The sequence below is a fragment of the Cupressus sempervirens genome, chromosome 3 (assembly GCF_028749045.1).
Source record: "Cupressus sempervirens isolate cs-2001-9-10 chromosome 3, ASM2874904v1, whole genome shotgun sequence".
NCBI lineage: Eukaryota > Viridiplantae > Streptophyta > Pinopsida > Cupressales > Cupressaceae > Cupressus > Cupressus sempervirens.
The window spans coordinates 432,575,671-432,647,759 of record NC_143120.1 but is presented as its reverse complement, the minus strand read 5'-3'; the positions used below and the strand labels follow the sequence as shown (position 1 = coordinate 432,647,759).

Below are 72,089 nucleotides of genomic sequence, written 5' to 3'. Positions count from 1 at the left end.
TCACATCCTATGTAATTTGAGGCCAAAAATAATGTTCTCTAAGAATGGAAATGGTCTTATCCCGACCAAAATGTCCTGCCATCCCTCCACTGTGTTTCTCCTTAATCAGATTTTCCCTCATGGAACTCCTTGGAATGCACAATTGACTACCTTTGAACAACATGCCATCCTGAATCAAATAGTCTAACCACTTGGTTCTATCTACAGCAACAGGTTCTTTACAAGCTTTCCATGCTTCAACAAAATCAGGATCCTCAGGGTACAAATTCTTGAGTTCATCAAACCCCATTACTTCAACCTGCATTGTTGTAAGCAACAATTGTCTCCTACTTAATGCATCTGCAACCCTGTTAGATTTTCCACTTCTATGCTTTAACACAAATGTATAACTCTGCAAGAATTCTACCCACTTCATATGCCTCTGATTCAATTTACCTTGGCTATTTAGGTACTGTAATGCCTGATGATCAGTATACAAAACAAATTCCTTTGGCAATAAATAATGCCTCCATTTCTTTAAGGCCTGAACTATTGCATAGAACTCTTGATCATAAACAGAATACTTCTTCTTTGCATCATTCAATTTTTCACTAAAATATGCAATAGGCTTACCTTCTTGGCTTAATACAGCCCCAATAGCGCTACCACTAGCATCACAATCCACCTGGAATACTTTTCTAAAATCTGGAAGTGCCAACACAGGCTGTTCAGTCACCTTCTTCTTCAGCAATTCAAAACTTCTCGCAGCTGCTGTAGTCCATTTGAACTCTTTTCTATCCCCTCTTATTGTATCAGTTAGAGGTGCACATATGCCACTGAAATTCTTAATAAACTTCCTGTAAAAACTAACCAGACCATGAAATGATCTTACCTCAGTAGCAGACCTTGGAGTAGGCCATTCCAAGATGGCTTTTACCTTCTCTGGATCCATTTTGAGACCTTCAGGTGATATAACAAATCCCAAATACACTAACTCCCTTTTTGCAAAGACACACTTCTTTAGATTAATTAACAATTTCTCTTCCCTTAGCCTTTCAAAGACACTACGAATATGCAGTAAATGTTCTTCCAAAGTCTTGCTGAAAATTAAAATATCATCCAAATAGACAATAACAAATTTTCCCAAGAACTTCTTAAGTACCTCATTCATGAGCCGCATGAAGGTGCTTGGGGTGTTCGTCAATCCAAAGGGCATGACTAACCACTCATAAAGACCCTCCTTGGTCTTGAAGGCTGTTTTCCACTCATCTCCTTCTCGAATTCATATCTGATGATAGCCACTCTTCAGATCTATCTTTGTGAAGTACTGAGCTCCGCTCAAGCAGTCCATAAGATCATCCATCCTTGGTAAAGGAAATCGGTACTTGATGGTTATCCTATTTATAGCTCGAGAATCTGTACACATCCTCCACTCTCCATCCTTCTTTGGTGCAAGTACTGCAGGTACTGCACATGGACTCAGGCTCTCTCGAATCAAGCCCTTCCTCAACAGCTCCTGAACCTGTCTATTTAGCTCCTCTGTTTTAGTAGGAGTCATCCTGTAAGCAGCCTTGTTAGGCAAACTAGCTCCTGGAATCAAATCTATTTGATGACTAATTTGCCTTACTGGTGGCAATCCATCTGGAACATTATCAGAGATAATATCTCCAAATTCTCCTAGTAAATCTGAAACTTCAAATGGTATTTCACTACTACCTTCTTTATCTTTTCTAGGAATCAAAGCATAGCACATGCACTGATGTTTCATGCCATCTAAAAACTTCCTTCCATCAACAAGACAAATCCTAGCACTACTACATACCTTTTCACCTTCCTTTTTCATGGGCTTCAATTTGTGGCGAACTCCATCCTTTGTCAGAGAGTACGTGTTTGCATGCCCATCATGTATTGCATGTCTATCAAACTGCCATGGTCTACCCAACAATAGATGGCAAACATCCATCGAAATAACATCACAGAGAACTTCATCATGGTAACTCCCAATTTTGAATTTTACTAAACATTGTTCACTTACCAGGACCTTATGATCATCCTTTACCCAAGAAATCCAATAGGGCTGGGGATGTTTCTCTCTCTTGAGCTTCAGCTTAGAGACCATCTCTTCGGATACCAAGTTATCAGTGCTACCACCATCAATGATCACATCACAACATTTATCCTCACACTTGCATCTGGTATGGAACAAACTCCTCCGTTGTCCTGGTTCATTTTCACCACTTAGTAAGACTCTTTCATTTACCAAGGTCTCTCCTCTTTCTGCATCCTCTGAATGTGATGATTGTGCATCCTCATCCACATGAGCAACCCTAGCTTGGCCCTCAGCTCTCCTATCTGTCCTTCCTTGTCGTTGAGGGCATTCAAAGGCACGATGACCTTCTTCATTGCAATGGAAACAGGTACCACGGAAGCCTCCTCTTCCTTGCCCACGTCCTCTACCTCTTCCTCTTTGATTTCCAAAGTCTTGATCACGGGAGCGGTTGAAACCCTCATTCCTCTGGTTCCTGCTAGTACCCTCATCTTCATTTTTCTTTTGAGTTTCATTGCGGCCTCCAGATGATCTACCGCTTCCCCTTCCTCCTTGACCGCGCCCTCTTTGTCTTCCTTCAAACCTTTTACTCAGCTTCTCTTCAACTCGTAGGGCAAACTGGTATGCTTATTCAATGCTGGTCATTCTTACCAGACTTAGTTCTTCCTGGATGCTAGGTCGTAACCCACTGATATAACGAGCAACCTTCTCCTTATTTGCTTCTGCATGCCCTGCTCTAATCAGGAGTCGGTAAAACTCCTCTGTATATTCTTGGACTGATCTTCCTGCTTGCTTTAACCCATGCATCTTCTTAAACAGATCAAGCTCATAGTCCACAGGAATGAACTGCTTCTTCAATTTGTCCACCATGCGATCCCATCGTGTGATCTTCTCCTTTCCTCTTCTAAGTCTTTCCAGTTGAACCTCTTGCCACCAAATTTTGGCATGGCCTTTTAGTTTGGCCTTTGCAAACTTAACCCTATCTGGGTCCCTTATATCCTCATACTCAAAGTATTCATCCAGTTCATTGATCCAATCAATCAACTCATCTGGTTTCAAATTTCTCGAAAATATACCCACTTCAATTGTAGGTCTTTTCCCAAACCTAGAAATGGCCCTAAAAAGCCTTTCCTCTACAGGATTCAGAACTTCCCCGTCAACTTCCATTACTTCCTCTTCATTGTCATCCTCACTATTATCATCTGCGGCAATATTTGCTCCTCTATGAAGCTCCTCTTGCAATGCTTGTACCTGTCTCTGGAGGGCTCTAACCTCCTCAAGATCAACAGCTCTGGCCCTTCCACCACACTCTCTTCGCGGAGGCATCTTCTAATTCGAACCCACAACCACACAGTCCTGGTGCAAACTGCCTCACAGTCGGCGCTCTGTCTACACACTCAGGAAAACCCGCTCTGATACCACTTGATGGGGACACAACCCAACAAACAGAATAGACACAATAGAAAGGGGAAATTTTATTAACTAAGAAAATAAGCTGGTACAAACAGTGCAGATAAAATAAACTCAAAACATGCCCTGCGGACTTACAATAGCATAAATCTGGAGAATATTTCTCCTTTTAGCACCTCCTCTCAAGCTCCAATCCGAACTGCCTTTTACAATGCCAGAAATCTCCTTAAATAGACCCCGGAGGGTTAAGGACTAGGAGTACATTCTAGAAAGTGCTAGTAGGCATCCACCGACAAAATAGAAGGTTCTGAAAGCTGCGTTAGAAGTTGGTGCAATTCTAGAAGAATCTAAAAACGGTAGCCGAACTTCCGGGAGGCATAACTTTTGAACCGTAACTCCGATTGACGAACCGTTTACATTTTCGGAAAGCTCTCGAAGCGCTCTATAGCCCTATGGACAAGCTTCGCTCGTCCCCCATTTTTTGACCCTTTTTGAGGTCATTTAATGCCCCAAACCTGACTTTGAAGTATTCTCAAGGGGTCTCCAAAACCTGAAAAACTGCAATAACTTTCAAACTGTGGGGCCTTTTGACCTGATTATTTTTCTGGAATGCTCTAAATCTTGATTACATTCATCTGGCCAAGTCACACCTTCTAGGTCACCAAAATGATGGTCAAATTGCATGCTCCTATTTTTTCGGGATTTTTAAATGCACTGATAGTTGAACTATGGGAGTTGGAACCTTTATTTGAGCCAAATGGGTATCCAAAAATGCAAAGACATAAAATAGAAACTAAGTCTAAGTATATTTTTTGGGTGACACAGGATTGCCCTTATACCTCTGGATGCTCCTGCATCACAAATAAACCCCATCATGATTCTTTCTATATAGCACAGATCCTTGAAGCATAAAATTTTGACTCTTCATTCTCAATGAACGCTTTTGAACAGAGTTCAAGTGTGATGGAGACTTATGGTTTAGCAGATAATGAACAATATCATCATACCATTCATCTGGGGATACTTCTTCTACCACATATACTTGTTGTACTAATCCCAGACCAGTTGTAGACAAGGTTTGAGCTAGAGCTTGTCCTTGTACCAACTTTATTGGTTGTATCTCCATGTCATAGTCTTGAATAATTGCCATCCACTTTCCTCTTCTTTCTCCCAATTCATTCTGCATTAGCAAAGTCTTTACTGCTGCATCATGAACTATTGCATAAACCTTGCTTCTTAGGATGTAATGTCAAAATTTCTTTATTGCTTTCACCAAAGCATAAGCTTTTTTTTCAACATTCGGATATCTCAATTCTGTATCTTTAATGGGTGAACTCATTAATGCAATAGGATGTTCATCCTGATCATCTGCCTTTTGGGTGAGGATAGCTATGCAAGTATGTTCTGAGGCAAAAGAATATATATAAAAAGGCTTGGTATAGTCAGGACTCAATAAAATAGGATCATCCATAATTGCTTGCTTGATTTCTTCGAATGCCTTTCTTGCTATAGGGGTCCAATCTATCCTTACTCCTTTCTTTAGCATGTCATTTAATGGCCTTACTATCTCTGCAAATCCAGTTATGAACTTCCTTACAAAGTTAATTTTCCCAAAGAATGTCTTTAATTCTTTCTGACTAGCTGGCAATCCTATCTTTGATATTGCCTCAATGCGCTCAAGATCAATTTAGATTCCTCGTTCTGATATTACATGTCCTAACAATTTCCCTTTAGTGATAGCAAACATGCATTTCTTTGGATTCAAGGAAATCCCATATCTTCTACATCTTTGGAAGATTCTCCTCAAATCATTGATGTGATCTTCCCTATGTCGAGAGAATACTATGAGATCATCCATGTATATGATGATGCACTTCTTTACCAAGTCCCTGAAAGCATAATCCATGGCCCTTTGAAAAGTAGCTCCAGCATTGATCAAACCGAAAGGCATTCTTCTATAAGCAAATGTACCCCATTTAGTTGTGAATGTCATCTTTAGTCTATCTTCTTCTTCTACCATCACTTGGTTATATCCAGAATAACCATCTAAAAATGACATCATTTGAGAACCGTTAACAACTTGTATCACTTCATCTAATGACGGCACTGGATAATTATCCTTCTCTGAAGCTTTATTGAGATTTCTAAAATCCACACACAACCTTATCTCTCCATTCTTCTTTCTAACAGGTACAAGGTTGGCGACCCATTTTGAGTGTCGAACTGGGAATATAATCCTTGCTGACAATAGCTTCTTCACTTCTTGATGTATTAGTGGTTCTAACAATGGATTCATTGGTATCTGCCTTTGTCTAAATGGTTTACTATTTGGCTTTAACGGAATAGTATGTGTAATGAGAGACGTATCATATGTTTTTAGATCTTCATATCCCCAAGCAATCACATCAGGGAACTCCTTCATAAGCTTCAATATTTCCTCCTTTTCTATGGGGGTACAAACTTTCCCAATAAATACATTCTTGACATTTTCTCTCGTTCCCAAGTTCACCTTTTCACATTCCCCTCCTTCAGTGCTTTGGTACTTGAGGGAACTCAGTCTGTCAACATCAAAAATTCTCTCTAGTTCAATCATTCCTTTTGGAATGGTATTTGTCCTTAAATTCATAATCTCATCGATTTCAAATTAAGCTTGTTGTTGTTCTCCTTCATCTATGACTTGTGCTTCAAATACCCTCGAGCTTGTCAAAAAATCAAGAATATGCTTGTCATCTTCAAACACTTGAAAATTTGTGTTGTTGTTAGGGACTCATGGTACTGAAGTCAACTCAACTGTAAATTTCTTCACAAAATCCATGGCTAATGGTTCTAATGAACTTGCAAATTGAGCCAAAGAGTTTGCTACTGGATTGCTTGTTTGACTTATCCTTTTAATATTGAAAGCATCAAAGCTTTCGATGAGGTCCCAAACTATATTGTGATACCGACCCAATCTTTTATCATGGCATGTATATTTCTTGCATACCTACCCAATGACTATGTCTGAATCTCCACGTACATGTAGGATTTTGGCATCCTTTTTGATAGTGAAGAGCAATCCAATGACCAATGATTCATACTCAGCCACATTATTAGTACAAGGGAATTGCAACCTATGTGCTGCCAAATATGTTTCTCCAGTTGGGCTGATGAGCTCAACACCAGCTCCACTACCTTTCTTTGATTTGGATCCATCAAAGGATAGAGTCCATACTTGATCATTTTCATATTCTATGGGTGATCTTACCTTTGAATTCTTGGATTCTTTTTTATGTTCTTCTTGTCCTATTTTACCTTCTCAAATTCTTTCTTGTTGTGGGTCTAAAGTTTTCATGAAGGATGAGTTCATTCTGACCACATTTTCTGCTATCCATGCTTGTGGAACCATTTTAGAAACTTGTGCAATTGCTTCTTTTCACATGGTGCATGATATCTCAGAATGAAAAGCATCATGTATTCTACACCAGTTGGGTAACAACAAATTTTTAATGGATGCATCTTTTCCTAGTTCAACCTCCTGCTTAATGCTTTTTAGGACAAAATTCCTAAAATTCTCAAACATTCCTTCATTCAGTGATGGTTCTGAATTATCCATAACTGGTACCTTAGCAAAAATTGGAGTCACATCAGGACATCCCCCTTGATTGTAACCTTGCAACATTAAAACCTCTCCAGTTTTGGGAATATATGATCCCAAAGTGGTTTCCATAAACAAGATCTCATTGTGTTCACCATACTCAGTAATCAACAACTGGAGCCTTGGAGTGCTCTATATCCTTATCTGATTGGGAATTCCCTTCAATGGGAGCCACATGTTTGAAAAGTCCATTGCAATATAACCATTCAATTTCCTTGCCCAATCTCTACTAAGAAGCATGCCATACCCTTCAGGAATATCCACAACAGATATGTCAATACAACTTTGAACACGTGGATCAGAGGCCAATTGCATGTGAATATTATTCAACTCTCCTACGATTGGGACTTCAGTTTTATCCAATTGTATGAATTTCTTGTCAGTCTGAAGTGGAATCAATCCCAACTTTCTACATATGTCCAATGGCATTATATTACTTGATGCACCAGAATCAATTAAACAATTATGTAACATTTTTCCAAAAACTCTAACAGATACTAGGAAAGGTGCAAGTTCCTCCTTCCCTTGATAAAAAACCACTGGCTTCTGCCCTTTTAAATCAAATGTCTCATTGTTATGTATAGAATTTCTCCCATTTTGAGTTGTCATGGAACTTTCCACTATAGGAGAATTATCTTTGATCATTTCTAGTGATGGATCCTTTGAAGATACTTGTCCATTTGATGTAACCTTTTGATCATCCTGAGAGTTTTGCACCATTCCAATGAAACTTGAAGGATTGTGAGCAAGCTTAGATGCATATGGTGATACATCATCTGCAACATTGGTGTTTTACGCAAAATTGTATTTTTGGACATTGGATACCCCTCTTGGAGGATGTGATACATTTTGAGAAACAATCTTTGTGGGGGTGTCATTGAAGCTTTCCAATAATGTATCTCTAATTTCTGAAATCTTCATCAATTCATATAGTGGAAGACTTACTTTAATTTTCTTGAATTCCTCTAGTACATAAGAACTCAACCTTTTCAATTCCTCTCTAGAAGCACTTCCTTTCTATGTTTGTCCTGGATTTTCTCATTTCCTTTGTTCTCCTTGTTGAGTAGAGGATTGAAGATTATTCTTTCCTTTATCATTTTGTGAAGAATTTGTCATGGGAGATTGGCCTCTATCTCCTTGAGAGCCTGTGAGTTGTCAATATTCAGGGGAGTCTCTGAGAGGCTCAAGATTATTGTTTGCATTTGGATGCGAGGGAGTTGAAAAGTTATTTGGAGGAACTGATGATGTTAATGGCTCATGGTTCCTATAATTCCTCTAATATGTCTTTATTGGAGTATTACCAAATATTTTTTGATAAGCTTGCACTTCACTTGTCCCTTCCACCAAGACACTATTATATAGAGGAGGGAATAAAAATCCATCCTTATGTAGTGATTCATTCGGGGATACTGGTGGAGGTTGATTTTCTGGTGGGACTTGATAATGCGGCATCTCTATAGGACCATTTACTGAAGCTAGTGGGAATTTTTGATTAGCTTGTATTGGCATGTAATCTTGAGAATCAGGAGGAGGAAACTTAAAATCATCAAAAACCAATGCTTGGTCATATCTTGGTGAGGGTACTATCTCATATCCCATAGGAGGAGGATTCTCAGATGTGGTAGTGTTCCTCACTTCTCCCTTGAAAATATTTGCTACTCTTTGAAATTCATGACACTATAATTCAGAATGTTGACTAGTCTCATGTAATCTACACCATCCAGATAGTGCAACTTCTACTAGGAAAACTTTATCAGCTGAGCGATTCTCAGATGGAGGATTATCCAATGGTGATGGTACGCCTCCATTATTTGGATTAGTGTTTCATGATCATCTTTGATGACCTTGGTTTTTATTACGATATCCTTGATTACCTTCATTGAATCCTTGGTTGTGTCCTTGATTACTATCATGATGTGGAGGGGTATTCCCTTGATAACCTCGGTTGCTACCTTGATATAACTGATAATTTCTTTGTGCATTTTGCAATTGATTATTTTGATTTCTAAGGTAAGTGACCTCAGTGGACAAATTTTTCACTTGTTCAATCAGATCTCTCATCTCATCTTTTTCCTCTTGGGTCCTTGTAGAATTTGTCGTGTTCTGGATTTAAATTGGTTGTGTGGGCATTGCCTGCAACATAGGTGCTCCGAGGTGCAACACCAACTGGCTCGGAGGGGTAGGAACTGGATTGATAGTCAGAGCATAATTCAAAACTCCTTGATTCAATGCATTTTCATTTCCAAAATAGCAAGGTGCTCCATTCGTAGTTGCTAGTGATTGTAAACTAACTTTCTCTGCTTCAGCATATGCTTGGATCAAACTTGCAAGAGCCGGATGAGTTTTTTGAACAAACATAGATGTGAAACAGTCTAGGGCTGCATAGTAGATAGGTCATGCTGCATCATTTCCTATGCGATATGGATCACACAATCTCGAATAAGCCCTTTGAAATCGGTTATTGAAAGCACCAATTGATTCACGTTCTTGCCTCCTTATCTTGATAAATTGTCTATACAATTCTGCAAGGGTGATAGGCAATCTAAACTTTCCGAGGAATGCATCCTTCAATTGTTGCCAAGTCTGTATTGAATTTGAAGGTAGGTTGATATACCAGTAAAATGCTTCCTCACCCAATGAATAAGGGAATAGTCTACATGTAACATCCTCATCTTGCACATTTCTATTCTGGAGGACATCCTCAAAAATTTTAATGTGTTCATCAGCAGTGCGATTCACATCATTCAAAAAGAATTTAGAACGAAAGTGTTCAGGATTCTTTGGCATATTATTGTATGCAGAAAATGTTGCAAGGGGTGATGCATTTTGCGGATGCCATTGCTAGGCCATTGCTGGAACTTGTTGTTGGACAGTTGCAGGTGAAACAGTTATTTGCACAAATAACTTGTGAATTTGTGTAGCTCCTAGTGGAACTCCTCCTTGGATTGATCCTTCTGCTTGATATTGAGGTGGTGGAGTTTGAAATATCCTTGTGAGATCAGCTACACTTGGTGAATTCTGACTCATAGATGCTTCTTTATTTCCTTACCTAGGCTTTGGATCAAAACTCAACTCTTGTAATTCGATCACTCCCGGGGTGAATCTCAAGGATCTTTGATGTACCTTGGGTGAGGATGAATTAATGTTCTCCAGTATGTGAAATTGCAATGAAATCTTTTAGTTAAGGCCCTCCTTCTAGTGCCAGTTTCTGTTGATGTGTGTTTTATGACTCACCAAATAGTAGAACAAAATACTGAAATATCTTATCCTCTCTTGAATAAAGTCTTGTGTATGCTAAGATTGCTAGAAGATCATACAATGACTTCAAGGTTCCTTTAATGCCAGGTCTTGACTGTGGATAACATTGGTGGTTGATGTGATTTACTGATGATCACAAGGGGCCTTACGTGTTCATTCATATTCATTTCAAGCCATACTGGATGTGGGAGCTATCTTAAGGTTTTGCAATGAAGCGCTTTTTTTTTTTTCTTTTTTGATTTTTCACAGAATATGCAAAAATTAAATAGGATGGGGTTCAGGAATTCTATTCTAATCCTAAGGGTAGTGATAACAACAAATAGTATTCTAGTGGACAAATTCCTCAATTTACTGAATTCAGCTTCGCCAAGTTATACTACAACTAAGCATGAACCAGTGCAATCTTCAAGGGTTACGCCAAAGATTTTCATATCACTGCATACACCGTCATAAAGAACAATGTATAAAAATGATAAAAGTTGAGCATATGCATGAAAGAGGTTTAGGCTAACTTTACACAACGAATTAGAATCACTAAAACATCAAAAGTATGAACCAAAGGAATTCATCAATACACCATCATATTCTCCATTGTAATCACCACACATTGACTATGCTAAACTTAATCTACTTGAAGAAATTTTAGGAGAACAAGCAAGCACTAAGACACGTCAAGTATTCACCAAACTCCAATGAAAACTTTATTATCTCAGTAACTCATAGCAACAATCTCATAAAAATATCCCCCTACAAATGAGAAAATGAGGCCTTTATATAGGTCCTCGATTACAACGGGTGGCCCAGATGATCACAATAATTGATGGCTGAGATCATGCCACATCAGCCCTAATTAGGATTAGGTCAATGGAAAAGAATCTACATTAATGCCATAAGGAATCCACTATTGTAGTGAGTAATAAATGCCCATCATGCATGCTAATTTAAGAAAGAGTGGGGTGTAATAAATGATCCCTGTGCACACCCACTCTGCATTTAATGCATCTATCCTTGATTTCTTTGCCTGAAAGATCGAAATCAATCTAATACTATTTCGAACTCCTCTATACTGATGCTTGGTGTAGATTCTTGCTTGAAATCTAGAACTGCAATTGCTCTTTCTTCTTTTCCCAAGCTTTCATCGCAATCTGGTAGTAAGTCATTAGTAGTGTGCATTGTATTTGAGAAGATGGAGAAGTTCTCAAAATCATCTCTTCCATATACGTTTAGCTGAAAGAATTCCTCTAACTTGACTTTTAGATTATCAGTTGTCATTTCCTCTTCCCTTAATCTTTGTGATAACAAGTATGCAATTGCATTTGATATTCCTTGCTTGATGTTATCAACAATCTTTTTCAATCGACTGGATTCCCTGGTAAAGCTTTCAAACATTTCCTTAGCCATGTTCTTGGATTTTTGGATTTGAACTTTGATCTTTGAACCTTGAATGTCTGGGACCGGATCACTTAGTACTTTGATCTTGGTACTAGAATTTTGGATTTGAGCGTCTTTCTTGAATTTCTAGAACTAGAGCTTTGTCCTCCTTTTTCTTAAAATGCTTTCAATTCACTATTATGCGTTTTCTTATATTTTGAAGAATTCCCCCCCCTTTTTTTTATCATCATCAATCATTTTTCCAGTCTTGGGTACATACTTGAAGAGGGTGAAATTCAAGATCTGGAGGAGAAATTTCGAGCACTTAATCCTTTTTCATTTTTCCATGAAGGAGAAAGTTTCCAACACTTAGCCATTTATTCTTCCATGAAGGAGAAATCTTCAACACTTAGCTAGTTTTCCTTCCATGAAGGAGAAAGTTTCCAACACTTAGCCTTTTCTTCTTCCATGATGGAGAAAGTTTCCAACACTTAGCCAATTTTTCTTCCATGAAGGAGAAACTTCCAACACTAGCATTTTTTCTTCCATCAAGGAGGAATTGCCAACACTTAGCAAGTTTTTCTTCCATGAAGGAGAAAGTTTCCAACACTTAGCCATTTTTTCTTCCATGAAGGAGAAAGTTTCCAACACTTAGCCAATTTTTCTTCCATGAAGGAGAAACTTCTAACACTAGCATTTTTTCTTCCATCAAGGAGGAATTTCTAGCACTTCGCTATTTTTGCTTCTATGAAGGACAAATCTCCAACACTTAGCCATATTTGCTTCCATGATTTCTAATTCTCTTGCTCGTGGAAATTTTGAGTGGTCATGGAGTTTGTCCATGATGGAAGAATTCCACAACAACCGTTTTTCTCCAAGACTGGAAATTTTTGAGCGATCGAGGATTTTGTCCATGATGGAGGAATTCCACAACAACCATTTTTCTCCAAGGCTAGATTTTTTGAGAGATCATGGATTTTGTCCATGATGGAAGAATTCTGCAACAACCATTTTTCTCCAAGGTGAGACTTTTGAGTGATCATGGATTTTGTCCATGATGGAAGAATTCCGCAACCACCATTTTTCTCCAAGGCTGGATTTTTTGAGAGATCGTGGATTTTTTCCATGATGGAAGAATTCCATGACAACCATTTTTTCTATTATCTTCATGCCTTTCTACTTTTGGATATTTCATGGGTGATTCTAGACTTGAGCATTTTTTCTTGATTGACTGTCATGCTTACTCATTCTTTTGGATATAGACACATGTACCCTTTTGGCTCTTTATCAACCATAGCTCACTTGTTGCAGAAATAGACCTACCATAAATAGACATTCTAAAAATAATAAGTTGTCCCAAAGTCAAAATAAGGCCAATCTGAGAGGCAATGAAATTTACTAAAAATAGACTTTCTAAAAGTAGTAAGTTGTTCCAAAGTCAAAATAAGGCCAATCTGAGAGGCAATGAAATTTACTAAAAATAGACTTACTAATAATAGAATTTTTAAAAATAGTAAGTTGTCCCAAAGTCAAAATAAGGCCAATCTAAGAGACAATGAAATTTACTAAAAATAGACTTACTAATAATAGAATTTCTAAAATTAGTAAGTCAAGACATTCAATCCTCAAACAAGCAAATAATTTCCATTCTCAAAGCCAAATGGACAACACTTTTCACATCTGGCCAATTTTACCAATTCTCATTTGAAAGAGCGAACTTTAGAAGATTTAGCCCAATACTACCAAGAACTAAAGCCAAAAGGACAAGACCAAGAGACAAAAGGGGGCCCCAGGCTTGGGCGATGATGTGATTATTGGTCACAACATAGTCTAAGTAAGATTTGTTAATCTTCATTTGAAAAATATGGCAAAAGGTATTTCGGTCATCTTACTTTTGCTAGATTTCAAAGAAGAAAAAAAAATTGAAAGAAATTATATGAATTGTTCACAAATGTCAACAAAGCAATTTCTAGTCAGGACTATTAAACTGAGAGGTATGGAGACAACATAACAGTGTGGAAGAAGTTCATGTATTCAGTTTATTTTTGTTTTCTCTTTCATTTAATTGATATTTCATGCTCATTTTATGTTAAAAGGAAATGCTCTTAAGCTTTAGTGAATTGTGATTTTTTTATAAATACACATTGTTGCTGTTTTTCTTGTCAAACAATAGTTTTGTTAATGGGGAAACACAATAGAGGGGCACAATATCAATAAAAAGAATGCAAACATGTCTGCATTGATCATCTCTGTTTCCTGGGTTGCAGTTGTGGTAGCTTTTGCCCCAAATATTATGCTTCAAGGGACAAATATTGCATGTACATCATTTATATAGGTCTGTAGAAAAATCTAGAATTGAATACAATCCTGCAAGATAGTAAAATAACATGTGCAAAATATGATGGTAAGCACTTGGAAACATGTAGATTTTCGTGGAAAATTGTTGGTGGGAAACTTCTATTATAAATGTATAGTTTGACCACTGCATATAATTGGTGGAATAAATTAATATATCAACAACCTGCTATAGATAGATATGCCCTATTAAAAACTTCTCTTATTCATAAGAGGTCTCTCTTTCCAGACCACGTTCAACTTCATACTCTAGACTCTTATAGCTCTAGCCTTCATGGATTTATTAGCAGTAGCTTTAAATCCATTGTTAGTCATACTTTTGGTTGAGTTGCCCATCCTTTGCATGATTTATGTTAAACTACTTGTGGAGGCCATGGATGCTTTATAGAGCTCTTAGAAAAAAGACTTCAAATGTCCTTCTCCTCACTTCATCATTGGCAATCTTGTTGAAATCACGAACTTGTTGCAGCAGCTTAGGATTACTGATATGCCTTCCATAAACAGTGACATTGGACAAAGAATTTCTCCTTACATAACCAAGTGGTCACAGATTTAAGGTCTATTTCTTATAGATGCCTATTTTTTCTCTTAAAATATTTACATTGTATGTTATTATCTTGGACTAAAACATTTACTTATCAAGTATGGTGTTTCTCTAATTTTTTGTACTGAATCTATGTTATGGAATGCCCCTCAATCAATTATTCTCATCATGCAAATAGTAACTTACCTAACTATATCCAGAATTTGTTTTTCCAACTCTGCTATGATGCTCTCTGATTCACACCATCCATAGAAGCAATGGGAGAAATAAATTAAAACTTAGTTACATCACCCCATTCTTATGTTTTCAATTTATTTATGATTGCCAGCTTGTAATATACTATTAATTTGCAAATATCACAATGATGTCTAATTATTAGTAGAAAAGATGATATCCTATGGTCCATACATCACCTTTAATTTACACTATGAGAAAGATATGCTTTTAGTGGCTGCACTCATTGTCTCACAGCTGTTCTAGTTTTAAAGGAGTGTGCTACAGGAGCAGTTGGAGCACCTACACAGACTAGTTTTTACTGAGATTACACTAAGAAATTGTAATATCTTTTCTTTTAGCGTTTCTCCAGGGTTTAAAACCTTGAAGACAGAGTTTTGGGGAATACTTTGGTTTTAATATTTCAAGTCTATCCTTTACATGACTAAAAGAACGGAGATTGGTGGGGCAACGTAAATAGTTGAGGACCAAATTAGTGTGTGAAAGGAGGATGTCTCCAAGCTTTTTAGGTTTTTCGTAGGGGTGGAAGAATTAAGTTTTATCTTGTCTCCAAGTTCCAGAAATACTTCCAAAGAAGAATTTGTATCAATAGCTTTAGGGACATGTCCCCGAGGATTCGGGGAAGACGCAAATTTAACTAAATATTTATTGGACAATGATTTTAACTCTAAAGCGACATTGAGAATGTTCACATCTTAAGAGCAACATTTATGTTTGGTTCCTCCTTGTAATTAAATGCATCATCAAAACCTAGCTTGTTTTTCTGTAAGTCCACGTGCATGACACAGAGATACAAAATCAATATAATTAGGAATAGAATTCATACCTGAATACACCTTAAGCGAAGTGTATAGTTCTTAGGATGACATAATTGCCTGTGATTTCAAGCTGGTGAGACTCAAGGATAGAAGCAATTGGATACTTGTTGACCATCCAAATCACAGTGTGCTATGGAATATCCGCAAGGATCTAACTGTTCTATCCCTTATGGTTCAGGTGACCTGTGTTATACTAGATTATGAAAGCGTACTTGTTCACTTATGTGTCCCACAGAACTAGCAAGCTTGACTATTTGGGCATTGATATCCGTAATTTTTGCTTGTGCTCAACCGTTGAGTAATCTATTAAGTGAAATTGTGCGTATTTAATATTCTAATTCATACCATGTTATTTCAAATGGAATAGATTTTCAATTTCAAATGATAGTAGACTTTAAAATTGAAAACATGGAAGAGACCAAAATCAACAGCATGTAGCTCAATGTCACCTTTTCTTTGCTTCCAGCACTCCCAACAACATAACAACCATGCAACTTGGCAAATTGACCAACAAGCTGACTAACTGCTTCAGCAGCTGCAAAGATATAGATTGTTTCCCCTGGCTTAGGGGAGTTCACATTAAAAAAACCAACATAAGCTGTGTGCCCAGGCATTCCTGCAAACAATCCAGAATTAGAAAGGAATTCCGAATAATAGTTCTTAATTGTTTGCATAAGAGAAAAAAAAGACTTTTACTCTCAAAATAAATTACCAATTTATTCAAGGGTTTCATTAAATCAAAATAAGCCTAGAGGTGATAACGGATGTTTCTAGTTCACACAATGAATGACAAGATTTGAGAGTTTTCATGTACAAAAACGTTAAGGACCATTGAAATTTATCGCTCATAAAGAATTCAGATTGAATATCATAGCATGCAATACCTTAGTAATAACAAGACACCATTTGCTCATGCCTGATGTAGTTTATGTCTTCAACTAGCAGGAAAACTTAGAAATTATAAGCACAGATACATAGTTATGAACATAAAACTGAATATTGGTACCGTCTTACACTCAACTAATTGATTATAATTCATGTACAAGATTGCTACTAAAGACCCAATTTCTTTTACTACAACTTCTTGATCATCCTGTCACTGCTTTCTTTAATCCCTTTCATCATAAAATATGATGCATGGTACAAAAATATTACACACAGCACATGAATAATAGCTTATATACCAATGAATGGTATAACAATTACACTGCACCAATAGAAGAGCACATAGATTTGCTGTGGAGTTTCTGAAAAGAATCTGTTATTGTACACAAAGGTATAGATAGACCTGGGGAAACATTTAATTTTCTCAATAGAGGTAGGCATAATACTCACTCCTTTGTGATAATGCATTTGATTCACGATTCATATTGTATAACACAATTTACTAAAGAGAAATTTGTCCTATTCATAAAAGTTAAATTACACGTTGTATCTACTTTATAAAATGCATTTCAGTATTATGAATAGAGGAAACAAGAACGAAAAAGCTATTCATGCAATGTTACGAAAGCTTCTTTCTAGAATATATTTAATGGTAATAATGAAATAATCATGGGCCAAAAGACTAAATTCAGACATGACATACTCATTGCAATCTAATACAGAGAGAATTTGAAAATGAGCAGATGCCTATAAACCCATACCTAAAGCACCTATATAGTAGGAAATGGGTACATCTATATGTATGATCTTTTACATCATCCTACCTTCTGATATTATACTGTACTCTTCCCATCCAGTAAGGCCGGATACCAAATCTCCTTGACCTTGGAGATATCATAGCCATTGATAACCTACACACAGTCAATTTTATCAGTATTAAAAAAGACCCCCATGTGTTTCATCTTTGATTATTTGTGTTGTATTTACTATTTTAATGAAATTAATAACAAACAAAAGAAAGAAAAAAAGGAGTTGAGCATTTTTTGTTTTGAAATCAGCTTATACATATAGTCGTATAGAGATGAATTCTTACCTCATTTCAGTGACGAAAGTTCAGATTTTGAAGGGAATTCTCGAATGTATAATGTGTATAGGTTTGACTTCCAAATAGAACCTATAGAGAAGAGTGTCCCTAATAGCTCCAGGTTATTTGATTTAAAAAGTGACTTGGTCTGTAATGAGCCTGCATTTTCAGATAAGATCCATCAGTTCACAAGTCCATGGGATACAGGTGGAGTACACCCATGGGAGGTTAGGATACATGAAGACTTTTCCATCATGAAGATATCCCATTTGGTTGACTTGTGGCATGAAATTACAGTACACAGCATTTTGATTTTAGCTATAGCATATTTTCATAATTGAGTTTGGTTGCAGCATCTTGGCATGTTGTTTAAAGTTAATTAAACTTTCAAGTTTGAGCATACCTAGTAGAAGGAGACAGCTGAAGAGAAGAACATAATAGGAATTATGCTGTAATCACTTGAGAATAATCAGTGACTTCAAGGTGAATACCTCCAACAGTGTTCAATAAGACTATAATACACAATATGGTGGTCATTAACTTGTAATACTCTTGCAACACACTCCTGCAATTGTAATCTTAGTAAAAAGTAGCCTATATAGGTGGTGCAACTGCTCCTGCAGCACACTCCTTTACAACTAGAACAGCTGAATAATTTTGTTCTTGTGCACCCTTCCATTGAATATCATTTTTATTGTTTGTACATGATAGTTTTGTTATTGGTTGAAAGTTCAGTTTTATTAACTTGTAACTATTAACCCATCAGTTTTTACTGAGATTGTACTATCAAATGATTATTTGATGGCATTGTTGGTTGTTATGAATACAATATAGGCAGCTAAGATAATAAGTTTGGTTGAAAACATGGACCTTTTTCTAGTCGAAATGTTTTACAATATTAAGCACATGATTGAGAAAGAGTTTCTGGAGGGTATAAATCCTCTTTTGAACGGAAAGAGATGGTAGGAAAATCTTATCTTCGTGTTACCCCATATTTTTAGAACTGGAATTTAGATGACACAAGATTCAAGGAGTAGAACAATACATTTCTTATAGAAGTGAGTAAGATGTTGAAGATAAATATTGGAGGTTAATCAATGAGGAGGTGTTATGTATCAATATCTAATTAGAGATCTTTAGAGTGATGAAATAATTAATCAATGACATATATGATAAAATATAGATACTTTTATGAAAATCCAGTGGACAATCTTCAGTCATGGTAAACAAATATTTGCAAGGGTCTACTGAATAAAAAAATAATAATAGCTAGTCATTGTTATTATCATACAAGAACATCAAATAGATCACAAATGGACAAGTTAAAGGGAATCCTTATCATCTCCATCTCAGCAAGGAAAGTATAAATAGATCACAAATGGACAAGTTAAAGGGAATCCTTATCATCTCCATCTTAGCAAGGAAAGTATAAAGGCATATTGAATTACTCCTGACCTGCAAACATGTTAAATGGACAGAACAAATAGAATTTGCAGATACTACTAATTCAATGTGTGTAATATCCTGCCGACAATCAATACTATCAAACTAGAGTTTTTGTGAGACTCTGAATCATCAATAGTGAATACTTAAGGGTCTAGTCAGCAGATACAACATACTCAACAAAAAACACTAATCAACGTTGAAGCCAATAATTCATCGATCCATCTCTATTTATTTTCTATACATCCTCACTAGACCACAAATGGAGTTGTAAAAGAAAATTAGATATTACTTTGGCATCTATGGGCATCATTTGGATAATCCTTTTCTTATGAACTCTGTGAGCAGTCACCTTACTGGAATACAATTAAAGTTAGCAATTAGAACAATACCATTCCAATTCCATATTTATTCAGTAAATCTAAGCAGGGATTACATTGTCGCTTTAAACGATTGAGAAGACTTGCAGCGTATTCATCTTGTCATATCATGAACACCTATTAGTTACTAAAAGGAAACTACAACACAATCTATATGGCCATATCAGGATAGATAGACAATTCATCAAGAAGAAATTGGAAGTTAGACTATAGTTCTAGCAAATATGCAATAGGCAGCAGACAGAGCAAATATGTTATACGAATTTTAAAGGATATTCATATTATATATGTTTATGAATTACATCTAGTACTTTACTTATGCAAGAATAAAATAACTATATACAATTTATAAATAGGAAGAAGTCTCTTAAAATCGAAATTATAAGAATTTAGCTCCAAATCTTCCAAGGTTGCCAAGGGGACATTACAATATCATAATCTAACCAAATAGTTTTTGGTCTTTATATACTTTCTGCAATAACGTGAATCAATCCAATAGCATGAATCGCTCACAATTCTGTGATTTATATGTGTCTTCATCATAACTTTTAATATATTATTTTTAATGCCATAACCACCATATTCACTTTCAAGTGTAGATAAGGCATTAAAGTGTAGATAATTTGATGGCACTGTTGGTTGCTATCAGTACAACATAGGCAGCTAAGATGATAGTTTGGTTGCAAATAAGGACCATTTTCTAGTAGAAACTTTTTATAATATTAAGGACATGAGTGAGAAAGAGCTTCTGCTGGGTCTAAATTCTCTTCTGATCGGAAAGGTATGGTAGGAGAATCTTATCTTAGTGTTACCCCATATTTTTTTAATGCCATAGCCACCAAAGCTGTATAAGTGTTTTGCAACTATGAGTCTCTTTTGGATTAAAACAGAGGATAGGATAATCCTATCTGTATGTTACTTCTTATTCTTGGTGATGACATAATAACAAGAGCTGTAATGTGTTTCATAACTCTGAGCTTCTCTATCCTTGTTTCTTGAACAATTTTGTAAATCTTGTCTGAAATAAGTATGCTTATGACAGATTGCAAGTTGATCCTCATCTCAGATGAGAAAATTTTCCTACCAAGTGCGTGATTTCAATGTAAGATGCTTTTTCCACTGGTATGGTCACATTTTATTGCCAAGTTTACCATGTTCATTTCCATACCTATCTTTTTTATATATATTATAGTTCGTAGTTATTTTTCAACGTTATGTATAAATGCATGTATAGTATGATTAGTTGTTAAAGTGACCTATATGTAGGACCAACTGATAATATGCTAAAAATGGATTCTCTTTTTCTTTTGATTAATAAGAGTATTAGAATTATTTAGATACCTTTCAAGACTCCTATGTCGATACAATTTGTAGGGCTTGCATAGCTAGTTGTATATCAATACATGTGTGTTTTATGACTCACCAAACAATAGAACAAAATACTGAAATATCTTATCCTCTCTTGAATAAAGTCTTGTGTATGCTAAGATTGCTAGAAGATCATACAACGACTTCAAGGTTCTTTTAATGCAAGGTTTTGACTGTGGATACGATCGATGGTTGATGTGATTTGCTAATGATCACAAGGGGCCTTACATGTTTATTTAGATTCATTTCAAGCCATACTGGATATGGGAGCTATCTTAAGGTTTTGCAATGAAGTACTTTTTGGAGTTTTCACAAAATATGCAGAATTCAATAAGATAGGATTCAGGAATTCTATTCTAATCCTAAGGGTAGTGATAACAACAAATAGTATTCTAGTGGACCAATTTCTCAATTTATCGAATTTCGCTTTGCCAAGTTATACTACAACTACGCATGAACTGGTGCAATCTTCAAGGGTTATGCTAAATATTTTCATATCACCACATATGCCATCATAAAGAACAATGTATACGAATGATAGAAGTTAAGCATATGCATGAAAGGGGTTCAGGCTAACTTTGCACGATGAGTTAGAATCACTAAAATGTCAAAAGTATGAACCAAAGGAATTCATCAATACACCATCATATTCTTCATTGTAATCACAACACATTAACTAGGCTAAACTTAATCTAATTGAAGAAATTTAGGAGAACAAGCAAACGCTAAGACAAATCAAGTATTCAACAAGCTCCAATGAAAACTTTATTATCTCAGTAGCTCATAGCAACAATCTCATAAAATTCTCCCTTTACAAATGAGAAATGAGGCCTTTATATAGGTCTTCAATTACAATAGGTGACCCAGATGATCACAATAACCAATGGCCAAGATTGTGTCACATCAGCCCTAATTAGGGTTAGGGCAAAGGAAAGGAATCTACATTAATGCAACAAGGAATCCACTACTGTAGTGGGTAATAAATGCTCACTATGCATGCTCATTTAGGAAGGAGTGGGGTGTAATAAATATCCACCATGCATGTCCATTACTCAATAAATGCTCAGTCTTCCTTGAATAAATTATTCTTGATTCCATTTTCTGAATGCATAGAAGTTTGACTTGGAGATCTCAATTCTTCATCAAAGATAATTGGATGCCATGAAATGATGATGGAGGCCATGTAAGCTCGAGTCTTTTCCGATTGCGTCATTTTAACTAAGATCCAACTTTGACTGACTTTTTTGAAAATCTCTCTTCAAACATTCTTGTCTTCTACGTACTTGCTTGGAAATTTATCTCCCTAAAATGGATTGGAATCCGTTGCTGATGATTATGTTACTCTAGAATTTCTTCATATTGAACTTCCTTCACCATGTTCTTGGATTTTTGGATTTGAACTTTGATCTTTGAACCTTGAATGTCTGGAACCGGATCACTCAGTACTTTGATCTTGGTACTAAAATTTTGGATTTGAGTGTCTTTCTTGAATTTCTAGAAATAGAGCTTTCTCCTCCTTTTTCTTCAAATGCTTTCAATTCACTATTATGCATTTTCTTACATTTTAAAGAATTCCCCCTTTTTAAATCATCATCAATCATTTTTCCAGTCTTGGGTACACACTTAGACATTTATTTTTCCATGAAGGACGAATTTCTAACACTTCGCCATTTTTTCTTCCATGAAGGAGAAACTTCCAACACTAGCATTTTTTCTTTCATGAAGGAAGAATTTCTAACACTTTGCCATTTTTGCTTCTATGAAGGACAAATCTCCACCACTTAGCCATTTTTGCTTCCATGAAGGAGAAATTTCCAACACTTAGCCATTTTTGCTTCCATGATTTCTAATTCTCTTGCTCGTGGAAATTTTGAGTGGTCATGGATTTTGTCCATGATGGAAGAATTCCGTAGCAACCATTTTTCTCCTAAGGTGGGATTTTTTGAGTGATCGTGGATTTTGTCCATGATGGAAGAATTCTGCAACAACCATTTTTCTCCAAGGTGGGACTTTTTGAGAGATCTTGGATTTTGGTCCATGATGGAAGAATTTTGCGACAACCATTTTTCTCCAAGGTGGGACTTTTTGAGAGATCGTGGATTTTGTCCATGATGGAAGAATTTCGCAACAATCATTTTTCTCCAAGGCTGAATTTTTGAGTGATCTTGGATTTTGTCCATGATGGAAGAATTCTGCAACAACCATTTTCCTCCAAGGCTAGATTTTTGAGTGATCTCGGATTTTGTCCATGATGGAAGAATTTCGCAATAACCATTTTTCTCCAAGGCTGATTTTTTTGAGTGATCATGGATTTTGTCCACGATGGAAGAAATCCGCAACAACCATTTTTCTCCAAGGTAGGAATTTTGATGAAGTATGGCTCTGATACGACTGATGAAGTATGGCTCTGATACCACTGATGAAGTACCGCTCTGGTACCACTTGATGAAGGTACACTTTGATACCACTGATGAAGGGCCTACTCTGATACCACTAATGAAGGTACGCACTACCCTTACCAACTCATAACCAAAAATGCCACAAAATGGAGACAAGAAATGACAAAATAATTCCCAAGCAATTTTATTATACTTGAAAATCTTTAGCAATTACAATAACATTTCTACAAGATCTCTCAAGATCCAATCCAAACCCAAGCTAGTCCAGCTCCACACTCTGGTAGAAACCTCTGAGATCTCAACTTGTGCTCGGAAGCCACCAAGTAACCTCCTTGTTTCTAAATTGCAGTCACTAGCTCTTCTCCAACTTTATCCAAGATCCAAGCGTAAACTGCCTCACATTCGGCGCTTTGTCTACACTCACAAGTCCATCACAATCTTGCTGTAAACTGCCTCACATTCGGCGCTCTGTCCACAGACTCAAGAAAACTCACTCTTCACTTCCTCCTTCTCTTTCACACTTTCCAAGTTTCCACTTCTCGAGCTTCCACTTCTAGAGCTTCTACTCCTCGAGCTTCTCCTTGAGCTTCCACTTCTCAAGCTACTCCTTGAGCTTCTACTTCTCAAGCGACTCCTTGAGCTTCCCCCCTTGAGCTTGATTAGAAATGCTCATATGCCTTGCTTAAATAGGCACTTACCACCCTATGCATGGCTTATCCACAACCTTCTAGAATTCCTCCTACACAATATCCACAACCTTCTAAAACTTCCATAACCTTCTAGAATTACAACTAAGCACCACCATGTGGCCCCATTAGAAAATTACATTTCCTTTATGGATCAAAACAAATATTAAATGCAAGATTTAAGAAACTTTCCACAAGCTTCTAAGATGCCACCTACACACCTCGATTAATGTAATGACAACTATTTTTTTTTTTTTTTCTATTTATGCCACCTATGCACCTCAAAAATAAAAGTCCTCTTTTTTCATTTTTCTATTTTTTATTATTTCTCCTCTAATTTTCGTCACTTTCTCTCTCCTCCAATTTTTTTTTTTAAATTTTTTTTTCAAAATTTTTTTTTTTTCCAATAATTTTCCCATGCAAGATGCTCCTACATCAAATTTTGAGTGATCTTGGATTTTTTTCATGATGGAAGAATTTTGCAACAACCATTTTTCTCTAAGGTAGGATTTTTGAGTGATCTTGGATTTTGTCCACGATGGAAGAATTCCGTGACAACCATTTTTCTTGTTATTTTCATGCCTTTCTAATTTTGGATATTTCATGGGTGATTCCAGACTTAACCATTTTTTTCTTGATTGGCTGTCGTGCTTGCTCATTCTTTTGGATATAGACACATGTACCCTTTTGGCTCTTTATCAACTATAGCTCACTTGTTACAGAAATAGACTTGCCAAGAATAGACATTCTAAAAATAGTAAGTTGTCCCAAAGTCAAAATAAGGTCAATCTGAGAGGTAGTGACATTTACTAAAAATAGACTTACTAAAAATAGACTTTCTAAAAATAGTAAGTTGCCCCAAAGGCAAAATAAGGTCAATTCGAGAGGTAATGACATTTACTAAAAATAGACTTACTAAAATAGACTTTCTAAAAATAGTAAGTTGAGACAATCAATTCTCAAACAAGCAAACAATTTCCATTCTCAGAGTGACATGGACAACACTTTCCACATCTGGCCAATTTTACGAATTCTCATTTGAAAGAGGGAACTTTAGACGATTGAGCCCAATACTACCAAGAACTAAAGCCAAAAGGACAAGAACAAGAGACAAAAGGGGGCCCCCCATTTGCAATGGGGCGATGGTGTGGAAAGCCCACAACAAGTGTTACCCCATATTTTTTTAATGCCATAGCCACCAAAGCTATATAAGTGTTTTGCAACTATGAGTCTCTTTTGGATTAAAAAAGAGGATAGGATAATCCTATCTCTATGTTACTTCTTATTCTTGGCGATGACATAATAACAAGAGTTGTAATGTGTTTTGTAACTCTGAGCTTCTCTATCCTTGTTTCTTGAATAATTTTGTAAATCTTGTCTAAAATAAGTATGCTTATGACAGATTGCAAGTTCATCCTCATCTCAGATGAGAAAATTTGCCTACCAAGTGCATGATTTCAATGTAAGATGCTTTTTCCATTGGTATGGTCACATTTTATTGCCAAGTTTACCATGTTCATTTCCATACCTATCCTTTTTATATATATTATAGCTCGCAGTTATTTTTCAATGTTATGTATAAATGCATGTATAGTATGATTAGTTGTTAAAGTGACCTATATGTAGGACCAATTGATAATATGCTAAAAATGGATTCTCTTTTTCTTTTGATTAATAAGAGTATTAGAATTATTTAGATACCTTTTGAGACTCCTATGTCGATACAATTTGTAGGGCTGACATAGCTAGTTGTATATCAATACATGTGTTAAGGTCCAGGTGATTATCCAACTATTTTAGACCCACGAGTGGTAGGGAAGATGAAGTTGGAAGACCTGTTCCTTGTATGGTAAGAGTTTATGTGTAATCTATTCTTATGCACAAATCTATGTTTAAATCTAGGGTTCAATCTTTTTTATTTATTTTACAAGGGCATTATTGTGCCTTAGATACACCTGACCCTAAAATAATGCATTATTGTGCCTCAGTGCTTAACAACACATGGAAGCACAAATCGAATCACCATTCGACCACGTTTTGAATCCATGTACTGTGTTACAACATGAAAATTGCTAAAGTGAAAGCTGTCAACTTGACTGAAAAGTAAAATCTAAAATACCCAAGAATACCCACATTCAGTCGTAACAACTAGGCCAAATAACAAAACCATCTAATACATATTTCACAAAATCTGATTGACCTCAACAGCTTTTGATCTCCTTTGCACCAGTCTGACCTTAAAAAGAAGAATTACTTACAATGAGCCATGGATCCGGCACACATTCCCACATTTAGGTCATGTAGTACCAAGTATTACAACAATTGTATAGCCCGTATGGAGTTAATTTGGGTCATAGAGACAAGTCGTATAATACGAAGTTGGACTGTTTTCTAATCTCCCTTACAGTTTAAAGTCTAGTCACTACTCTGGAAATCCATCTAATCAATAGTCTAGTTATACTCTGACAAGTCATTATACATTAGTTACAATGAGCTATTATTTCAGCCCTAGATTCCTTAGATTTTCATAAATGTGGTGCAAAGTATTCCAAATATAGCATAGCCAATATGGACCAGGTTTGGGTTATACTATAACAAGCCATAGCGTCTACAGTTTTCTCATATCTTGCAAAGCCACATAACCTATAGTATAGTCGTTCTTCGATAAGCAATATAATTTATTGTCTGCACATATTTTTATTAGCCATATAATCTAAAGATGGCTCATGCTCTTCTTAGTGACCACCAAGCATAAATGATGTACAGTGGCAACAAGTAGGAAACCTAGAGAATAAAATGATAAAATAAAAACCATGGCACAATCCTAACTGGCTTTAAAGAATATTCTAAGCTAGAAAATGAAACAAGGTATCAGAAAAAGATTGAATTTGTGCCTAAAATGAGCAGAGACCTATATTCCTTTTTCTTAATAGAAAAATCTGATTGTTAAGAAATCATTAGTTTCACCCACATTTAAAGGATGGAATTAGAGATTTGCATGCTAATAAAAGACAATCCTAGTGCAAAAGTCATCTGAGATAATGAAGGGACACTCAAGAGAGTTTCTTCAAAGAAATTGTTAGATGGATCTAATCATGAGGTTGAGACTCGAGAAATGCTTTTAGGGATTCATGTCGGAACTCAGAGTGGAACTAAATCATTGCAAATTGAAGGGGTTACCATTGTTATCTTTTATGCCACTTGAAAAAGAGACTCAATAATTGAAAACTGATAATAATCTTCGTGAAACTTGGCATTTCTGGAGTCTTTAGACAATTACACAATGGGACATTATTTTCAAGTGTTCAATGGCACTGCTAATTTCTTCGGCAAATTTGGCATTCATGTGCAGGGAAACCTAATTGTTGATTCCTCTATGGCTCGTTTGGATGGTATTTCAACAAGCTAGAATAGATATAAAAGGTCTACCTGATCGTTAAACATACAAGTAGAGGCTCAAGACTTGGTTGTAATCATTTAATGGGGGGTTAGTGATTCGGTTATAGCTTATGATAGACTATGCAATAATCGCTCTTTGATACAATCACATTCTCCAAAGCATTGCTTCATACAGAACTTGATATTATTCTTAGAGAATTATGTGTCATTTTACATTCAGACAAGTAAGGTTGCTGAACTTTTCTCACTGCAGCTTACAGCAGTGCATTCAATGTATCTCGGTTTTCATCTATATTCAAAGAAGCAAGAGCTTGAATTTTGTAGGCCAGTCACCAAATTAAGAATTTAGAATATCTTTATAAAAGAGTCACAAGCCATTGTGAATGCCCTTTGCAAGGTCATAGTGTTAGTTTTGGTAGCTTTGGACAGATGTTTGTCCATATGTATTTAATTAACAAGTAATTGTTTTGCTAACTTATTTGTTAGATTTATGACAAATATTTGTTAATTAATTGACCACTTTTGGAAGCAACTAGAAACCGAATTGGTTGGGGTTGTTAAGTTGTTTTAATCTCGACTATTGATTGTGAATCAATCTTGGCTATTGGTTTTCCAATAGGAGTAGTATAAAAGGAGGTTAGGAGTGTATTTGGAAGAACAAGAAAGAAGTTTGTAAGAAGCATTTGTAGTGTTAGCAAATGAGTTTGCAGAGATAGCAAATAGTCTTGCAATGTTAGCAAGGGCATAGTAATAGCATTGGGGATAACAATAGAGAAATATCAACATAATAAATTAGGAGCTTGTATGAGTTCTACTAGTGAGAGGCAAGAAATTTTGTATCTCTTGATTTCTTGAACTTAATATAATTTCATCATTTGTAGAACTGGTTTTCCCTTAGGGGCTTTTTTAAGGATTATTTTTCTAAAAATATTGTGTTCTTTGTGTTGTGAATTTCTTTCCATATTTAATAAGTGAATTTGCAGTTGTATTATTTTTTGATATTAGCTAGGAATTTATTTTTAGCAGTTTAATAATCATTTACGATAGGAGATTACTAATCAGTGACTACAATAGAATTTTTCACATGGTATCAAAGCAGTGTTGAGGGTAGAAGTGTTTTTCCCTAGGAGAGAAATTAAGGGTTTTTACAACATATATTGATCTCTTTAGAATTAGTATTTCTTTAATCCCTTGAGATGGCTTCAGCTAGTGTGAGAGATCAGGATATATTGGATGGTGCCTCAAATTTTGGTGTCTGGAAGGCCCAACTTTTTTTATTGTTTGAAGAGAATGGTATCAAAGATTATGCTACAACTAGTATAATTGTACCTAAAAATGCTACATAGCTTGCAACATACATGAAGGAAGATGCCAAGGTGAGGAGGATGATCCTTGATGGTGTCAAGGATCATATTATTCCACATATCCCAGAGCTAGATACAACAAAGAAGATGTGGGACACCATTTTAAATATGTACCAAAATGCTACCACCAATAGGAAGATGATTCTCATAGAGAAGTTGAAGAATACCAAGATGAACTAGAGAGAAGACGTCACAAGTTACCTCACCAGGCTTAGACTTGTGAAGGATGAGTTAGCAACTATTGGAGATAGCCGTAGTGATGACGAGCTAGTGAGAATAGCCCTAAATGGGTTTACTAAATGATGGAGTGTCTTTGTTTAAGTTGTGAATGTATAAGATACCTTACTAGTTGGGATTGACTATGGACCGATTTCACTCATGAGGAGTTTAGACTAAATCTTATCAATGGGGCCAACAAGAGTCATAAAAGTAAGGTGGAACGAGAAAAAGTTTCCCTAACAAGGAAAGGGAAAGAAAATAAGGGGTCTAGAAAAGGATCAAATTCACAAAGTGAAAAGATGAAGAAGGACCTTTCTAAGGTCAAGTGCTTTGGATTTCATGAGTATGGTCACTATGTCAGTGACTTCCTAGAAAGGAAGAAGGCAAAGAAGTAGGTGGAAGCTTCAACAAGTGTAGAAGAACTCTCTAGTAGATTGGAAGATGAGTTTGCACTTATAGCTTGTATGGTGAGCTCAACCTCATAGACTATCTAGTATATAGATAGTGGGGACATCATTTCATATGATAGGAGTTAGAGAGTACTTCTCTAGTTATAAGGAGGGGAACACCAATATCTAGATTTCTATGGGAAACTTGTCTAAACTTAACCCAATCAGGAAAGGGATTGTTTAGTCTCAAAGGGAGAATGGAAAGATAATTAAAGTTCATGATGTATTTCATGTGCCAGGATTAGGTATGAATTTGATTTATGTATTTGTTCTTCAAAATAGGGCATATAATGTACTCTTTAGAGGTAAACATGTGTTGATTAAGCACAAGCATTGGAAATCACCCATAACTATTGGAGTTAGGAGTGGTCACCTTTATAGGTTATAGTTTGATAATCCTAAGGAACTCATGAGCCATAGTAGTCCTAAAGATCTTGGAGAGCTATAGCATAGTAGAATGGGCCATATCCATCATGGAGCACTCAAATTGCTTCGTGAGATGGTGATAAATGTTTCAAAAGTAAGCATAGAGCATGATGATGTATGTAAGGGATATGTCTTGGGGAAGTTTGTAAAAGCATCTTTTCCAAGGAGTGACACTAGATCTGAAGGTGTTCTTGATCTAGTTCAGATGTATGTGGACTGATGTGGACAAAATCTCTCAGAGGATATGAGTACTATGTTACTTTGATCAATGATTTCTCTAGGAAGACTTAGATATACTTCTTGAAGACCAAGGATGAAGTTTTCAGTCAGTTCCAAGAGTTTAAGGCTCTTGTGGATAGCTTGATAGGAAGGAAGATAAAGGTTCTTCAATTAGACAATGGAGGCAAGTACAAAGGAAATAACTTCTAGGAGTTTTGTACCAGAGAAGGAATCAAGAGAGAGTGGAATATTCCTTACAATCTATTGTAGAATGGAGTTGTTGAAAGGAAAAATCATTCTATATCAAAGATGGCAAGAGCCATGCTACATGACTAGGATATGCCCCACTACTTATGGGAAGAAATGTGTAGTACAATAATCTACATTCAGAATAGGGTTCTACACAAGGTACTAGGGAGTATGACACCAGAGGAAGCTTTCACAGGTAAGAAGCCTAATGTTAGCCATTTTAGAATATTTGGGAGTTTGGCATATTGCCATATTCTAGGTGATACATGTAACAAGTTAGATCATACTATAGAGAGGGGGTACTTTGTTGGGTATAGTGAAACCTCAAAGGCATATATGACTTTTATCCCTAGGAATTGAAAAATTATTATCAGATATGATGTCAAGTTCATGGAGGACAAGGCATTTAGAAGGTCTAGAGATTTTCTAGCAGATGATCAAAGTGAGCAGCCAATAGAAACTCTAAGGCCTAGTCAATGGTAGTAAAGCATAAGTATAGTTACTAGTACAAGTGTAGGCTCACGTGGTGAAGTTTCACAAAGCACGGAGAAACAGGTGCAACAAGAAATGCATCTAGAAGACTTCAAGGTTGATATTTCATCCTCTACAGTTGGTGGCAGAAACTGTGAGGGTCAAAAGACACAAAGGGATACTCAAGAGTTTGTGGGAGCTCCTAAAAGGAGTACTAGAGAGTGGAGACAACCAACTAGGTTCAATGACCGTGTGGCATTAGTTAGTCAATTGGTAGATAGTGAACCTTCTATCTATCAGGAGGTTGCACAACATTAGGTATTTCAAGATGCTATGGTTGAGGAGTATAACTCAATTATGCAGAATGATATGTGGGAGGTAGTGCCTAGACTAATAGATAGAGCAGTAGTTGGATCATGATGGATTTATAAGATAAATCATAGTACAAATGGTAGCATCAAGAAATACAAGGTAGGGTTCGTGGCTAAGGGGTTCTCTCAGAAGGAGGGAATAAACTATGAGGAGACATTTGCTTCAATGGATAGATATACTTCTATATGAACTGTGATTTCATTAGCAACATAGATGGGATGGAAGATCCATCAAATGGATGTCAAGATAGCATTCCTTAACACTGAGTTAAAGGAGGAGGTATACATAGAGCAACCAGAAAGATTTGTAGCACACAACAAAGAGATCCACATGTGCAAATTGAAGAAAAAATTGTACAGACTCAAGTAGACTCCTAGAGTGTTGTATAAGTGCATTGATACATACTTGTGGGAAATGGTCTTTATGAAGAGTGAAGCAAATGCTAACATCTACTACTTGATGGTTAGGGGTGAAGTTCTCATTCTTTTTCTTTATGTGGATGGCCTATTTCTTATAGGTGCACTAGGGCACATAGAAGTTTGCAAGAGGAACCTTGTAGAAGAGCTTGAGATGAAGGATTTATGACTTATGCACTACTTTCTAGGCATGGAGGTGTGGCAGATAGATGAAGAGATTTCCCTTGGTCGAGGGAAATATTGCATTGAAATCTTGAAGAGATTTGGGATGGAGGATTGCAAAGCCATGTCTACACCCATGATCACAAATTGGAGGAAGGAAGATACATCTAAGGAAAAGGATGTAGATCCCACTTTATATAGGGAGTTTTTTGTTTCACTTATGTACTTGGTCAATAGTAGGCTAGATATTTCTTTTACAATGAACTCACTTAGTTAGTTCATGGTTGAACCAAAGATAGTACATTGCACAATGGCCAAGCATGTACTACTTTACTTGCATGGTACAATTGAGTATGTGATCAAATATGTTCGAGGTGAAGGTATCAGATTGATGGGCTATAATGACATAGATTGGGCAGGAAGTACAATAGAAAAAAGTAGCACTTCAGGATGTTGTTTCAGTTTGGGATCAGGAGTTGAATCTTGGTTCAGTAGGAAGCAAAAGTCTATGGTTTTTAGTTTAGCAAAAGTAGAATATATAGCAGCTAGCATGGTGATATGTGAAGCTATATGGCTTCAAAAGTTTTTAGTAGCCTTGTTTGGTCAGAAGGTTGAGAGTATTATGATAACTACAATAATCAGAGTTGCACCAAGTTATTTGAGAATCTAGTATTTTATGATAGGTCTAAACATATAGACATCAAATATCACTTCATCAGAGATTGTGTACAATGGGGGGTTGTTTAGATACAATACATACCTACATAGGAGAAGGTAGTAGACATTCTGAATAAGGAATTAGGGAAGGAAAATTTTATCTTCTTCAGAGATAAGTTAGGCATCATGCAGAAAAACTTTTGCACTAAGAGGAGTGTTAGTTTTGGTAGCTTTGGACAACGATTTGTCCATATGTAGTTAATTAACAAGTAATTGTTTTGCTAACTAATTTTTTAGATTAGGGACAAATATTTGTTAATTAATTGACCACTTTTGGAAGCAACTAGAAACCAACTTGGTTAGGGTTGTTAAGTTGTTTTAATCTCGACCATCGATTGTGAATCAATCTTGGTTGTTGGTTTTCCAATAGGAGTAGTATAAAAGGAGGTCAGGGGGGAATTTGGAAGAATAAGAAAGAAGTTTGTAAGAAGCATTTTTAGTGTTATAAAATGTGTTGTAGTGATGGCAGACAATCTTGTAGTGTTAGCAAGGCCATAGTGATAGCATTTGGGATAACAGTGAACGAATATCAGCAAGAGAAATTAGAAGCTTGTCTAAGTTCTGCTAGTGAGAGGCAAGGAATTTTGTATCTCTTGATTTGCTGAGCTTAATATAATTTCCTTATCTGTAGAATTGGTCTTCCCTTAGGGCTTTTTCTAGTGATGATTTGTCCAAAAATATTGTGTTCTTTGTGTTGTGATTTTCTTTTCATATTTTATAAGTGAAGTTACAGTTATATTATTTTTCGATATTAGCAAGGAATTTATTTTTGGCAGTTTAATAATCATTTATGATAGGAGATTAATAATCAGTGACTACTATAGGAATTTTCTCACATATTCCATTTGATTAAATATAAAGGTAGAAGCTTAGTGTGTTAATAATTTGATGAGTAAATAGTGACTTTTCCTCCATATTCATTTCTTACTTGTAGAATTTCTAGTATGACAAAGGCTTGGACAAAGCAATTTTAGTTCATAATATCAGATAGAAGAATATGATCCTGGCCATCACCATCGTTGGTTCAACCAAACCTTTTCATGTAGCATGATTCAAGTTCATAGGAATAGTATTGATGATCTCATTCCATGAATATAGGCTTCTGCCAATGGTCAACGTGGTCATGATCTAAAATAGAGACTACAAAATAGCATGGTAAACTTTGAGTGGCTGAATTTGACATAGTTTCAATTACCTATACTACCAAACTCTCCTCACCTTGTATGCTAAATATGCTATTTGTGATGATAGGGTAATTCAATACTTGATCAAGATGGTTGGGGATCTAATCATCAACAAGGTTAGTCATGTTGGGACAAGCAGGGCTATGGAAGATACTACTATAGGCACTGTATAATTCTATGATGGCTTCACAACATTTACCTTTTAGTTTAGGCATAAGATTGAATGTAGATGTAATCCTAATTTAGTTTCCCTTTTCTACATTAGCAATCATTGGAGAAAAGACAATGTAAGCACATGATTTGAATGCTATGGAAAAAATGCAAATATTAGGCACCACCAACCTATAATAATTGTTAGCACTCATTTATTCCTCTATTTATACGTGTTTGATTTGGGGAATCAAGTACAGTTCATTTATGTGCCAATATTGTGATTAACTTATTATTGTTTACTATGAACACATGGGTGCAACATTCTAACAGGACTTCTTTCCTTCAAGGTAAGTCTAATCTTGGCTTTTTAATTTGCATGGTATTTCTGGTCCTACTTTGGAGTTTGTAGACATGTGCTTAAATATTGTGAATCCTTAATATTGTTTCGAGTGTATTGAGAAAATATACTCTTCTAAAAGTGGATGTAGTTTTATATTTATTATCTTATGATTATATCTTGATGTAAAGGTCAACGACTTTTTCTTTTGATGTTTAAAGTGAAATATTGGTCAAGATTATTCTATCCTAATTGAAATATCATTTTACTTCCTCTTAAAAGGGAAAGTCTAGAAGTGATCTTCATATTGATTTGGAGGACAATGAATCCCCATATGATGGGGAAGTATTGAAAGTTCTCTTTAGACTATAGGCTGGCAAGATCATGCACTTATACCACTGAAAGATCCCTTACTAAATTCAGCCTCAAAATTAGAGACTCAAGGAACTTCATTATATACATTGCAAACAATGATTGTAGATGTTGTTGCAATGTTTCAGTCTATTAATTATTGCTTGAAATAATGTCAAATATGTTTTAAATGCTTTGAAATTGTTACTAAGATGTCTATGTAAAGAACCATAATGTCGATGTAATTTTTTTGACTTTTGAATGTATATAGATGATCCACACTATGTAAATATGCCAATAAACACTAATATAGACAATTGTCATGCAAAACTAAATATGAGAGATATAACTTTTGACATTTAAACTCCTTGTGGCTACAATAATGTTAGAATGTAATAAAATTGCTTGTATGGTGAAATGATGAGAAAAAGGTCAACTTTTGGTTTAGAATGATGTATCTGATGCAATTACCAAACTCCATAAATTCCTATCAAAATGATCAAAAATTGAATTAAATTGTGCCAAACATACAATACTTTATTCAATTTCATCTGTTAATATGTTGCAAATTCATTCAAATAGTTGAAGTATGAACTACTTGCTTCTTAAACTCTATGTCCTACTAGAAAGGCCTTCTAGCAGGTGATCGATTTGTATGGTCATGTATAAAGCCTATATGTCTTCCATACTCATCTAGAAATCAATATTTCTACTACAAATCTAAATCAAATATACTCAACTAGATATCATGCAAGTATGTGCAGAAAAATACAAAATATATGAAAAGAAAAGAAAAATATAACCACTGAAAACTAAATAGCTCCCAGAATATTGTGAATTTGGCTTAACCATCTAAAACTAGAGTTTTCATAATAATTCTCAAGTGAGAAAATAATTTTGTGTAAGATTATTGGATTGAAGATGATTCTATAAAAAGTGATATTTTTCCTTGATATGGAGCCCCCTACAGATGTCACTGGACGTAACACTTTCTTGGACGTGCATTGGGTTCTTCCAGAAGTTCATTAAGAACTTTGAATAAAAATCCTATTGGTTTGATAAGTTGACTCAAAATGACAAGCCATACATGTAGGAGATTGCACAAGGCAAGGCCTTCTAGGAGCTCAAACAAGGATAGTGTGTATGCCCATTTTGACATATCTAAATTGGGACAAGTATTTCTATGTTAGAGGCATCCACATGAACATAGGTGTAAGAATTTGGCTTAGGCTAGAATTCACCCAAGAACTAAAGAACTCAACACAAGCACACAATAGACAAAAATAGATAGAGTATGATTAGAATGACAATATTCATTCAATAACTGCTTGAGAGTACACTAGGAGTGCCTGAATATAAAGGCCTTGTTGTGGGCTTTTTACACCATCACCCCATTGCAAATGGGGAGCCCCCTTTTTTCTCTTGGTCTTGTCCTTTTGGATTTAGTTCTTGATAGTATTGGGCTCAATCTTCTAAAGTTCCCTCTTTCAAATGAGAATTGGTAAAATTGGCCAAATCTGGAAAGTGTTGTGCATGTGTCTCTAAGAATGGAAATTGTTTGCTTGTTTGAGAATTGATTTTCTTGACTTAATATTTTTAGAAAGTCTATTTTTAGTAAGTCTATTTTTAGTAAATGTCACTGCCTCTCAAATTGACCTTATGTTTCCTTTGGGACAACTTACTATTTTTAGAAAGTCTATTTTTAGTAAGTCTATTTTTAGTAAATTTAACTGCCTCTCATATTGGCCTTATTTTGACTTTGGGACAACTTACTATTTTTAGAATGTCTATTTTTGGCAGGTCTATTTCTACAACAAGTGAGCTATGGTTGATAAAGAGCCAAAAGGGTACATGTGTCTATATCCAAAAGAATGAGCAAGAACGACAGTCAATCAAGAAAAAAATGGTTAAGTCTGGAATCACCCATGAAATATCCAAAAGTAGAAAGGCATGAAAATAACATGAAAAATGGTTGTCACAGAATTCTTCCATCATGAACAAAATCCAAGATCAATCAAAAATCCTACCTTGGAGAAAAATGGTTGTTGCGGAATTCTTTCATCGTGGAAACAATCCAAGATCTCTCAAAATATCCTACCATGGAGAAAAATGGTTGTTGTGGAATTCTTCCATCGTGGACAAAATCCAAGATCACTCAAAAATCATACCTTGGAGAAAAATGGTTTTTACAAAATTCTTCCATCGTGGAAAAAATCCAAGATCTCTCAAAAAATCTTACATTGGAGAAAAATGGTTGTTGCAGAGTTCTTCCATCATGGACAAAATCCAAGATCACTCAAAAATCTAGCCTTGGAGAAAAATGGTTGTTGTGGAACTCTTTTGTAAAAAATCCTACCTTGGAGAAAAATGGTTGTTGCAGAATTCTTCCATCATGGACAAAATCCATGATCACTCAAATAATCCAGCCTTGGAGAAAAATGGTTGTTGCAAAATTCTTCAATCATGGACAAAATCCATGATCTCTCAAAAAATATAGCTTTGGAGAAAAATGGTTGTTGCGAAATTCTTCCATCATGGACAAAAATCCAAGATCTCTCAAAAAATCTCACCTTGGAGGAAAACGGTTGTTGCCAAATTCTTCCATCATGGACAAAATCCATAATCAATCAAAAAATCCCACCTTGGAGAAAAATGGTTGTTGTGGAATTCTTCCATCATGGAAAAAATCCATGACCACTCAAAATTTCCACAAGAAAGAGAATTAGAAATAATGGAAGAAAAAATGGCTAAGAGTTGGAAATTTCTCCTTCATGGAAGCAAAAATGGCTAAGTGTTGGAGATTTGTCCTTCATAGAAGCAAAAATGTTGAAGTTTTAGAAATTCCTCCATCATGGAAGAAAAAATACTAGTGTTGGAAGTTTGTCCTTCATGGAAGAAAAAATGGCTAAGTGTTGGCAATTCCTCCTTCATGGAAGAATAAATGGCTAAGTGTTGGAAATTTTCTCCTTCATGGAAAAATGTAAAAGGATTAAGTGCTAGAAATTTGTCCTCCAGATCTTGAATTTCACCCTCTTCAAGTGTGTACCCAAGACTTGAAAACTGACTGATGATGATTAAAAAGGGGGAATTCTTCAAAATGTAAGGAAAGGCATAACAGTGAATTGAAGGCATTTGAAGAAAAAGGAGGAGAAAGCTCTAATTCTAGAAATTCAAAAGAGATTCTCAAATCCAAAATTCTAGTACCAAGATCAAAGTACTAAGTGATCTAGTCCTAGACATTCAAGGTTCAAAGATCAATGTTCAAATCCAAAAATCCAAGAACATGGGTAAGGAAGTTCAATATGAAGAAAATCTGGAGTAACATAATCATTAGCAAGGGATTCCAATCCATTTTAGGGAGATAAATTTCCAAACAAGTACATGGAAGAGGAGAATGTTTGAAGAGACATTTTCAGAAAAATCAATCAAAGTTGCATCTTAGTTAAAATGATGCAATTGAAAAAGACTCAAACTTACATGGCCTCCATCATCATTTCATGGCATCCAATTATCTTTGATCAAGAACTGAGGTCTCCAAGTCAAACTTCTATACATTCAAAGAATGGAATCAAGAATAATTTATTCAAGGAAGATTGATCATTTATTGAGTAATATACATGCATGGTGGATATTTATTCCACCCCACTCCTTCCTAAATGAGCATGCATGGTGGCCATTTATTACCCACTATAGTAGTGGATTCCTTGTTGCATAAATGTAGATTCCTTTCCTTTTCCCTAACCCTAATTAGGGATGATGTGGCACAATCTTGTCCATCGATCATTGTGATCATCCAAGCCACCTATTATAATCAAGAACCTATGTAAAGACCTCATTTCTCATTTGTAAAGGGAGATTTTTATGAGATTGTTGCTATGAGCTACTGAGATAACAAAGTTTTCATTGGAGTTTGGTGAATACTTGATGTACCTTAGCGTGTGCTTGTTCTCCTAAATTTCTTCAATTAGATTAAGTTTAGCATAGTCAATGTGTGGTGGTTACAATGAAGAATATGATGGTGTATTGATGAGTTCCTTTGGTTTATACTTTTGACATTTTAGTGATTCTAACTTATTGTGTAAAGTTAGCCTGAACCCCTTCCATGCATATGCTCAACTTCTATGATTCATATACATTGTTCTTTATGGTGGTGTATACGGTGATATGAAAATCTTTGGCATAACCCTTGAAGAGTGCACCAATTCACACTTAGTTATAGTATAACTTGGCGAAGTGGAATTTGGTAAATTATGGAATTTGTCCACTAGAGTACTATTTGTTCTTATCACTACCCTTAGGATTAGAATAGAATTCTTGAACCCTTTCTTATTGAATTTCTACATATTTTGTGAAAACTCCAAAAAGTACTTCATTGCAAAACCTTAAGATAGCTCCCACATCTAGTGTGGCTGTAAATGAATCTGTATAAACATGTAAGGCCCCTTGTGATCATCAGCAAATCACATCAACCACCGATCTTATCCACAGTCAAGACCTGGCATTTAAGGAACCTTGAAGTCATTATATGATCTTCTAGCAACCTTAACATACACAAGACTTTATTCAAGAGAGGATAAGATATTTCGGTATTTTGTTCTACTATTTGGTGTGTCATAAAACACACATCAACAAAAACTAGCACTACAGGGAGGGCCGTACAAAGTGTATCCATGGAATTTTCAATAGTAGTTAACTTTCAAGTATATCCAAGATATGAGATCTCTTTAAAGGGAAAAATCCAAAAAAATGTGAAATTTTGAAAAAACTAGAAGAGTGAAAAATTGGAAAACTTGAGAAAAGAAGAAAAGATTTCTCAATTGATAGGCAGATTGATCTTCTCCCAATTTGGTTTCAGTTGAACAAACAACTGCATCCTTGTAATTTATCTCAACTTGTAGCATCAGGTCAATGTAGGATACACGGTATCACAGAACATGAGGAGATGCATTGTTTGATGTTCCTTTTGAGGGTAGACTTGGCATTACGAGGAAGGATTTCTTTTGCACAACTATATGATCATGTGGTGCTTGTCAATTTAGAAGAAGACTTTGTTGAGTTCAAAGAAGATATCAATAAGAAATCAAGAAGTGAATATGGAGGAGATACTTGGTGCTGTGTGCATAGTCTTTCACATTCATAATTTAGATGCCCATCTTGCCAAGATATCATTGACTTGATCAAGTTCCAAATGGGTTGGTACGAGGAGATATCTTTGGGGGGTGACAAGTATTTCTTCCAAATTCCAAGTTGGATGTCGAAGAAAGGTGGTAGTCATCACTCATGTTGGGAACTAAATATTGAAGAAAGAAATCAGTTGCATCAAGGAATCATGGTTGAGTATAATGATGATGACAATCGAGAGGAAGAACTTTCACATGTCACTTCACAAGAAGGTGTTGAAAATAAAATCAAGGACACAATTAATTTTTTCAAAGGAAGGGGAGACATAGAAGAAAAAGATCAACATAATGAAGAACTAGAAAATAATCACCCCAAGTTTGAAGATGTGGTCCTTGGCGAACTTTCCCACATTCTACAAAGTCAAATTCTTGAGGATGACTTGCAAGAAATTTCACATACCCATGAAATAGAAGGCAATTGGGTGGACAAGACAAATGAAGAATTAAAAGTTATCATAGATGAATAAAGGTATAGGGAACAAGTTGACAAAACCATTAGAGATACTACAACCTTTGGGGGGGTGCTAAATGATATCATGATGGAAGTTGATTCATTTCCAAATGTATTTCAAGATGATAAAGTTACTACAAGTGGCATGGCTCACCATCAACTTCGACCCCATGAAAAATTACCACCTATTATTGAATTTGATGATGAATTTATGAAGTCATTTGATGATCTTCCTTTCAATCATGAGAATTCTATGCTTGATAAGATTCTACATAGAGAATTGCAAGATGTTCCTAAAGAGAAATCTACAAGCAACACCATGGGTGAGGATGATGAAGATCAATTTGGGTTGATATCACAATTGGATATTGTATTTGAACAAGTTCAGAATATATATGAAGGAGACCTCATTAAGGAATCCTTGATTTTTGAGGATGCACTTAGTAATACACATAAGGATGCATGGTTCACGCTATATAAGGAAAAGCCACGTAAAGCAGTATTCCAAGGGCTTGATCACAAGAGTTATCATATCTTGAACACTTGTGAGTTTGATGTTACCACTAGAGGGGGAATCCACCACCAACTATTTCCTCCTGAACATGTGAATAATTAAAAAGGATTTCAACATGAACGACTACTTGAGATGTACCAGGTTGTTTCTTTCCTTGCTTCTAATGTTGAAAATTTTGATAATTATTATTTTGATTATGGAGGTTTAGGAAATAAAACTTGCATTTGGATTGACCAGAAACCACATGAATTGCCTCAATTGTTGGTCTTGCATGATACTTTTCCTAATTTTGAAAATTGGTTGGTAAATATTTTGTCAAAGTACAAGGATAAAAATGCTAAACTAAGAACCCTTACCCAATCCTTGATACTCTTGAACATCTTGAGAAGCCATGCTAAATTAGGTGTATATATTAGTTTGGTTTTTGTCATCCCTTTAGGATTCTTGTACATAGTTAGGGTAGGTTTCTCTTGGACCATTTGGTTCAGGAGAGTAGTTTAGTTTCCTTTCAGTTGGGTAGTTTAGTTTCCCTTTCAGTTGGTTAGAATAGTTTTCTTTTAGTTGTTTAGTTTAGAGTTGGTTAGAATAGTTTTCTTTCAGTTGCTTAGTTTAGATGTTGTGAGGGAGCTTGAGTTTGATTTGTATCTAGTCATTTGACTTGAAATCTTTTAGCTTCCCTCAATCAGAGAGCATTTTGGTTCGGGGCCTTTGCAAGTGCAAAGGGGGTCCATGTTATCACTCGTGGGAGAGGTGTGTAGATTTCACATTTTTGGTGACAAAATGAAGTCTATCTTGTTCATTTCTTGAATACATTTGACAAGGTTTAGAGATTAAAGGATGTGCTTAGTCATTAGTATATTGTAGGACTTGTACTAAATTTGGATCAAACTTGATGGAGTTTCTTAAGTTATCTTTGACATGGTTACAACATTCTACTCACACTTTGTGTTTTGAAGTGAAATTGAACTTAGCAAAGATCTTACACCTGCTTTAGCACCACTGTGGTCTTCGAAACCCTCCATAAGCTTCATTGCCTACAAGCCAAACAAAAGATTGAGGAAAAGAAATATCATGAGAAAAGGAAAGAGAATTTATTCAATGGAAAGGAAGTATCAAAGTGAAAATAAAGATGAAATTTGGTTCAAGGGTGTGCAATCATCTCTACTGGTGCTATAAAAATAATCACTAAAGGTAGAACCATGATTGTGGTGCCACACCAATAACTCTGTCAGGGCTATAGACACCTAACTGGTAGTTGGGCTCTATCTAGGTTGCTTTTGAAGTAAGGATATTATAATAGCTAAGTTTAATTAATTTGAGAGATTATCAAGTTCTTGTTGAGTGGGGAATAAATCATTTGCACACACATGAGTAACTTATGGTCAGGGTACTTATGGTCAACTTGAGAGTTCTTTTATTTGTTCAGTGCTTATCCTTAAGCAGATATTTGGATAGGCCATCCTAAGATTTTTTTTTCTAAGTTACTTATTTCTTTAAATGTTCAAAAACATTTCTTTGGGTGGGTGCTAGATATTGTGGGCTTTTTACACCATCGCCCCATTGCAAATAGGGAGCCCCCTTTTGACTCTTGGTCTTGTCCTTTTGGCTTTAGTTCTTGGTAGTATTGGGCTCAATCTTCTAAAGTTCTCTCTTTCAAATGAGAATTTGTAAAATTGGCCAAATCTGGAAAGTGTTGTGCATGTGACTCTAAGAATGGAAATGGTTTGCTTATTCGAGAATTCATTGTCTTGACTTAATATTTTTAGAAAGTCTATTTTTAGTAAATGTCACTGCCTCTTGGATTGACCTTATTTTTCCTTTGGAACAACTTACTATTTTTAGAAAGTCTATTTTTAGTAAATTTCATTTCCTCTCAGATTAGCCTTATTTTGACTTTGGGACAACTTACTATTTTTAGAATGTCTATTTTTGGCAAGTCTATTTCTACAACAAGTGAGCTATGGTTGATAAAGAGCCAAAACGGTTCATGTGTCTATATCCAAAAGAATGAGCAAGAACGACAGTCAATCAAAGAAAAAATGGTTAAGTTTAGAATCACCCATGAAATATCCAAAAGTAGAAAGGCATGAAAATAACAAGAAAAATGGTTGTCATGAAATTCTTCCATCATGTACAAAATCCAAGATTAGTCAAAAATCCTACCTTGGAGAAAAATGGTTGTTGCGAAATACTTCCATCATGGAAAAAATCCAAGATCTCTCGAAATATCCTACCATGGAGAAAAATGGTTGCTGCGAAATTCTTCCATCGTGGAAAAAATTCAAGATCACTCAAAAATCATACCTTGGAGAAAAATGGTTGTTGCAGAATTCTTCCATCATGGAAAAAATTGAAGATCTCTCCAAAAATCCTACCTTAGAGAAAAATGGTTGGTGTAGAGTTCTTCCATCATGGAAAAAATCCAAGATCACTCAAAAATCTAGCCTTGGAGAAAAATGGTTGTTGCAGAATTCTATCATAAAAAATCCTACCTTGGAGAAAAATGGTTGTTGCAGAATTCTTTCATCATGGACAAAATCCATGATCACTAAAAAAATTCAACCTTGGTAAAAATCTAGCCTTGGAGAAAAATGGTTGTTGCGGAATTCTTCCGTCATGGACAAAAATCCAAGATCTCTCAAAAAATCTCACCTTGGAGAAAAATGGTTTTTTCAGAATTCTTCCATCATGGACAAAATCCATAATCAATCAAAAAATCCCACCATGGAGAAAAATGGTTGTTGTGGAATTCTTCCATCATGGAAAAAATCCATGACCACTCAAAATTTCAACAAACAAGAGAATTAGAAATCATGGAAGCAAAAATGGCTAAGTGTTGGAAAATTCTCCTTCATGGAAGCACAAATAGCTAAGTGTTGGAGATTTGTCCTTCATAGAAGCAAAAATGGTGAAGTGCTAGAAATTCCTCCTTCATGGAAGAAAAAATGCTAGTGTTGGAAGTTTGTCCTTCATGGAAGAAAAACTAGCTAATTGTTGGCAATTCCTCCTTCATGGAAGAATAAATGGCTAAGTGTTGGAAATTTTCTCCTTCATGGAAAAATGAAAAAGGATTAAGTGCCGAAAATTTCTCCTCTAGATCTTGAATTTCACCCTCTTCAAGTGTGTACCGAAGACTTGAAAAATGACTGACGACAATAAAAATAGGGGGAATTCTTCAAAATGTAAGGAAAGGCATAACAGTGAATTGAAGGAATTTGAAGAAAAAGGAGGAGAAAGCTCTAATTCTAGAAATTCAAACAGATGCTCAAATCCAAAATTCTAGTACCAATATCAAAGTACTAAGTGATCCGGTCCCAGACATTCAAGGTTCAAAGATCAAAGTTCAAATTAAAAAATCCAAGAACATGGCGAAGGAAGTGCAATATGAAGAAATTCTAGAGTAACATAATCATCAGCAAGGGATTCCAATCCATTTTAGGGAGATAAATTTCCAAGCAAGTACATGGAAGACGAGAGTGTTCGAAGAGAGATTTTCAGAAAAGTCAATCAAAGTTGGATCTTAGTTAAAATGATGCAGTTGGAAAATACTCGAGCTTACATGGCCTCCATCATCATTTCATGGCATTTAATTATATTTGATGAAGCACTGAGGTCTCCAAGTCAAACTTCTATACATTCAGAGAATGGAATCAAGAATAATTTATTCAAGGAAGATTGAGCATTTATTGAGTAATATACATGCATGGTGGATATTTATTGCACCCCACTCCTTCGTAAATGAGAATGCATAGTGGGTATTTATTACCCACTACAGTAGTGGATTCCTTGTTGCATAAATGTAGACTCCTTTCCTTTGCCCTAACCCTAATTAGAGCTGATGTGGCACAATCTTGGCCATTGGTTATTGTGATCATCTGGACCACCTATTTTAATCGAGGACTTATATAAAGGCCTCATTTCTCATTTGTAAAGGGAGATTTTTATGAGATTGTTGCTATGAGCTATTGAGATATATAAAGTTTTCATTGGAGTTTGGTGAATACTTGACGTGTCTTAGCACTTGCTTGTTCTCCTAAATCTCTTCAATTAGATTAAGTTTAGCATAGTCAATGTGTGGTGATTACAATGAAGAATATGATGGTGTATTGATGAGTTCCTTTGGTTCATACTTTTGACGTTTTAGTGATTCTAACTCATTGTGGAAAGTTAGCTTGAACCCCTTCCATGCATATGTTAAACTTCTATCATTCATATACATTGTTCTTTATGATGGTGTATACGGTGATATGAAAATCTTTGGCATAACCCTTGAAGATTGCACTATTTCATGCTTAGTTGTAGTATAACTTGGCGAAGTGAAATTCAGTAAATTAAGGAATTTGTTCACTAGAGTAATATTTTTTCTTATCACTACCCTTAGGATTAGAATAGAATTCCTGAACCCCTTCTTATTGAATTTGTACATATTTTGTGAAAACTCCAAAAAGTACTTCATTGAAAAACTTTAAGATAGCTCCCACATGTCGTATGGCTTGAAATTAATCTGTATAAAAATGTAAGGCCCCTTGTGATCATCAACAAATCACATCAACCACCAATCTTATCCACAGTCAAGACCTGGCATTAAAGGAACCTTGAAGTCATTGTATGATCTTCTAGCAATCTTAGCATACACAAGACTTTATTCAAGAGAGGATAAGATATTTTAGTATTTTATTCTACTATTTGGTGCTGAAGCATGAATGGTCTTAAATGGCTACATGATTAGAATCTCCTTGAATCTGATACCATGTAAGAATTTGGCTTAGGCTAGAATTCACCCAAGAACTAAAGAAGTGAACACAAGCACACAGTAGACCAAAATAGATAGAGTATGATCAGAATGACAATATTCATTCAATAACTGCTTGAGAGTACACTAGGAGTGCCTGAATATAAAGGCCTCAAGAGAGCTTCTAGAATGCATAGAAGTTAGCATCATGATATGTCATACAGCCAGGCACATGTCCACCAGATATGGGTTATCCTCCATTGAGCACAGGATTAAGTGTGATGATGTGAGGATAAGCCTACAATGGTGTAGCAATCAAATCAATGGTGTAGACAACATGTGCTAAATCAGGAGTGTGGATAACTATGTTGTCAACATGACAACTTAGTGAATGATGCATACTCATGTGTTGTACACACCAGGTGTATAATTAGATTTGTGTAACTCATTGAGAGTACACAAACTCTTAAGTGTCTCACCTAAGATAATAAAAAAATAATGCACATTACCATAAGTAAAAATTAAGTAAGTGTAATAAGTAAATACTTATTTACACCAACACCCCCCCTTAAGTGCAACTTAGGAGAATTCCCTTAAGATTATGAAATCTAGGATGAAATGCAATATGGGTCCCGGCTACTAGGCCATGTTCGATACCCATGTACATAATGATATGCAATCTCTCATAAAGCAAGGAAAGAGTGAAAACCTCATGGGAAAAACCCTCACCCAAAAAGAGAGATAAATAGGGATGCATGGATGGATGGAGTAATCAACACCCCCCCATTATGACATACATCCAGTATATACATAGGAGAATGATGAGTAGAGGAAGAGAGATAGGATAGGCTCCCCCCCCCCACAAAGAAGAATGCTAAACAGTGACTGCTCCAATGAAGAAGGTGATCCAAGACTGTAGAATGGTGTTCTTCCCCTTAAGAAGAAACAAGGCCAAGGGTACAAATGAGATGCTTTCGTTGTGTGTGGAAAGAATCCCATGAATAAGTGATGTCTCTGAAACTTGCTCAACTAGCTGTAGAACCTATCAAAAAGAACTATCTATCTCTGCAACTGATGAAGAACCCTACTGCAACTACTGATCATAAGTATCCATAATCACTTCAACCTGGGAGGATTGATCATGTAGAGAATGAACAAGAGAGTTGGATGGAGCTCTCATGACAACTGAAGAAGTTAATTCTACATCAAGAAAAAGAGGCAAATCATGAATACTGTCCCCCAAATCTGTCACTGAACCTGTATCTAGAAGACTAGATGTACCCTGCTATTCTGGACCTATCACTGTGGCTATGTATGCATGTGGACTAAACTGATGAAGTGACCTCTCACTGTAACTATCAATAGAACTCCACATGTCTAGATTTGTTGAAGTTCTATCACTAAAATCACTATCAGTATCCACACTGTATGATGTGCGAAGAGGAGTAGAGGACAAGCTTGGAGAACTTTCCTCAAAGTGTACATCCTTCTCCACAAATATCTAATGTGTCTTAGGATCTAGAAGTCTATATGCCTTCACACCATCTTCATAACCAATGAAAGTACAAGGCCAAGATGTCTATGCCTTGTATCCCCTGGAAGATTTGTTTGCCCATGCAAGACAACCGAAGACTCTAAAGTGTGTCACAATAGGTTTCCCATAATGCAGAAAAGAGAGAACACAACACCAAGAACACCCCCCCTTTTCACTAAATCAAGAAACCCCCCAAAATAGATGCTTTGGGAAATTTATTAGTAGTGTGATTACAATGGGCCACTTGCCAATTTTGGCCTTGGTAGACTTCTGATTTTTCTTGTTACAACCTCTTGATGGAGTACAAATCCGAAACTTTACAATGTGCTACAATTCTGAAGCATTACAAAGCAAAGAAAGGCCCTATTACTGAAAGTATCAATTTTTTCCACACAACTCTACAATCTGATGGTAGATCTAGAAAGTAGACAAAAAATATGCACTTAAAAAAAATAATGAAACTTGTTTTTGACTCCAGATGTGCTTGTACGGAGCATTTGAGGTTGCAAAATGCAGCATTATGCAGGTACAGTTGCCAAAAATTGCAATTTCTAAACAATCTTTACACCAAAACCAAAAAATAGTTGGACCACTCAAAAATTTAGAAAATTCTACCCAATTTCAAAAAAAATTGCACCTAATTTGGAGTTTGGATGTGCGAGTTATATCCTCCTGAAGTCGGACTACAAAAACCAAAATTTATTTGGAGAGGGGTTGCATCAGCGAACTATGGGATTTAATTTGACGGTCATACAATCATCGCAGCAGTTGAATTTTTCCCTAGAACGACGTCCAGACAGGCATCAAATTTAATATTTTGAAAAGATGATGTCAGCAACTCCAAGGCCTTAGATGACGTCAGCAGCTAATGTAGTGTGTCTTACCATACAAAATTGCAGGAATTAGTAGATGTGTCCAATGACTCAGTGATGACATGTCCCTGATTGGACTGTCCACATGTCAGATCTGACTATGCAGGCTTAGTAAACGTGTCAGATGTCTATTTGATCGGCAAGTACGCTAACTCTGACCGTATGTGGAGCTGACTGGGCAGGTGCGTGGGGTTTTTGACTTGCTATGTGGGCAAGTCAAGGGGTGCTGCATGTCCTTGTTTTTCCACACAATGCTATAGGGGATTGTTTGCAGACTGGGCTACCAGGAGTGATGCCTAAAAATGCAGATTATCACCGAATTTCATAGAATTTAGCCAAATCTACTGAATCAATCCTGGAATTTCATATTGTAACCATCAAAAACTGAGCGAACACCAAAAACTTCAAAAACCATTGTCGAAGTGAGGAAATCACCTGATGTGCAAGGGTTTAGTACCACATTTGTGGGAGACTTGTCTGCAATGCACTTTGAATTGAACAAGGTGTGAAATGGAAGTAAAACTCTCGCCCATGGGAGCTTGACTTCACCAAAAAATGGTATCTGCCAAAAATATTTGCGTGCAAATTTGTGGATATGGCTAGGATTTATCAGGTATGACCCAAATGGGTAGACTACAGAGGTCCATGGTAGGAATGATAACCCCTACAATAATTTAAAAATTCCACCAAATTTGCAGGCCAGGGGTTGATAGCCTAGTGCTACCAAAAATTTTCTCTAACCATGAAAATACTTTTGAAAAATATTCAAAAATTTTCAAAAAATACTCGAATAATGGCAGAGAAAAAAATAATTCAGATCTAAAAATTTAATGAAATAGATCCGAAAATAACCATACCCAGTTTGTAAATCGGTGCCTTTGGGTCTTGATTTGTAAAAATATTTTTCCTTATGATCAACTTTCACCTAATATAGGAAAATTTATAGTCAATCTTCACCGAATTGATGCTTTGGATGCAACGGTGAGGTTAGATCTGGCTCTAGATGCTCCTAATTCCTGCGGATCCTCCAGATTTGTGTCAAGGTGCTAAAGCATGAATGATCACGAATGACTACATGATGAGAATCTCCCTTAGCTCTGATACCATGTAAGAATTTGGCTTAGGCTAGAATTCACCCAAGAACTAAAGAACTCAACACAAGCACACAGTAGACCAAAATAGACAGACTATGATCAGAATGATGATATTCATTCAATAACTGCTTGTGAGTACACTAGGAGTGCCTAAATATAAAGGCCTCAAGAGAGCTTCTAGAATGCATAGAAGTTATCATCATGATATGTCATACAACTAGGCACATGTCCACCAGATATGGTTATCCTCCATTGAGCATGGGATTAAGTGCGATGATGTGAGAATAAGCCTACAATGGTGTAGCATGCAAGTCAGTGGTGTATACAACATGTGCTAAATAAGGAGTGTGGATAACTGTGTTGTCAACATGACAACTCAGTGAATGATGCATACAGCTGTATTGTAGACACCATGTACATAATTAGAGTTGCATAACTCAATGAGAGTACAGAAACTCCTAAGTGTCTCACCTAAAATAATAATAAAATAATGCAAAATAATTAAATAATGCATTAACCTAAGTAAAACTTAAGTAAGTGTAATAAGTAAACACTTATTCATACCAACAATAGGAATGGGCATACACACTAGCCTTGTTTGAACTCCTTGAACGTCTCTCCTTGTGCAATCTCCCATGGGTATGGCTTGTTGTTTTGAGTCAATGTATTCAACCAATAGGATTTTTATGCAAAGTTCTTGATGAACTTCTGGAAGTACCCAATTTGTCTAAGAGAGAGTTAAGTCCAATGACATCCATAGGGGGATCCATATAATCAAGAACAAATCTCACTTTTTTTAGAATCATCTTCAATCCAACTTTTGATCAAGTCATCGCTAAGGATGTCATAATATATTTGGCATCCTAGTCGATCAAGGATGTTAACTGGTCAAATTTTTGACCAAATATTATATATAATTTTTCTTATTTATTTTTTAAAATTTAAAAAAAAAATTAATGTGGCATTTTCGACCAAACTTGGTCAAAATTTCAACCAATCTTGGCTAACATTTCAACCAATGGCCACCAATAATGGTCATACCAAATGTGGTCCATTTTGACCAAGTATTTGGTCAATATTTTGACCAATTTGAGGTTTCGTTGAAAATTTAATGAGAAAATTTGTGATGCACCACTTGGTGAAAAATTTGACCAACATGGGTCAAAATTTTGACCAAGTTTCATCAAAAAAAGGGTCAAAATTTACTAGTCGTAGTGTGAAAATGGGTGTATGCTTGAGTGATGTAGCCATCTAAGGTTGATGGCGTAATTAAGATGATAGGTCTATATGTGGGAACTTTGTTCCCAATTTTTGTAATTTTTGACCAGCAAACTATCAAACTCACCAGGAGTTTTTTGCAATTTTTCAGCCAAAGTGAGATGCCCACTCAAAAAACATTTCTATTCTCGCCCTTTTATTTCTTTCCTTTAACTTTCCCTCTTGCATTGCATACGCATTGTTTTTTCCTTTTTCTACAATTTTTTGGGGCTTACAGTTTTTTCCTTTTGCGATAGTTGTTTGGGGCTTTAAAATTCATTTCCCGAATTTTATATAGTGGTGGTAATGTCTATACTTTGAAAGATTTCAAACTATGTTGTTCATTCTTACTCTATCCAATAAATTTTTCTCCATTATATATACATATATATATATATATATATATATATATATATATATATACATATACATATACATATACATATACATATACATACATGTATATGTATATATATACATGTATATATACATATATATATATATATATATACATGTATATATACATATATATATGTATATAATATACATATAGATGTATATGTATATAATATACATATAGATGTATATGTATATGTATATATAGATATATATATATATACATGTATATATATACATATACATATATACATGTATATAAATGTATATACATGTATATATGTACATATACATATACATATACATATATATGTATATGTATATGTACATTTATACATATATATGTATATCTATACATATACATATATGTATATGTATAGATATACATATACATATATGTATATATATATACATATACATATATGTATATATATATACATATACATATATATATATATATGTATGTATGTATGTATATGTATACATAGATGTACATATATAAATATACATATACATATACATATACACATACATACATACATACATACATACATACATACATACATACATACATACATACATACATACATACATACATACATACATACATACATACATACATACATACATACATACATATATATATATATATATATATATATATATATATATATATATATATATATAATGAATGATATAATTAAAGATTTTTATTTGTGAATTCTTCATCACTGAGATTTATGAATTCATTTTCACCAAGCTTATAACATTTTTCAAATTTGTTTTCCTATTTATTGTTGTAATGAAATTTCTCCTTCAAAGTTTAAATTCATTTGCTTCTCTTGGCAATCTTTGTAAAGTTTATCATCCTCACTCACTTTCATGATCTTTGTCACTTGTACATAGGGCATCAATTTGAGGCAGCTTGGGGAGCTCCACTTTGTTCAAGAAAGGCTATGAATTTTTTCTGGTGAAGCTACTAAGAAGAAATTTTCAACTATTTTCTTTGGTTGTGTTTTTGTTTCTCTTTGTTTATGGTTTGTGTTAATTAGAACTTGAAATATTAGACAACTTCAATTTAATAATCATTGGTTGTACTAATGCATGCAATTTCTCTTCTATAGGCATATGCACTTGATTTATATTATGTAGTTGTTGCATTTTTGTATATAGTTGGAAATAAAGGACATAGTTGACATTTTAATTTATCACATTTTAATGAAAATTCATTAGGAGAAAATTGTGGTAAAGAATGATATTAATAATTACTATTCACAGTTAGGATATTCTTTAAAATATACATTTAAAATGATTAATGTTTTTATATTTTATTTTTTGTTTAATAATTTAAATTTAAAAAGAGTGCACATATTTTTAGAATGAGAACATGTATAAAAAGTTTCTATTAAAATCCACATTGTACTTAAAAACTAACTCATGAAATTTTTTTTTTCTAAAACATATTTAAAAGTATAGAATGTTTCTATTAAATTCTACATTATACTTCAAAACTATTCATGAGTCAATATTTCTTAATCAAAATAAAAGATATTTCTAAAACATGTTTAAAAGTATAGAAAAGTATAGAAAGATTATATTAAAATCTAGATTATGACTTTTTTTTCAAAGCTTGATGATTATTACTTTTTAAACATGCATATATATAAATAATTATTAGTGTTTTCATTTTCTATATAAAAATTTTATTTTTTAAATATATAAATAATATATCGAAAATATCTAATAAAATCAATAATTAAAGTAACTGAAAAATAAATTTAAAAAATAACTATAAGATAGGACATGATAAGATAAATTTATTAATGTCCAACGGGAGACTGACAAGGGTCTATTGGACTGAAAACTTACAAAATAAGAAGCAAAGAACTAGCAAACCACCAAATAGTGGTTGGGAAAGAAAACATAAGAGAAAAGAAAACTAGATACAAGACATAGACTAAGGGTTCTTCCTAGGTTGGAAGAAGTCTAGCACTGAAAGATACAGACCTACGTGAGGGACAACATGTAGTCATCTTTGAGATTTTGTTGGTGAGTTGATGCTAATGAAGATGAAGATGAAGATAAGTCCTGCGAGGTCTCACAGATCTTGAGTGAATAGTGATTGAGGTATTTGAGGGACACTTCACATGTTTCCTAGAGGGTATGGGCAAGAAGAAGTCCATAATGAGCTACTTTCTAGCCTACTTTAGGGGGAATAGAAGCTATAGTGTGTGGTTAATAAGCTACATTGCCCCTCAAAGATAAAGTGCCAAACATCTTTGATCTGTGTAGCTGAAGAAGGAGGTCAATGATTCGCACTCTCCGAATAAACAATAAATCTCCCTCTAATCTCAAAATAAATAGGGCAATGGAAAATGAACTATAACTCAGTCTTGGTCTTGGCCAATGCACATAGCCTACAAATACGGTCCTCTCTATCAATGTGGTGGTCTGTCTGGGCACGTATATAGTGGGAACCAACCCTAAAAGATCCTAATGTGAACCAAAGAACATGGTACCAACTATGAGATAAATATATGGGTCAAGTAATAATCCCATCCTATGTGTCCAGAAAGTACTTAGCATAAAAAACCATCCTCAGACTTAACCCCCTAGGTGGGTTAGTCCAACTTGTAACAAGGTAGTGTCTATAGATGTCAATTTTGACTTGCTTGTTCAACTCCTATATGGAAGGGAGAACATGAGCAAGAGCATCTAGAAAGAACCAAAAAGGGGGGTCGACAATCAATGTCTATCTTGATGGCGCTCAAAAGGGATGTGGCCTAGGTATACTAGTAGTGGGCTCTCAAAGAGGTGTCAAATCTGACAAGCACAAATGAGGAGTAGTGTGCAAGGTAAGAGTATCTATTTTGACCACCAATGGAGTCTAAAAAATAATGAAAATAGTGAAGAAACCTTATCAGGTCAAAAATAGACCCCAACCTAAAGGGATGAGCTCCAAACTCAGTCTGAATGATACTCTAGGAGATGGAGTGATGACATATGATAATCTACCAAAGGAAGAGAGTCCAAACATAATCAAAGGAGGCCCAATCCAAATCAAGCAACAATGATCTCCAAATGAACAAATCATATAGAACCATAGGTCTAACCAGAGAGTCTAGAAGGGATAGCTTGGATGAGGTGTCTTGGAAATGGTATTTGAAGCACTTTTTCTCAATCATGGCAAGGGAACTAATTCATTTTATGATCTTGGGTTGAATGGTAGATCTCAAAATAAAATGTGGACCAGAGAACTTGACCCCAAGGTAAGTGTACAAGGAGGCAATCTTAGTCTCCTAACCCTGGAAGTAGAAATGTAAGTGTAGGGTCTTTAAGAAATTGATGACCATGACTCAAGTCTTTCCTGAGTTAACCATAAACTATCTTGTATCACAAAAGGAGGCTAAGCTCTTAAGAGTTCTTTGGAGGCTCTCAGGTGAAGAGGAAAGAAGAATCACATCATCTACAAAAAGGAGGATGGAGACTAAAACCTGATGTAAGTAGCAACCATCACCTAGAAGGGTTGAGTCTATGATGAATCCTTCAAGCTCATCGATGTAGATGCCAAAAAGAGTGGGGTAGAGGGGACACCCCTACTTCACACCAATAGTTTTTTAAATAGGATCAGAGAGCCATGTTGGAGTCATAAGTCTATTCTCAACCCGCTCATAGAGTCTCATAATGATTGTCAAAAGAATATCTAATAACTTAATGTCTCTAAGCCTCTAAATAAGGGCTACTCTAGGTACAAAATAAAATGTCTCACAAAAGTCCATAAAACAACAGTAGAATTTCACAGAACGATTACAAGCCTCCTTGATGACCATCTATAAGGTCAAGATATGATCAGTAGTATGATAATATGCTTTGAAACTAGCTTGACCTCTAGCCCTATAGTTCATTGTGTCTAGTTCTTTTGAAAGAATAGTATTCAGTGATGTGGCATAAATTTTGTCAAACTTATGCCCAATCATGATGTTCATGTAATTGTTGGGGTCAAAAATTGGCCTTGTATTATGAATTAGATGGTTCATGTGCCTCAACCAAGCCTCCAAAAGGATGGTACAAACCAATCAATTAAAGAGTGTTGTTAGATAGGAGCCAACCACCAGGCTACCAAAATTGAGTAGTTTTTCTTGGAAGCCATACTCATCGACAGTTGTACTGCATTTCATAGCTTTGATGACCTAGTAGATGATGGAACTAATAAAGATAACACAGTGAGGGGGTGAGATGAGGTGGAGAGGTGGATGACTTGGGATGTTGTAAAGGGTGGTGGTGTGGTAGATAAGGGAGCACAAGTTGATGGAGGAAGGTGGGGGTGGATACCGTGGAAACAAGGTGCGTGAAAAGAGCATCAAGTCTTGGCTAAGTGTATCATATAAGGACATGCACTATGAAAAAATGTAAGTACATGTCTTTGCATGAAGAAAATAATAGTAGGAATTTCAAAAATCAGCAATAGCTGAAGGGGAGTTCTCAAAGGTTAAAGTCAACTGGTGGTGAAAGGCTTTATAGTCAGCATCAAACCATTGGTTCATATGGAACATGTTCTGGCACTTAGATCTAAGCATAGGGTGGTGGGTGATGGAAAGGAAAGCTAACTCCTAGATGACTATGGTCAAGAGATAAAACATGGAGAAAGCATGGTTACACTCAAAGAAACACATAGGTGAGAGGAATCCATGCGAGTGGAATATGAAGAGATCCCTATCACCCTCGACAAAGCAGAAGTGGAAATGGATACAGTTGTGATCTAAAGTAGTCAGGAGGTAGGGGTGTAGGTAAAGGTGTGGAGTAGCCTTCCTCATATAGGGAAGGAGGGACTGGTGAGATGGGTGGAGAAGAAAAGCAAAAGGATCAAACGAGAATGGTGGGCAAGCAGGAGATGGGTGATGGTGAAACTACAGATGGAAGAGATGAAAGCACCAATCAAAACATAGTCAATTGCACTGGTACCTCTATAGTTCAACCAACAGGTTAAAAATTTCATATTGAGGGAAAAAAACAAGGCTATTTAAAATAACCAAATCAGAAGACACACACAACTAGAGGAGGTGAAGACCATAGATTTATAAAGGTCCATTGCAATCTTTAGAAATACATTAGAGTCCCAAATTGACATGATCAAGTTCTATAATATATGTCCAATCAGTGCCTCAATCATGTATAGGGGTCTTCCATTCCCTGTTTTTTGCATTGAAGTCACCTAAGATAATGATGTTACCCAAGGCACTAAATTTGGAAATGCACTCAATCATATCAATAAATGGATCACCATCCTCAGTACTATGGATGGCATAGGGAGAAGAGGCAAGTGAAAAGTAACAAACTACAATGAAAATATCTTGCTGATGGTGTTTGTCATGACATATGGGGATCCACATAAATTTGGCATGTGTGTCAATATAGACCACAGAAGTAGCACTAAAAAGGTTGTGTCTAATGAGGAAGAAAACACCTCTAGACCCTTGCACACCACCCGAGGAGCAAACCTCACCCCTAAAGGCTGAAAACCACTAATAACTATAGACTCGAAAGGGGATAGGCATGACTCTCATGGGTCTCAATGATAGCTAAGATATCAGCTGACCATACAACATTGTGAAAAAGATTTTTTTACCATTCGAGAAATTATGTATAAATTTTACCATCCTATTACTCTAATCTTGAATAATTATACACATTACAAAAATAAATATTTTTAAAAACATCCTAATTCTAATGATTATCAAATGAAAATATATTAAGAGTTTTTGTGCACTTTCTAATTTATTTAATAATCTAATTTATTTGATAATTACATTTAAATTGTCAATTACTGGTTGGATAGCCACTTTCAAGCATAAACACTTTCTTTACAAGTCAACTATCATGTACAATGTAATAATACATTGCAGTAAACATATCACCTCTATGGATTCTGATTGTATAAAAAGGTCAAAGAATTCTTAAATTCTCTTACAAAATGATTGAAGTATTTATATCAAAATTTTAAATGTATTTTCTCATGTCAATATCCATAATGTGTATTCGACATAACTTTTGGTAGGTTAGTCTATTAAAAGTTCATGTGTGCCAGTATCCATAACGTGTATCCACATAAATTTGGCATGTGTGTCAGTATAGACCACATAAGTAGCACTGAAGAGGTTGTGTCTAATGAGGAAGAAAACACCTCTAGACCCTTGCACACCACCCGAGGAGCAAACCTCACCCCTAAAGGCTGAAAACCACTAATAACTATAGACTCGAAAGGGGATGGGCATGACTCTCATGGGTCTCAATGATAGCTAAGATATCAGCTGACCATACAACATTGTGAAAAAGATTTTTTACCATTCGAGAAATTATGTATAAATTTTACCATCCTGTTACTCTAATCTTGAATAATTATACACATTACAAAAATAAATATTTTTAAAAACATCCTAATTCTAATGATTATCAAATGAAAATATATTAAGAGTTTTTGTGCACTTTCTAATTTATTTAATAATCTAATTTATTTGATAATTACATTTAAATTGTCAATTACTGGTTGGATAGCCACTTTCAAGCATAAACACTTTCTTTACAAGTCAACTATCATGTACAATGTAATAATACATTGTAGTAAACATATCACCTCTATGGATTCTCATTGTATAAAAAGGTGAAAGAATTCTTAAATTCTCTTACAAAATGATTGAAGTATTTATATCAACATTTTAAATGTATTTTCTCATGTCAATATCCATAACATGTATTTGACATAACTTTTGGTAGGTTAGTCTATTAAAAGTTCATATATGAACAAATATTGACATACATAAGTATTACATGTGTCAAAATACTGACAAACATAACCGCAAATTTGGAATAGAAATGGATGGTGAAATAAATCTATTAGAATCATTATAGAAACATAAAATAGAGCAAAAACATAAATTTTTATATTGTTTTATTAATTCTATAGAATTATTTGAAAGTAAAATACTAAAGAAAATAAGTAATTTATATGAATACATCACTTGATTACTACAGCTATGAAGTGAGCATATCTTTAACTCAATTCCCTTATTACCCAACAAAAGATTATATCATACGAGGAAAATAATAAGGTCAAAATAAATTACTAATTACAATCATACTTCACAATGGGTAGATATCCATAAAAGTATGTATAAGCCATTTTAACTTAAGTCAATTTTATTTTCTAACTTGTAATAATATATTATTAATTTCCTCAGCAAAAACCACATGACCTCTGCACCCAGATGTCACTATACCTAGTGGTTGGGATGTACCTTCATCCACAAGTTTCTCTACTAGCACCTCAAATGTTGTTGTTGAGGGCTTGAGTTCAGGTTGGGACATTGTTGTTGCTGAGGGCCCAAGCTCAAGTTGGGATGTTGCCCCTGCATCATGTCTAGATTTGGGATGGGACTTCTCTATAATGGCTGCTCCTAGCGAAGATATGGATGAAAGATAGCATAGTGGTATCTTTCTATCTTGCTGGGCTTTCTTGTCCTCACTTCTGGCATGTTTTTTAGAATGTTGAAATTCTTGTTTTGACTGATTTTGAGTCCATCATGCCTACTATGTGATGAAATTTTGTTAAATTTAAAATATTTTGAAGTTTGATAGGTTGTTCATCGATATAGATGGATTGTAAGTATCGATGTTAAGTCAATTGTAAATATGGTGACGATGCTGGGTTTTCTTTCTAGTTCTTTCCCAGTTGAGCTCTTGAACTAGTTTTTACTTAATATATTAAGTATATCCAGTGGCTTGTCCACTTTTGCCAAAATAATAATAATGATAATAGTAATATATTATTAATACAAAATTACTTAATAATTATAATCTAGGGGCTCAACAACTATATCAAATCTATTTCTTATTATATTATAAGTAATTAGGCAAATGAACTAATTTTTTATACATAGTTTATAGATCAAAATTGCAATATGTAAATTACTTCTCAATCTTACATCTATGATTATTCCCTCCATGCTATATAAAATTACACGCTAAAGTAACCTCTTTCATTAATCTAAAATTGGAAACTAAACAAATTCTACAATTTTGATTGCAATCGTCCATTGAAATTTCATTAGAACTTATAAATTAAATCATTTAATTACAAAATCAATAAAAAATATTCATTAAAAATTATCTTCCTAACTTTTATCATCTCTAATTTCCATTTCATCTATTATTGGTTGTATTTGGTTAAGATCAATACAATTTGGTAGCCTATATTGTCTAGTAATGTGTTGTTTAATTAAGAATTTAAGATAAATAAAGAGCTAAGTATAAGAGCAAAATGGTTTACTAATCTAAATAACATTAGCATTCTTAATTAATTAGAATGGTGTGTTTTAATGTTTGACTAGGGGTGCATTGATCATTATGGTCCTCATCTACTATCACTACCTATAGCATTCAGAGACTACAATGTAAGAATGAAATTCTATTAATATTTATTATTATATAACATTGTATTAGTACATTAATTTTATAATATAAAATTGTGTTTTTATTATATATTTAGTTTTATGGAGAATTATTGTTTTTACTTATAAAAAAATATGTTGTAAATTAGTTTAATATTTAAAAAAGCAAACAGTTTTGAGTAGGATTTGAGATTTTTTCTTTAACATTAGGATTATAATTTAAATTAAATTTTGGGTTATATGACTTTTTTTTGTCTTAGCATTAGGATTATATATATAGAATTAGATTTCTATAGGATTAGATACAAAATCAAACTTAGATTTTATATTAAGATCTTAAACCTAATTGAATGTATGCATTAGGGCTCAATATGATTTAGTATTCAATTGGGGTTAGAATTATCCTTCAATTTGGTTTTGTTTTATCATTAAATTTAGTTTAGTGGAAAAAATATTCTTCAATTAGGTTTAGGAATATGATTTGAATTTATTTCAAGGTCATCAATTATTTTGTGATTATAATTTGATTTTGTTTAATGTACAAGTTCGAGTTAATTTAGCTATATAGTTAGGGTCCAAATTAGTTTAGTGTTCTGGCTAGACTTCCATTTTTTTGAGTGCTATTCTTAGGGTTCATTCTTCTTTAGTGTTTTGGTAGGTTTAAGGTTAAGAAAGTCAATTTGGGTCAACATTTAGTCACTAAGAGGGTTTTCTAAATGTTATAATTCCATTGATTATTTTACTTAGCATGAAAATTATGTAATGAACAAATTTAATGATTAATTTTAATTAAAAATTTACTTCTATTTGGTATATGATTACAATTCAATTAATATAGTTTAAAATTTGATAGCTAGGTTTGGACCTCCAATTGTATGCAAGGGTAAATATGGTTTATCATTACCATTTAGATTCAAATAGAAATTACTTTTATTTTAGCTAATTAATTAGTCATAAGGTTATTGTAAAAAAATTTGTAGCATTGCATTCAGGATCTCATTGGTTTTTCCAAGGTTACCCATTAATATGGTTTGATCTTGTTTGTGATAATGATTCAATTATGTGATAATGATTTGATTATAGTTGGCTATTAAGGTCATTCTTTTAGTTTTATTGGGTTAATGATGATTTAAAATGAATAAGGGTTTATTTTCATTACATGATAGATCTATAGTTCAATTTGGTTGTATAATGAATCTAGCTAAAGGTTAGAATTTAATTCAACAATAATATCTTCAATCAGTTATGGTTTAATATGATACTATGATAGTTTTATGGTATATTTGAATGTATAGTTAGGTTAAGGTTTTTGTTGATCATTATAATCAATTATGAATAATGATAGACCAAATTTTTCTTTAGGACTACAATTTTAAGCCAATTTCATTTAATAGTAACCTTTAATGTGGAACAATGTCATGATAGATGGTCAGATTATTTTATAGAGAAAGTCAAAGATGACATTATACTTCAAAAAATTATATTTTAATTAACTTTATGTTTTGAGTCTGAATAAATTTACATTTATAGTTTAATTTTCTCTATTGTTATGTTTTTATGTTCAAATGATTCTTCAACTTTGTTTGATATTGGCAATGATTTAGTTGAAGATTAGGTTTTTAACCATTGTACAAAGCTTTACTTATTATATCTTATAGATTTTTTTAACATGTTAAATTAAATCGTCATGGAATCTTAGCTTTAGTTTATGTATATTATAGAATATATATAATCAAGAAGCAATGACATGCCAACACAAAAGAGTCAAATAATTATTTATTACAATTTTTTATGTCCAATAATTTATTTCTTATTAAATATTCTAATCAATTTAATAAAATAATCATCATAAATATTGTAATGAGGTGGTGGTTACATTGTTTAATTTTTTTTTCCCACATTATGGTTTGATTTAGTTTAATGTTTGAGTTTATTTTTTTTTAGTATTATTGCTAATATATAAATATATAAGTGGGGTTCAATATGGTTTTCTTTCAAAGAGATATTGTTTGGGTTTTTTCCTAAGAGTAGGTTTCATATAGTGTAATCTTAAGGTTAGAGTCTATCTCTCTCTGTCTAACAAAGACATATAACTACTCGGGATCTAATCCCATAATTTACCACCCCCACTTCCTCCCACCGCCCCCCTCCCCGCCCCCGCCCCCCCCCTCCCCTCTCTCTCTCTCTCTCTCTCTCTCTCTCTCTCTCTCTCTCTCTCTCTCTCTCTCTCTCTCTCTCTCTAATATCTTATTTCCTACCTTCTTGTACCATATTTCCCTTACCTTCATTCTCTATCTCAAATCTCTCACCTTTTCCTACCGACTATAATTAATCACTCGATTTTTGTATCTCCCTCTCCCTCCCTCTCTCCCTCTCCCTCCCTAATTTAACCATATATTTCCCATCTGTCTCTCCAATACACATAGATATATGCCCCATAATTACTCTCTTGTATAGTCTTCCCTCCCCTCTCTCTAACTATTTTTCTATCTATGTGTGTGTGTGTGTGTATGTGTGTGAATATATGTATATAGATATATATCTACACACACACACATATATGTATATATGTGTGTGTGTATATATATATATACATATACATCTATGTGTGTTTATATGTAGACATATATCTATATAGATGTATGTATACATATAGGTTATATATGTATATATATATATAAATATACATATATAGATATATACATAGATACACACATACATATACATACATACATACATACATACATACATACATACATACATATATCTATATATATATATATATATATATATATATATATATATAGACACACACACACACACACACACATTCTTCCTCCTATTTACCTCATATCTCTCTCTTTAAAATACACACCTATGTTCCCCTAATTATTCACTTTCATTCTCTCTAATTCTTTCTTCCACAATCTAATCATTCTATTTTCCTTTTATCTGTATTTCATTAATGTCATCCCCTTCCTCCTGTCTCACACTTTCTCTCACATGTCCCTTCCTACCACATCTCTCTCTCTCTCTCTCTCTCTCTCTCTCTCTCTCTCTCTCTCTCTCTCTCTCCCACTATTTTAATCTTATTAAACTCTTTCTGCTTCAAAATCTTGACATCTATCCCTCTTCTCTCACACTTTCTCTCATTTATCCCTTCCCTCTCCCCCCACCCCCCCCCCCCTCCTCTCTCTCTCTCTCTCTTCCCTCCCCCCCCCCTCCCTCCCTCCCTCCCTCCCTCTCTCTCTCTCTCTCTCTCACACACACACACACAATCCACCTCCTACTCTCAAGTACATATTAATGACTATGATATACTCTCAAGTAGATGTATATAGTTTTTTAGTACTCATCATGCACTCAATGGCCACTACTCTCTACATAATATAAAGCAACAAAGACTAGGGAACTGATGATAAGAAGGTGGAGACAAATATCTCCCTATATGGCATCCTAGTTGATGACTAGCTTCACCTACTAATGGAAAATCTAAGAAACTAGTGTTGGTTCCCTTGCTGGTGTGTTTATATTCCTTTTTGTTTATTATTCTACTTAGTTATTCTTTGAGCTTTTGAGCACCATTTGGTTTTTTATCTCTAGACTGATAGTAGGGCCAATATATATCTGTTGGCCATGTTTTTGTATATAGTTAAGACTCTCACTACTTATGGTAGTATTTACTTCACTATTATGGTTAGAGAAGGTTTTTTTGAAATTTCAAAAGTTGGTGGGGTAATCTTGTGGTAGTAAATACCAACCTATCTTCAGACAGTTATTATTTTTTGTTATTGGTTTGCCCTCATTTGGGATGCTTCTTAATTCCAACAACAAAAAGAATGAAAAATAAATAATGTGCATATCTATAATATATATTTGTGGAAATATCAAATGTAAATTCACTACATGGTTTGTGACATAAATATTATTGCATGTCACTTGTTTTCTTCTAAAGATAAAATATAAACAATTTACACTATTGGGAGGGAGAAAATACAATTTTATAGAAAACTATAAAAATGTTTGTAAAAGACAATTCCATGTACAATGTAATGGAATTTCCAATATAAACTACCAATTTATATAACAAAATGAAAAAATTTATGTAATCTTTTAATGCAAAAGAAAAATAAAATTTAAAATTGTCAATTCTCAAATTGTTATAAAAAAAGTAAATTATAAATGTATAAACATAGATTGACATTTAACATTTGTCAATTTAAATCATATCTATTTTTGTTTCAACTAAAAATATAATTCTTGTATAAATCTTTGAAAGTTTCACTACTTTTATTGTAACATTATAATTAAAATTTCTAAGGTAAAAATAAGAGTTAAATATTCTAATTAGAATCACTATCATCATCACATCAAACAATGTTTCATTGAAACAATTCAGAATTTGTCCAATCCAAAATGTCAAACCAATAGAGAAGTAACCTTTTTTTTCCATCAATTTATCATTCATAAACCACACTACATTTGAATTGGTTTGTTCTTAATACCCATTTTCTATTTTCAAATGAAAAACAATATACTCATCATGTCAAAGAATAAAAAATGTGTCTTGTAAAATTATTGGACTAATCACCAATATTGTTTCACCTTGTGGTTGAACTATGCACATTTTTAAACCAATTCACTTGAGCTACTTTGTGTTTCCTATGTCTTTATAAGGAGAATTGAACTTGTGTTCATGAATTCTTCTCATGAATTTGTACTTCAATTCAGAAATAATAATATTTCTTTCCTAAAAAATAAAACAATTTGAAAACCAATCAAAACAAAATAACCACTACAAATACAATGTGTATTTAAAATCCAAATATTAGGGCATACATACATATTGACCATAGTAAATTTAACAAAAGAAGATATTTAGTGAGTAAAAAGATTTTTAATTGTTGGAAATCTTAAATCATTTTAAGAAATCAAAAAAAAATCTAGAAAACTTCAATTTCAAAAAATTGGAAATTTGGGACAATATTACGATAACACATTAATGAAGCCTAAAATATTGTTGAGATTATTTGAAGTCTAAACATAAGAATTAGATTATTGAGTGTGTTCTCTTCTTGGAACATGATTTAAAAAATTAGTTTATCTTGTCAAAGTCCAACTAATCAAGTGCCCTTACGTAGTTTCCTCTTAATAAGTCAACCTTTCCTCTAGACACTTTTTTTATGAATAACCTATCAAATCCTCTTCATCAATCAAATATATATGAAACTTATATTAGATAGAAAAATGTCTCACTAGTAGGTTTGACATCAATGAAAATATAACAATCATTCCAATTTTAGTTTTCAACACCTATTGGCTTCAAACTTATGAGCTATTACGTCTCTCATAAAATGAAATCTTATATGATGTAGGGTAATGCATGATTATATCCTCAAGTACAAGTGTTCTCGATAGAAATATTTGGAGGTAGGACTAGTGAATTTCAATGGTATAAATTGGAGATATTAAAATGATGTTCATAAATATATAGCTACAAAGTATAGCCCCTCTATAAAAACTAAGATATCAAGGAAGGGACAATTATCCAACTAACTAAATACAATTATTCTAAAACAAGAGAAGAAAGGTGTGTGGTGAACTCCAACATAATTTTTTAGAATCTTCTTATTGTCTTGTTGTGTGGTAAAATCTATGGCTTATAATTACTTGTATTGTATGGAGGAATAGAGATTTTCAATAGAGACATTGGCATGATATTCCCACTTGGGGATGAATCTCTAGTTTCTTTCTTGTGGTTTCATGTTTGTGGAGGCAATTCTACACCATGACACTTATTTTGAAATTTTTTACTCCCCACCCATAGAATAGTAGGGTTTTCTCTTTCTACAGTACACTTGAATGGTTCTTCTTTCCTAGGCCTATGTGCTAACATCACCTATTACATATCTCTAGGAGATCTCATCCTTCTTGGCAAATTCAATATTCAAACTAGGACATTACAGAAACCTCTTCATGATCTCTCTAACAATACTTGGTTGATGGTATTTTCCTTTAAGATCTTGACCATGATATGGTAGGCCTTTCATGGATTTTAGTTAATGCATCCATGCCTCTAACAACTAATGGTTTAGAGGCATCTATTTTAGACAGTATATGGCCATGATATTTTACTTCTAAATGGACTACTAGGTTATTATGATGTAAGTAGGTTCATATATTTCCTATGTAGGTGAATTATAATTATGGGTTTAGAGATTCTTCATATATAACATGTGATTCTTTGTTAGCTATTAAAATGTGCCAATCTTCACAAGTAGAGGTAGGAACTGATAGTAAAAAGAACACTACACCTTGAAATAAAATCATGTTTGGAATTATCTTACAAATTTTTTATTATGCACAAAAAAAATCATGACCAAACTTTTCATGTCAAGACTACATTGACGTCATTTTATGTGCATAAAACTATCAACTTAGTCCTATAATCACCCAAAAATGGCCATCTAGACTGTAAGACCTCTTTTCTAGAATTTTTGTTTAGTTTATCCATCACTTATTCTGCACCAAATCATCACTTTTCTATTATTTCAATTTTATCCTATGGTTCGACCACCTTTCCTAAATTTATTATTTAATTGAAAGAAATTACTCTCTTTTAATTATATAAGGTCCCTCAAATCTCACTTATCCTAAATGTGTACATGAAAAGTATCATTCCTATTTTAAAATAAAATAAAAGGAATTTTTTCTCACATTAGGGTTACACTTTCCAAGGTGTGTGAAATATATATTCTCCTCCACACATATTTTATCTCTTAAATACAATTGTTGATCTTTCTTTGGTGAGACTCTTGCATACATGGATTACTCAAGGCTCATTCTATACCACTAATTTTGCCTCTGAATCTCTATAATCCATATATCTTTAAAAGGAGGCTCTCTCTCCTCACTCTGTCACCTCTTATTCACTAATGATATTTCTATCTAGTAGGTTTACTTGGGGATTTTAGAGAATTTGGAGCACTCTTCTTGCATTCACTTCGCACCCACTTTGTATTCACTTGGTTTACTTGCATTATGGCTTCATGGCATTCTTAGCTTAGTTTTCTTTTTTCTCTATCTTGGGCAACATAGTACATCTACCAGGTATTGGATAATTTCATTATTTTTATTTTTAGTTTCCATTTACATCTGTTAGCTTAGTTATTGCATCTCTCATTTAAGTTACATTTTCATTGCAAATTTGGACTCTTTGATATTAGCATTCTTGCCTCTACTCTATTGAATCTCTCATTATATGGCGCATCTTGTAAGGTTTTCCTAACCAGGTTCATTTGAGAGCAAGCATACTACTATTACACACATACACACCATAGTTAGAAAGCTACATGTCACCTCTTGAGATGCTCTTAATCATGTGTATTCTTGAGAATAAGAGTCTGTAGAAGTGTGTCTACATTTCTGACATATATTTTTTGGTGTCCATAGTGGGAATAGACAACATTGTTTTGATCCATTTTGATATTTTTTTTTTCTTTTTGCATTTGGAGGTTCAGATTCTAATATTCCACCCATAAATATTGTGTGATACTTTCTTTTTGATCATAGGATACATTATGTAAAGGGATACAATTCAAGGCTAGTTTAATCATTGCACTAGTATTCTATATTATGTTATACTACTATTGTGGAAAGTGTTGTATTATTTGATACACGGTATCATACTAGGTAGAAGTATTTTCCATATGCTTGGAAGTATCATACGAGATTGGATCAACTGACCTATTATTATACCTATTTTAATTGCCAAATTTGGGTTTTAGAGTGAAATTTTAATTTTTGAAGTTTTCATATTTGGATATATTGGCTTTCTAACACATGATAATAGTGGTTTTATAGGGCCATTTTGAATTCCATTGATTATTTTGATGCCCTAACCCTTGTTTGATTTGGAGGGGCCTACATTACTTTCTTACATCACTAAAGGAAAAATTACAAAAAGGGGTAGGAACATTGTTGCAGGGTTTACTAAGAAAAAAGAAAAAAGAAGAAGGATTTTTGTATGACTTCATTTCAATTCAAGTGCAACATATTGTAGTTGTATCATTTTCATAGGCATATGCAACTGATTTGTAGGGTTGCATTGTTGATAGGAGAGTATGATCTTCACATTCTTGGTGAATAAAAAACATTGACTCATCATTGGTTCAAGAAAGTGGTTTGTATATTTAACTCCTTAGTCATCTTAATTAAGTTTTCACATGTTTGAGGGAAGCATTGGGGAATATGATGGTATGCTCTTTATGTTCTTGGTAAATAGGAAATCGTGACCTCCTTGGTGTGGTTTCATTTTGTTTAATACCCTAGTGATATTTTACCTTTAGAGGGTTTCTATTGGTGGAAAGATACCAACAGGAATGAGACAAAGTAGGAACAAGAAAAATCTAGCCAATACAACCCACTATAATCAAAACTCTTGACAAGGAAAAAGCCTTGGGGGGAATTACACTTGACTTCACTTGGTGAGATTAATTGTGGGATTGAGACCATCACAAAATCACTAGGTTGGTACACTTAAGGTATTCTTATGGTTCCAAGGCCTCCATCGTATATTAGGTGTAGAGGGGTGTTAGGAACAAAACTCTTACTAGTCACCTTAACATTGAGAGGCCACCCTATTTTTTCACTCAATATGTTTGTACAAGGATAGATCCTAGTGGACTATTCAAATCAATCCAAGATTTTACACTCATCATATGTCCTCCTTCATATGTGGGTAACCCATCTATGACAAAGTCAATATCTATTGTGGGAAACCATTTTGTCTTAACTAAGGGAGCATCAAGTGTAGGCCAAGGCATTGAGTATTGAGCCATGTCATTTAGGTTTAAATTAATTCAATGTGTCTTTGAATGTGCTAGAACTATAGAAATATTTTAAACATACGTAAATAGTAGTATTTGTAGGACTTTTATCTTTAAAAATATTGCAAATGTTTGTATTGGAAAGGTTTCTTTGTTCCTTGTCTAATTTCATGAAGACATGTGTTTGCACCATAATTGGTTACAAAATCGCTACTTTGCTATCAAAAATTGGAGCAAACTATGTTATCATAGTCACATTATCCAAATAAGTCAAAAACTTAATCAAAACATAGGTCTTTCAGGCACAAAGTCACTAAAATTGTCTCTTCTAGTCAACTATTGTACAACTTTGTTGAGAAATATTTTATGGTACTTCTAAACTCTACGAAGTGTCATTTTGTCATATCATATTACATCATTATGCTATAATTCATTATATCATACTATCATATAGAAACCATTTTATTGCCAACAAGTATCATATCACTTCTTTAAAATCATGGTACAAACTGCTATCCTATTATTGTTCTACTTCATGGATTATGTCACCTAGGCTTTTTTGTTTCTTAGTTTGTCTTTGATTATCCTTTTAGCATATTCAAGGTTGTCTCTACTTCATAGAACTATATCTTTGGCCTAAAATATGCATGTTTGGCTTTCTTCTAGGAATAAAATGATCACCTTGGCTCCTTGGATACATACTTGACTTGAAGGATTGTTCACTTATCATATTTTCTCATTATACCTAGTTTTCTATTTGGCTTATTTCCTAGCTCTAAAGTGGAGTCACTAGTTTTGTAAGCTTCTTGGACACTTTTGACTAGTCATTCTTATTGCTACCCCTTCTTAACAAATGAACATCTGGTTTTTCTATGTTTGGATTCTAATTTCTTTGTGTTAAACTATGAAGCTAAAAACTATCTGTTATATGTTGTTTATAATTAGGCTCCAACTTGGTCAATAAATTAGTCTTTCTTTTAGCTTTGAACAATTACACTTTCCAACTAGGCATCCACATAAGTAACATTTTGAGGCTGAACCTACCTTTTACAAAGTAGAGGAAGACAACTCCACCACTTGGTATGATCCTCTTAGTCACTTTGGTAGCCCTTTTGATAGTCCACTTGATACTCCTAGGGTTGACAATAGTGTGTCTTTCACCATGAATCAAGAAGAGTGAAACCAATACTTGGATAACCTATTTGATTTAGACATGAACAAATAGAGAGGGAGAAGAAATCATACCAAGACAAAAAATCAAGGCTAGAAAAAGAGAGATTTGAATAAGTAATACAAGGAGCCTCTAGAATAATGCTCATATGTATGAAAAAACTAATTCTTACAATAATAATTCTCATGGCTTTAGGAATAATCACTTAAATACCTTTAATAACCAAAATTCTAATGGTACTTATAGAAATGCCTTTGCCAAGTTTGGAAATAATGACAAAAATGCCCCTCCAAGGACCTCAAGGTCTCATCTTGAGGGTAACATCTCTGCACCTATGTATTCCCAACATGGAAAACATTCACAACATGAGAGTGAGGTAAATAATGAGTTACTAGATATTACCTTATAAAATTCCAACAGGACAAATACCTTCAAAGACTTATTCTTTAGGCTTTAGAGAAAAATGGTAACCAACATTTCACATACTTGACTTCTAAAGGGTGGAAGTTACCCATGACTTTGATGTCAAAAGGATCATTCAAAAGAGAGAGCCTAAGAAAAATAAGATCTTGAAGAAATAATTACAAGACATAGAAATCCAATTTGCATGCATGCAAAGGGAAAAATAGCATCCCACATTTTCAATAATTGAATCTATGTGTGTGGTCCATTTTGGAAGTAGTCTTTAAATGATGCCTTTTACAAGAGATGTGGAGATACCAAAATATGATAAGTATAATTGAAATGGGGATGATCATGTTAGGAAATTATACATGTGAAGTATGGACTTTATGAATGAAGACACATACCTCATGAGACTCTTTCCAAGAAGTTTGAATGAACAAGTCATGGAATGGCTCACAAAAAATTATCCTCCCCTTAAATCCTTTGATGAGTTTATGCAAAGGTTCATACAATATATGAAATCATATTACTATGTTAGACTTAGGAAACATGAAACAAAAAGTAGAGGAATGTTTTTATCACTTATTTTTAAAGATGGAGGAAATTTCATGTTAGATACCCTCAAAAAATCATTAAAAGTGAGAAAAATGATATCTTTGTTAGTACTCTTGTAGTTATCTTAGAAAAAAAGTATTTCTCACTATTAATGATATAATTGAGAGTTCCTATCATAAAGAAGATGTTGTCATGAGAAAGGGGTAAATAGTCTTAAACAAGGATAAAACCAATGGAAACAAAAATTGATAGGACAAAGGAAAATGTTGGAACAAAAATATCTATGTTGTTAATGATGGGGTAGTTGACATTCCTAAAACTAAGGAGCCCCTAGTCAATTTGGATAATTCTATTCGAGCTACTAAACAACAACAATCTACAAAGACTATTCTAACAATCCTAATTTTACACAATCACCTAAGCCTAAGCACCCTATCACATATTCCTAAGAGGTAATCTTAAAAAAATTATTTCTAATTAGATAGTTTTTTTGGAAAACAATTTTGGATGTTATGATCCCACTTTTAAGCATTCCTAGTGGAAATAAGATTACTTTAAAACAATTATTATAGGAATAAAGTTCATGAAACTAATCATTCTCTTAAGCTTAAGGATGGTATACAAGATCTTATTGACAAAGTAAACATTCGTATTGATGGGCTAGTTAAAAAAATTGATCACAAGGAATTCAAGGAGCATATTCGTCAGTATGAACAAGCTGAAGCATTAAATTCTAATAAGAAAAACCCTAACACTAAGATCAATTATACATACACCAAAGCTAACAAAATGATATACACATGTTTGAACCTAGTGATGAGAATGTTTACATGATGGGATCTAAGTATTATGAGGAGCATAATTATGAAATTAATGATAAAATGCCTAAAGTTATCTTAAGATTCATTGGTCCCACCTCTTATTTTTATGGCGAAAGACTAAATGTCATTACCAGGAGTCAACCCAAGGTTGTCCTTAAAGTTGCAGATACTTCCAAGAAAATTTATGCTAAAAAGTTGGGGTCTTCCTCATCTAAGAAAATGACAACCACTACTAAGAAAGAACCACAATGTACCCCTAAGCAAATTTCTATCATGGAGCTTCTACAATTATCCTCTTTGCACAAGGAGATCTTGGAAAAAATATTTAAAATGACTAGTGTCCCTACTGAGATTGATGTGTATAAGTTCCAAGCTATGGTCAACCACATCTCCACTCTTCACTATCAAACATTTTCAAAATAAGATGAAAACACACTTAGCTATCCACATCACCTTGTACTCTAGATTAATGTTCAAACCTATCGCACTCAAGTTGGGCATGTGTTGATAGACAATGGTGTGGGGTCAAATATCATTTCTTCAAATTTGTGCAATAGTTGGGTCTCTCTAAGTTTTCCATTGATCCTAGAAGAATATTCACTGTTAAGGATTATGATGAAGTTGAGTGCTCTTCCAAAGGTCTAATTGTGCTTCCTATTCAAGTGGGTGCTATAGATAAGGATGTGTTCTTCCAAATTCCTGATGTCTGACATGCATATAATATCTTGAATTTTTTATTCGTTGGGATAATACTATTTCAATAAATATATTTATTTTTGTTGAGTCTATAGTTTGAAATAGCTAAGCTTCTATTGAAGCTAGAACCACACTTGCTAATTGTGAGAAGTGGCTCAAGATGATTAATACTGGTATTGGAGAATATATTGTTGAATCCACTACTGCACTTTGAATTTCCCCTTGTTCTTATTGGAAATAATTCAAAGACATGAAACCTTCGTATTCAACTATGACTATCTATGCTACTTCTGTTCAATCCTCAATTCCACTAGATGAAGAAAAGGAAGACTAGGATATTAGAGATTGAATTTATAAAGAAGAGGGGACATCAAATGAGGTCAAACTCATAAATATAATCCCTACTAAGAGATATGGAAAAGTATATGAACTCTTGAGAAAGATGGGATATTCAAACTATGGACCTTTGATTGGTAGTAAATATGTTCTCACTGAACCCATGAGTTAAAAACATAGACATAGAAGAAAGGACACTACTAGCTTTGGGTATGATCTTTATGAAAACCCACCCATCTATATGACAAAGAGCCTTCTAGTGCTAGTGAATCAGAAGATGAGATTTAACCTATTGCTACCACCATGCTTGAAGATGAGGATATTGTACCTTCTACTTCCATTCTTTGAGATGAATATGCTCTAAACAATAATCAAACTATTGATGCTTCCACTTCTAGATAGATAGAGTTTGATGAATCA

General features: G+C 34.4%; 1 pseudogene; it reads right to left on the bottom strand.

Moving 5' to 3' along the window:
* Nucleotides 1-15,520: 15,520 nt before the first annotated feature.
* Nucleotides 15,521-41,559, bottom strand: LOC149566874 (NADP-dependent alkenal double bond reductase P2-like; annotated as a pseudogene).
* Nucleotides 41,560-72,089: the final 30,530 nt, after the last annotated feature.